We start from the raw sequence: 60,948 nt of genomic DNA, 5'->3' as shown, positions 1-60,948 counted from the left end.
TCCTGACTCTGAGGCCAGCTCTCCATTGGCTGCCCATCCTGTTGCTTTCATGGGAACAGATTATGCTCATTAATATCTGGGTCCCAGGCTGGGATATAAGCCCCTGAGAGGCTGTGATGGAAGGACTCATGATCTCACACAGGACTTCCTTGAGAAAAGGAGAATGGGAACTGGCCTGCTTCGCCCCGCTTTATCCCTCTTCCTGGCTCCCACAATTAAGTGAACTTAATAATAGCAATATTTCTATGGTGTTTTCAAGTCTGCCTTGCACTTCACACATCTCACATGATCCTTTGGGGTAGGTGCTGTTGTTGTCCCTGCTTTACAGATGGGGAAACTGAGACACACAGGTTAAATGACTTGTCCAGAGTCACATGGCTGGTAAGCACTAGATGCACCAGCTGAGCTGCTGCTAGAATGGGAAGGAAGAAAGAAGACCGAAGGAGTGGGGTGAGCAATGGTGAGGGGGCCTCAGTCCTCCAACCCTGTATCCTCTCCTGTGGCAGCTTACTGATTTTACATATGCTGATAGGTGAAAATGCATTCTCTCCTGAGAAAATGGCACATGCTAAGTTTGAGCCTGCTCTTCCCATGGGCCCTTTGGCTATTGGGAAGAGCGGGTTTAATGTTTAGTCTCAACTGTTGCTACTGTACCATCTTAGTGAATGCCTTTGCTCAGAGCTATGAGGTATACTGACTTAACGAGAAACACTTTTAATGGGGGCTCTTGAGCTAAGGTAGGAGGAGCGGCTACTCACAGGGTTACCCTGTGATGATGGGAAAGCAGTTGCACTCTGATGACCCAAGCCACAAATTTGAGGGAAAGTTGGGGAAGAAGGCCAGAAGGGATGCCACAGAGGGAGACAGAGCAGGAATGAGTCACCCTGCAGGGGTGGGCAAGGCGCCATGCCAAGGCATCTGCTCCAGCCCTGGAGACGCTTTCAGATGGTGATGCTGAATCTTTGTCACCTTCTCCTTTCTCCAGCTGCAGCCACAGAGCCTCTCTGGCCGTCACGCTAGGGCCGCCAGATGTCTCATATGTGGTGATGTTTCATACCTTCACCTGAACGTAAAGCCAGGGTGAACCTGCTGGTCCTTTTGGTTAGCACAAAGTCCCTCCAGGGCCAGATCTGGAGGCATCTGAGCTCTCTGAATGGGAGCATCCAACAGCCCTCTCCTACTGTGAACTCGGAGTACCAAGAAACAATCCACACAGTGGGTCCACCAGCTCAGACACAAGGCAACCCAAGTCACTTCCTATTTATTAAGAACCTAGAGGATCTGGAATTAGAGCTCAGCAAAAGCTTCAGGAAGGAGGGGGCATCCAAGTGTGGCTTCCAGAGGCTGCAGGGGTGGGGCTCGTCCCGCCCAAGTCTGGGGCTTACTGCCTAAGCAAAGACGTGGAGTCCAGAGATGACAGGATGACAAAATCAGTCCAGCTTGGCCAGCACACAGCCTGAGTGAACCCTGCTGGGGTGAGATCAGGCTGGAAAGGAAGGTAGGAGGATTGCTAAAGGTCTTTAATGCTATCATCAGGAGGCGATGGTGGACCACAGAAGACTTTCCAGGAATAGAATGATGAGTTTAGACCCTTGTATGGGGAAGATTGTACGCAGCACTGGACCCAAGAATGATAGACCCAACAGAAGGAAACCAGAGGTCATCTAATCCACTCCCCTGCCCCTGGTTTATAGAGGAGGAAACTGAGGCCTGAATACTTTTTAGTACCTAGGATCAAAGTGCAAAGAAAAGATAGTTTACCAGAAGATTAGGCCAGGAGGTGGTGGAGTACATAAAGCTCTGGCCCTGGGGTCAGGAAGATCTGAGTTTGAATCTGGCCTCAGACATTTCCTGGCTGTGTAACCCTGGACTTAATCCTCAACTGTAAAATGGGGATCATAGCAGCACCTCTTCAATGAGACATCTGTAAAGTGCTTTGCACAGTGCCTGGCACATAGTAGGCACTTAATAAATGCTGGGCCCCCCCACCCAGTCCTGAGTTGTTCCTGCTATGATCTTGAAACTGTACTTTTTTCTTCTGTTTAAAAAAGGTTTATTATCTGTTTTTACATTCTCACAGGTCAATTGCGCTGATCAAGCGTATTCACCCCCTTCCATTCAACAAAGTTAGCACCTCTGCGGGCCCCTTGCATTTACATCCGAGGGATCATTCAAGGCAGCTGGAGACTCAAATGCAAAACGGGTCCCTCCTGGGCCTCAGTATCTGGCCTTCTAGCACTGTACAGGTAGGTGAATGCAGTATAAATGGAAAGTCAGTGGGAGTGGGAAGTGAGGGGATAGGGCCACTGACATCGAGGGGAATGAAAGAAGAGGGAAGAATCCTCTGTATGGGGGGGGGGCAGGAATAATATGTGATCATCCTAGAAAGACAAGCTTGACCAGAACGGGAAGGGCTTGGAACGCCAAACAGAACAGGCTTTGTCCTACAGGTGAGGGGGAGAAGCAGAAGGGGGTTGTCCCTGGGCTGTGGTAGGACTATACTCTGTGCAGCTATGCAGAGAGGAGAGGCTGGACCAGGTAGAGAGAGATTGGGTAAGAGGGCATTTCAAAAGCCTGAACTAAGATGAACAGAGACCAGGAGTGGAGGTGATAGATTCTTGAGGAACAGGGGAAGGAGAGTAAAGAGTGGAGCATGACTCACTTCCAAGCTGGAACCTGGGTGACTAGAAGAAGGGGGATGCTCTTGCCAGAAATGGGGAAGTACAGGAAAGAGAAATGGGCTCTCCTTTGACTAGGTGACATTTCTGATCCTCATGGGAAACCCAGGTAGAGATGTGGGAGGGAAGCTTAGGAGAGAGATGTGAGTGTCATGTGTTAAGGAAGGCGTAGCAGAGGGCCCCAGACAGAACCTTGGTATTCACCTTTGCTCCTGCAAAGGGTCTAGGGAAGGAGCAACCAGATGTGCAGGAGAACGAGGACAGAGCAGTGTCCTGAGCACCCAGGGAGAGGATCTCCACGGAAGGGGCACCCCACAGGATCAAATGTTGCAGAGGCATCCCAGAAGTCATGGCCAGAGGAGACTGAGTTGACGGATGACAAGGTCATTGGTGACCTGGGGAAGGAGAGTTTCAGTCCGGGGTGGAGGCAAGTGAGAGTGCAAAGGGCTGAGGAGCAAGTAGGGGCTGAGAAAATGCAGGGAGTAAAAGCACAGGCTGAGTTTTTCTCCAGAGTTTGGCTGTGAAAGGGAGGAGACGGGGCAGTGAGGTCTGCTCTCCATGTATTATTGCCTTGTCCTAAATTTCTCCCTCCTCCAATTCATCCTTTACAGGGAAGCCAACATAACCTTCCTTATACAGACACAAACCTCTGACTGCTTCCTGTTGTTTACAGGACAAAATGTGAACCCTGTCCACTAGCCCATCCAGTCCTCTGAAATCTGGCCCCAACCAGCTTTCTTTGACAGAACTCCCCTTTGCATAATCCCTACTCCAGCCAAACAGGACTGCAAACTGAGCTGTGACCTCCCCTCAACCTCCCCTGCCTCCCTCCATTCCTCTAGGTTCTCGCCAGGCCAAAGACTCAGCGTTTCGGGCTGTCCAGATAGTTCTCTACCTTGGAAGCTGGGTGTCAGGGATGCCTCCTCCAGGAAACCTGGTACCGCCTGGCCAACCAAAGGCACCTCTCCCTCCTCCAGCTTCCCGATGCACCTTGGTGCCCTAGCCCTCTCTGCCTAGTACCCTAACTGGATGGGTCCTGTCCCCCTCCTCAACAGGCTGAGCTTCAGGTCAAAGGCTGCGTGAATTTTCCTCTTTGCCTCTCCAGCATCGAGCATAGTGCTTAGCACACAGTAGGCTCTTAATTAAGATTTGTGCCATTTAACTCCTTTGGATGATACTTGAAATGACTGGGCCTGAGAAATGTCGTGGCTGTACAAGCAACTTCTTTTTGCTTTCCCAGCCCTGGAGTTGAAGGCTTAGACTAGGGTCAGAGGACTCTGAGGGAGAAGGGTCCTTTCCATCTCCCCAAACCCCGTACAAATTGTGCTCTACAGAAAGGGGACTCGGTTTGTGAGGCGACAGATACACTTATGCATGAAGTCTTTCTTGATCACCTAGAGGGTGTGTGATCTGTACTTAGTGCCCTTTGGGGCAGGGAGTTCTGGTGAGGCAGAAAGTAGGTGGGATCTGGGCCCCTCTCCCCAGGGGGCCATCCATGGAGGCCTGCCTCCTTGCTTCTGCTGCTGCATGGTCAGCATCTGGGGCCCAGGGTCTCCTGTTGCTTGTATTTCCCCAAGTGGTCCTGCTAGTTTGTCAGAGGTGAGAGCCTACAAAGGTGTGGTGTGCTGCGAGCTTTGGCCTCCCTTCAGGCCTTCTAGGCCAATGTCCTGGAGGAGTTGTTCGTCCTTCATTCTCAAAGAGGACTGTGACATCAGGAAGGTGATGCCATGACTTGCACATGAACTGGATTTGAGGGAGGGAGGGCTGTGCAAAGTCACCAGCCTCACTTTCTCCTCAGGAGCCATCTGGGTCCAGTGGCAGGATATAAATCAGGACAACTAGAGATGGCCCTGACGCAGTGGGGACCTTGGTCTTTTCAAGCTAAGGTGTTTTCCAGGTCTCAGTTTGACTGAGGCAACACCTATTCAGTGATTAAGGCTAGGTAAGAAAGGAAGCAAGGAATGACCTCTGGGAGGGGAAGACCCTCAGAAATAATTACTATTTACATTGACTCTGAGCCATCAGAACCCAAACAGTGACCAGGTGGAGCTTGGGCTGGGACCTATTGTTGGCCAATAGATGAGTGCCAGAGTGATTTGGGTTGAAGGCATAGTCCTTAAGAAAGAAATCTAGCCATAAACCCACAACCTGTGAGTAGCATGAGCTGCCCCCCTGGGGTTCTAACTGGCCAGTTCTACTTGAGCAACACAGTTGGCTCCTTCCTTCCTCCCTCCCTCCCTCCTTCCTTCCTTCCTCCTTCCCTCCTTCCTTTCCTTCCTTCCTCCCTCCTGCCTTCCTTCCTTCCTTCCTCCCTCCCTCCTTCCTCCCTCCTTCCTTTCTTCCTTTCTCCCTCCCTCCTTCCTTCCTTTCTTCCTCCCTCCCTCCCCTGGTCCACATGGGGCAGCACAGCCTTACCTGCAGGTGCTCTGCCCCAAGGAATGCACATTTTGATCTTGGAGGGGACAGAGGATTTAGAGTCAAAAGCTTGGCCAACACATGCACCCGACCTACTGTTGGTCACTCCCGGGTCCAAGCTGTCTGTCTCACAGGACTCAAAGCCCAGGCTCCATGATTTTACAGGGGCAGGGCCAGCCCGGGCCCCCGGTGAGTCCTGAGTGGGGGCTGGAGGGGAAGGAGTCCTGGTTTCTTCTCGACCCCGGCCCTCCAAAGCTGCCTCTCCCTTTGATCTTGTGCCCCCAGTGCCCAGCACAGTGCAGGCCACCCTACGACCCAGTGTTTGGTGACTGGTCTCCAAGCCTGGCCCCGTTATACGCAGGAGGGAAGGAACAGACGTGCCCAGGGTCACTAGGCTTCAGCCCACTGAATGACTGGGCAGCTGGTCTGTGGCCCTGGCAGGGGGTTGTTATTTTGTAAAACCCCTTTTTATCGACGACTTCGGTGCCCCCCCCCCCCAGCAAAGAATGACAAAGAGGAACGTAACCAGTTCTGCCCAAATACCCCCAGCGGGGCTCGCTGCCCTGGGCTCCCCGCCGGCCTGGGGCCCCCAGCCTGCACAACCCGGGAAGCCGGGCTTCCTGGTGGGGGTCCCATCGCCCCCTCCCCACGAGCTAGGGGCCTTTCGGGGTGGAGGATGGGGAGCCTTGGCTCGTGCCTCCCCCTCGGGCAGGGGGTCCTCATAGGGCCTTGGCCACGATGACCCCGGCTGCACCCCCTCCACCTCCTGCCCAGCTCTTGGGAACAGCAGGGGCGCCCCTCCTCCACCCGCGTCCCTCCCCGGGCGGCGGTGCGCCCCCTCACCTGCGGCCCCTCCCTGAGAGAACCGAGGGACTCGGTGACCCCACCCATCACCCGTGGCCCCGCCTGAGGGGACCCTCCAACAACTCTTCCTGGGGTCTCGGTGCCCAACCCCCCCCATCACCTGTGACCCCGCCCTGGAAGTCCCGCCCTCCCCCGCCCTCCCCCGCCCCCCCCACTCTAGGGGCACTTGTGGGCGGAACCAGAACTCAGAGAGGGGCCGCCTCCTCCAGGCGGAGTATTTTAGGGGCGCCGGGATGCGGCCCTTGGCCTCAGTTTCTCCTGGATGCTGCAAAGCCCGCTGGAGCATGGCACCTATCACTACGCCCGTTCTCCGGACCGGGAAGCTGAGGCTCGGAGGGGTTGGGCACCTGGCCCGGAGAGGGCCAGGCCGGGCCGCGCCGCGGAGGCGCACATTTTCCGCTCCCTCACTCTCTGCCTCCCCCCATCCGCCTTTGGGGCCTACCGCGGCCGTGGGCGGGGCAGCCATCCGGTGACGTCACGAGCCCCCCCCCCCGTCTCTCGACCCTCCTCGCCAGGGCGAGGAAGGCGCATGCGCACGTCGCGGGGGCCGTAGGCATTGCATGGCGTCACGCCGGCCCTTCATCGACGCCTCTTCCCGTCATTCTCCGCCACAGAAAATGCCGGGGAGGGAGTATGCGTGGGGAGGCCTGACGACATGTACGTCATTCACGTTAGCGTTAGCGTTTCTAGGCGATCCCCACAGCGGCCGCGGCTCTCACTGAGCGAGAGTCTCTTTTCTTGCCGGCCTCAGGTTTCCACCCCGCCCCCACTGTGTCCTTCCTTGCTTCGCCATGGCATGGAGCAGGAGCTTCCGGGCCGCCTCGGTCATGGGGCGGAGGCGGGCCGCGCGGAGTCCCGAGGCGGGCTCTGGCGGAGGCGGACAGCGGCCATCTTGGGGCGGCCGAGGGGCCCTGCGCTCGTTCCCGCCCGCGCTCTCCGTTCCCCCCCCCCCCCGGCCCCGCCTCCAGTGGCCTCAACTCTTCCCCCCCAGCCGGCCTGCGCGTGCGCGCTCTCGCCCCAGTCTTTTCCGCTCCGCCGGGGGCGTGCGCGCTCCCGCCGCCGGCCGGTTCCCTCCCCCGGCAGGACGTGCTAGGGCGTGCGCGCTCCCTGCCTCTCTCCTCCCCCTCCCTCCCCCACCGTGGTTGGCCGCCGGAGCTGGAGCCGCGGGCGCCCCGCGCGCTGTGGGAGCGGAGCGGGAGGGGAGGGGCGGGGGAGGAGGAGGAGGAGGAGGAGGAGGGAGGGAGCGGGCAGGGGGAGGGGGAGGGGGCCGAGACAAAGCGGCCGCTAATGAATGGGGACCGGGATCCGGATCCGGCTGCTCCTCCTCCGCCTCCGCCTCCTGCAGCCGGGCCGCCGGGCCGAGGCCCGGGCCGGGAGAGCCGAGGAGGTGAGTGCGGGGGCGGGGGAGGCGCGGCGGGGGACGGGGGGGCGGCCCCCCAGGCTCGCGGTCCGGAAGCGCCCACCCCCCGGGGCCGGGGCCCCCATTGTCTGCGGCCGCGGCCCCGGCCCCGACCCAGCCCGGCCCGGCCGCCACGCGGCCCCGCGCCTTGACAGCTGCCCCGGGCCTTGGGGGGGCCGTGACCCCGCGGCCCGGCCCGCGGAGCGCCCTCGGACCCGGGCCCGGCCCGGCTCCCTAGCGGCGGGCCGGGGGGGGGGGGTGGAGCGGAGAGGGAGTGGGGGCGGGGGCCCCTTGGGTCGGCTGGGGCGGGCTCGGGGAGAAAGGAAGTGAGTGTGGGCACGGAGCGTGAGAGGGGCGGGCGGGAGCCCGCCGCCCCCCGGCCCGCCCCGGCCGAGGCCTCCGCAGGTAGAGCGGCGCGGGTCCCGCGGGAGCCTCCCCTGGGTCACGGTGACACGGCCTGCCGCGTCCGGGGCAGGTGGACAGAAGCTGGGGGCGGGGAGGGCACGGCCACAAGTCCTTTGAGCAGGCGGGCCCGGGTCCGAGCCGGCGCTGTCCGTGTTCCCTGACCCCCCAGACCCCGCACAGTGAGAACCTCGCGCCGTGCGGAGAAGTCCTAGGTTTGGGGAGCGGGGAGGAGCGGCTGACCCGCGGCCGCCCCCCCCCATTTGTGCCGGTTCATACCGGGATTAAGCGGCTCGTGTTTTGGGGGAGACCCCCCCCCCCGTCCGGTGACTGCACTCACTCGGGCCGTGAGTGTTGGGCAACAGCGCAGATGCGGGGTTCCCACGGAAGAGACACAGGAGGAAGTGCGGAGGCTGCGGGCCGCCCCCCGGATAACCGAAAGCATCTTGTGTCGTTCAGGTCCCGCTCGGACATGCGGTTGGCGAAGTGAAGACGAGTGCGGGCCATGACGTCCGGGAGCGGGGAGAAGATGACCAGTAAGTCCCCCTCTGCCTTCACTCCTCCGTCCTGGCGCCGGCTCCTGGGCATTGCCAGGTGGGCAGGGCCGCCCTCGAGGCCTCCTCGGGCCCCTGGCAGGAAGCTGCTCGAGGTTTTGAATGGCCTAGACTCTGACCCCGCAGCCGGCCGAGCCCACGTGCTGCCTGGTTTCCTGGTGTAGTAAGGAGTTGCGCTGGAGGCGTGTTGTTGTCATTTGTCACAGCCGTTTCTGGGTGTGATCCTCCCTCCAGAATCCAACCCCCCTTGGGACAGAGAAAGAGCATCAGAAGCCCCCGGGGCCGGTGCACACAGTGTTCGGCCCCAGCAGGCCCCCACCCCTTTGCAGAAAGGAATGGTGTCTGTTTCTCCCTCCCGGGCCGCTCCTGGTCTTTGCGTTTACCCGGGATGTTGGGGTTTTTAAAGCAAGATGCCCTCCGGGACTCTGCTGTTCCCTGTTTTACCCTCCTTGGTGAACGCAGCTAAACAAAGAGCAGAATCTTTGAAGGTCTCGTTGCCACGCTTGCCAAATGCTGTAGCGCGGGCAGGAAAAACCTGTTGGTGTGGTCACCTGTGGAAACCGTTGAGACTGCTTGTGTGTTGGGGCGTACGCACCAGCACTTCCCTTCCATGCTGAGGCCCCCCATCTGCGACTTTGCTGCAGTGATTTTTGAAGCCCCTAGAGTTGCCTTACGCACCCCTCTCTTGGCTCCCCTGGTTTCCTCTCGCTTTTTGTGGATTCCCTTAGATCTCCAGTCCTTATCACATCTCTCGGGACTCCCTCATCTCGCACTGCAGCTCTGGTGGTCCCTGGTGTTAGTCCCTTGTGCGCTCTGGGGCCTCCCTGCGTCTGGGGGAAATGGCTTATCTTCATGATGACTTGTTCCCTGCTGCTTTGCTGCCAGCCCCCGGGGCTGTGCCTGCCTCGCAGGGCATCGCTGCCCAAGGGATAGGCACCTACAGCCGTCTCCTAGATGGACTGTGGTTTTTTCTTTGCCGTTCCGTCTAAAACCACAGAGTTGGGTTTGAAGCCTTCAGAGTAGACGAGAGATAATCAAGGAGCTGCTGTGGTCTGATACAGCTTCGGTTATTTCACCGGCCACTTTGTGTGGTTGAAATGGAAGAAGACTGGCAGAGCCCTGGCTTCCCTATTCCCGTGCCGGTGGGGATCTGGAAGACCCTTCTGGTCCCTCTCACGGGACATGACGCCCTAAGGCTCAGCATGGTCGCTAGGGTAGTAGAGGCGTGCCTCATTTTGGGTAACCAGGAGAAAAACTGGTGGCACAAGCCAGAGTCGTAGTATTTGACCCAGAACGTGCCCAGGGCAGAACAGGGTCTAGATGACCTTCCCTCCGCCTGTTTGCTTGCTCTGGAATGCACTTTGTTACTAAGGTAGCCTTATCAGACTTCGTGAAAGGGCTCCCTGGCTGACCCCTCCCATTAGGGCCTTGGGCGTGCTGTGCTCTTCACCACACTGGGGGCAGGGGGGCAGGCTTCTGGGGGCCAGAGTGGTGGCCGTGTACCGGCCCTCAGCGAGGAAGGAAGGAAGGTGCGGCGGCAGGTCGCTGGCTTCTCTGCCCGTAAACAAGGCCCTAGTTTGCATTAGCCTCACTAGGAAAGAATGTGATCTACCAGTTTGAACCAGGCCGACCAGGGGCTGGCAAATTCTGCCGGGTTTGTGTCAGAAGGCTCTGATTTACCGGGTGCCTCGGACCAAGTCAGCCAGAGCCGCGATGCTCCAGTTCCAACGTGTCGAGAAAAAGGAGCCGAGCCGTTAAACGGCCAGAAAGTGTGTTTAGGGGAGATTTTTCTAACGTTCTTAAAGCATTTTGGATGAAAAAACATGACCGTGGGAATAAAACCATCTTATCTGTAGGCATTCACTAAAGAGGGACAGCCTTGAAGGCAGAGGTGGGATTTCACCGTCTAGGGCCACTGAGCTACAGAGGCTTCCATTGCTGGAGCGGGTCCAGGCCTCCCTGGAGGTGCTGAGAGGTTGGGCGACCTGCCCCAGAGGGTCAGAGGCTGGGCAAAACTTACCTGAATAGAAAACAGACGTGTTCTCCTTGCTAATGAGAAGGTTGGCACTCAGATTTCCACATTATAATTATTCGGAATGTTTGTTCTTAAAACTGATGGGTGAAAGAGATAAATTCAGCGGCAGAAGCCTGCGCGACGTGCCTCTTATGTACAAGGCGCTCTCTTGGCTCTGGGGCTACTTGGACAAAGATGCCACGGCCTGCTTACGTTGTACTTCGCCACAACTGTATGGTTCCCAGGCAGTACCGGCACTCACGCCTTTGGGAATCTGGAGTTGAGGCATTGAGGAAGAAAAGGTTTCTGACACAAACCCAGCTTTCCCTAAGACAGGGCGCTGGGATTGCAGGATGACTCGAGGTCCAGTTGGGCTAGACCAGGGAAGCCCTGTTAGGGAGCAGCGGATGAAGTGAGCCCATTGTCCCATAACTCAGGTGTCAAGGGAAATCTCTGAATGACAGCTCTCTCTTCCCCCTGTAGAGGAGAATTTTGTTGGCTTTTCCAGCTTTGAATTTTTTTTAATTATCACTGTTTTTGTGCTTGGGATCTGGTTGGATAAACTTTATTTCACTTTTCAAGGTTTCAGAGATTTTTTTTTAGTTTGTTCCTTTTTACCCTCCTGGCCATAAATGAAGAGAGGACAGGTGACGTGGTGTATAGGACTGTTTATGTGTTTAGTTCTCCCCTCCCCCTGCTCTGGAGAAGCTATCTCGAGGGTGATGCCCCAGAGCAAAACAAAAGTTTCTGGCCCCTGATGCTGACTCTCAGGGTGTGATGATGGCCAGCCGATGTCATAGAAGCAGGGCTGACATTTGTTTGAGGAGTTTGTTTCATTGATTTTTTCCATTTGTTTACTGCTATGTATCGTTCCAGGGAGAGCACCTTCCCAGCTCAAATAGGAAAAAAGCAGGCTTGGTTTTGGTGGCTCAAGAAGGCTCCAAGTATAAGTGAAGGTGAATCCTCAGTGTGACCTCCAGGCCCTGGAGAGCTGGACTTCTCAAGCCTTGATGTGTGCTGGGTGCTTTTGGCGGTTCGCCCAACCCTTTTTTACAATTAAGGTTTATTTGATTTGTTTTGTTTTTGAAGAAAAACTTGTAAAGGGAGGAAAAACTAGTGAAAATAAAAATGTAAATCTTCCCCCCAACCCCCACCCCGAGTTTACAGGCCTCTGGCATCCAGGCCCTGCTCAGGACTCACTGGCTAGCCATGAGGAAGCACTTCCTCCTCAGCTGGCAGCCCTGATTGGTTCAGGGGTACAAGTGGCACGGCCCGCTTTGGAAATGAACAAATGGAGTCCTTGGGCAGCTGTGCCGGGCTAATGACGCTGTGCGGAGTGCTTCGCAGTGCATTCTTACTGGAACCTTACAACGACTGTGAGGAAGGTGCTGTTACAAGACCCATCTTACAGTTAAAGAAACTGAGCCAAACAGCAGTGAAATGGTTTGCCAGGATCATGCAGTGAATAAGGATCCGTGGCTGGATTTGAACTCTGATCTTCCTGACGCCAGGCCCAGCGTGCTCTGTCCACTGGGCCAGTGGCAGAGCTGGGTCCTAAACCAGGCCTCGTACCAATCAGCCCGTGCCTCTTCTGGGCTCTGCCCCCAGAGGGCCCACATTCTCATAATAACAGATGAGAAGGCAGTCTTTTAAGATGTTGAGAAGGATTTTCAGGTGTTGGCAGGTGGTCACAAGGCACCAAGGCAAATCCGTCACTGCCCCCACACATGAATGTACATGGTGTTCAGGATTTGATAGGGAAACAGCCTCATTTTAAAAGATAAACTTTGGAGTGTGTGAGAGGAGGGCCAGGATGTTCCTTCCTCAGCTTACACGATGCCGTATGAGGAATGATTGAGAATAAACAAGCACTTCATGGGATCCATTAAGGGGATGATAGACACAGAGCCCCTGGTTACCTGGCCACGCCCTCTTAGCAGCTTCTTAGAAGAGCTCTCACCTCTAAGGGTTGGTGGAGCCCTTTCTCTGGGCCTCCAACCGAGGGAGGAGAAGGTGGGCTCCCTGCTTCCCCAGCTTCCAAGAGAGGGTCTCATTGAAATTAGAAGAAGTTGACATCCAGCAGCATGGCCATGCCCACCTGGGGTGCTATGCTGGCTGTTCTGGGGACATGGCCATAAACTGCTGCCCCTCTCCCAAGGAGATTCTGATCTCTAGAAACTGTATGCAAAGAGAAAGAGGAAAGGTCCAGGGCAGTGCCCTACAGGGATGAACAGTGGGTGCTCCAGGGCTTCCGTGCCTAGACCATGTTCAGTCTTCCTGTCTCTATGGAGTCTCTGAGATTCCTTCCCTTACTGCTTGGGTGATGATGTGTGTGTGTGTGTGGGGGGGGGCTCTAAAAGGAGCTCCCCACCTTTAAGAAGCATGATTAACTAGGGCCTTTTGGTTTCTATACCACCATCATTTCCCAGGGTGCTGCTGGGGGTGTTGTGTGTGTGTGTGGTTGGGGGTGTGGGAATCAAACTCTCCTTTGTAACAAAGAGAAAGCATTTGAAGCTGCGTATGCAGCACTCTGGTCCAGGAGCTCCCCACCTCCCCAGGCACAGTTCAGGAGTATTGCAGAGTTTGGCCGTTTTCCTCTTTTTGGGTTTTATTGTTCACGTCACTGTTGGCATTGTCGTGACAGTCATTCTCTCTGGAATCGGCTTTGGTTTAGATGTCTCCCCACATTCCCCTAAATTTCTCCTGTTTGTTTTTTCTTAGCGCACAGTAGGTTTCCTCCATTCCTTCTCCACGCACTAGCTAAGCGCCCTGGCCTCTGGGGCCTTCGAAGCAGTCTGATGTGCTGTTTCCTAACTGATAGGCGCCGGCTTAGGCTTCAGCTTTTGACACCACAAAAAGTGCTGATAAAAATATTTTTAGTATGTATGGGATCTTCCTGTGTTCCTTCCATGTCTTTGGGGATTATGCCCTGGAGCAGGATCACTGGGTCAGCAGGTGTAGAGAGCTCTGTCTGATGCCTTTGTTAGCTCTTCCCCAGTCTGGTCTGGATTGGAAGCTTGATCAAAGTCAGGGAGTCCAGGCCAGTTTGACTTGGATTGATAATGCTCCTTAGGGTTCCCAGTTCCCCTTTGGAACCCGCTTCCTGACTCCTCTGATCTTTGGGTATTTGGACCTTGCTTGAGAAAGTCACTTCTCTCTTGGCCCCAGTGATTCCCTCCCTGGACTGACCTTGCCACCCTCCCCTATAGGTCTTAATGGTGCTTGGCCTTGCCCTCATTCTTCTCTGGCCTAATTGGTTTGGCCCAAGTAAATTCATAAGCTGATTAAGAATGATTTTATCCTCATGAAAATGAGGTTCTACCTTAAGGACTAATGTTCTGGGCATGAAACAGTCACTTCTAGGCATTATATACAAATATAAAATACTGAATTGTGCAGTGTACAATTAGCGACTAGAACCGTGGATTATAATGTACTAATTGTGTGGCATAGACAGCTAATTCTAGAGGAGTTTGGGGTTGGGGGGATGCGATTAGCTAAAGCTCCATAGGACCAGAGGGACAGTGGGGCCTGAAAGGAGGCCTGGGATGGCCAGAGAGAAGAGGGCCAGGGGTTTGGGAGGAAAAACATGAGTGATTATGGGACAGCCTTCCTGGAATCCTTGGGGAGAAGGTTAGAAAGTATATCCAAGGCCATGTTTGGGAGGTTCTGAAAATGAGACAGAGCAGCTTAGATACCCCTTAGGAGCAGGCTGGGCAAAGGACTACTTTCAAGTCCTGACCAAGGCCTGTGATTTCTCCTCTGCAGCATCTCTCAGAGGCGTCTTCTTCTCTCCTCTCCTTCTCTCCGCCCTTCATCCCTTCCTGCCTGAGCTGTTGCAGTGGCTGTGGGTGGGTCTGTCTGCTCAAGTCTCCCGCCTGCTCCAGTCCCTCCTCCATTCAGCCTCTAAAGTGATTTTCCTAAAGTTAGGTCTGACCCTGTCAGCCCCTGCTTAGTAAACTCCAGTGACTCCCTGTTGCCTCCAGGAGCAAATACAAAATCCTGTTTGGTGTTCACACAGCCTGTCCCTCCTTCCTATCAGGGCTTTTGACACCTTACTCCCCAACATACATTCTTTGATCCAGGCATGCTGGCCTCCTTACGTTCCAGGGACGAGACCCTCCATCCAAGAGCCAGCCCTAGGCATTCTCTCTGGCTGTCCCCCATGCCTGGAAGGCTGTCCTTCCTCATCTCCGCCCCGGGCTTCCTTTAAGTCCCCCTTTACAGGAAGCCTTCCCCAGCCCCTCTTAATTCCAGTGCCTTCCCTCTGTTAAGTATTTCCTATTTATCCTGTACACAGCTTGCTTTTGTATATATTTATGTGTTGTTTCCTCTGTCGTATTGTAACCTTTTGGGGTCAGGGATTGTGTTTTGCCTCTTTTGGTTTCCCCAGCACTTAAGACAGTGCCTGACACACGTTGTTCAGTCATGTCTGACTCTTCATGATCCCATGGTATGCCAGGCCCTTCTGTCTCCCAAAGTCTGTTCAAACTTATATCTGTTGCTTCCATGACACTATCCACCAGTCTGCTCTGCCATCCCTGTCTCCTTTTGTCTTCAATGTTTGCCACCATACAGGTTTTCTAATGAATACTGTCTTCTCATTATGTGGCCACATGTATTTAGGCTTCAGCATTTGTCCTTGCAATGAATTTGTGGTTGTTCAGTCATTTCAGTTACATGAGTCTGACTCTTCATGAGCCCATTTGAGGTGTCTTTGGCAAAGATAGTGGAGTGATTTGCCATTTCCTACTCTAACTCATTTTACAGATGAGGAAACTGAGGCAAACAGGGTTAAGTGACTAGCTCAGGGTCATAGGGCTAGTAAATGTCTGAGGCTGGATTTAAATTCATGAAGATGAGTCTTTCTGATTCCAGGTCCTGCACTCTCTCCACTGTTCCACCTAGCTGCCCAATGAATAATTTGAATTAATTTCATTAAGTATTGACTGATTTCATCTCCTTGCTGTCCAGGGGACTCTCTAAAGTCTTCTCCAGGACCACAACTGGAAAATTCTGCAGCTTTCAGCTTTCCTCATAGTCCAGCTCTCACAGCTTTGACTCTACAGACCTTTGTCAGCAAGGTGATGTCTCTGCTTTTCAGTCTGCTGTCCACATTGGCCATAGCTTTCCTTTTAAGGAGCAATCGTCTTTTAATTCCATGGCTACAGTCACCGTCCACAGTAATCTTTGAGCCCAAGAATATAAAAATCTGACGCTGCTTCAACTTTTTTTCCTTCTTTTTTGCCAGAAGGTGATGGGACCAGTTTCTAAGATCTTAGGTTTTTTGATGTTAAGCTTCTACACTCTCCTCTTTCTCCCCATCAAGAGGCTTCTTAATTCTTCTTCACTTTCTGCCACCAGAGTGGTATCGTGTGCATATCAGAGATTGCTGATATTTCTCCTAGCAGCCCTAATTCCAGCTTTTGATTCATCCAGCCTGGCATTCATCACACGATGTACCCTGTATACAAGTTAAATGAATAAGATGACCCTTTTCTCAATCTTAAACCACTCAACTGTTCTACATTTGGTTCTAACTCTTGCTTCTTGGTTTGAATACATGTTCCTCGGGAGACAGGTAAGGTGATCAGGTACTCCTGTCTCTTTGATACATTTTGTTGTGATCCATAAGTCAAAGGCTTTAGTGTAGTCAGTGAAGCAGAAGTAGATGTTTTCCTGGAACTCCCTTGCTTTCTCCATAAGTCAGTGAATGTTGGCAATTTGGTCTCTGCCTCTTCAAAAACCAGCAAGTTCTTCTGGCAGTTCTTGGTTCACATGTCGCTGAAGCTTAACTTGCAGAATCAACTCTGCTGGTGTGTGTAGTGAGCACAAATGTTCGGTAATTTGAATGTTCTTTGGCATTGCAGCCCTTTAGGATTGAAACGTAAACTGACCTTTTCCAATCCAGTGGCCACTGTTGAGTTTTCCAAATTTGCAGGCGTATTGAGTGCAGCACTTTTAACAGTATCATCTCTTAGGGATTTAAATAGCTTGGCTGGAATTCCACCATCTCCACTCGCCTTGTTCTTAGCAATGCTTCCCAAGGCTCATTTGACTTCATTCTCTATGTGTGGCTACAGATCAGTAAGCACACCATCCTGGTTATCAGTGATGTCAAGATCTTTCTGTATAGTTCTTCAGTGGATTCTGACACATAGCCTGACACATAGTGGGTACTTTATAAATGTTTATTGAACGAATGAATTGAATGATCTAAATTTCCTCACCTTTAAAATGGTGATAACACTATTTACCTTATGGGGTTATTGTAAGAAAAATGCTTTAGAAATTGCAAAGCACTATGTATTATAAGTTATTCCTCATCTTAAGTGTGTATAGTCCTTCCTGCAGAACAGATTGACTGGGCCTGATGATGCGATGTATGTCTGTCTCTGCATTTTATGTTGATCACCATCCTGGCATGAGTGAGTGGAGCGTTTCATCGTCACTCCCCTGGATTTATGGTTGATCATCCCCTTGCCAACACCTCAGAGCTTCTTTTCTCTCTCATGTTGTCACTGTGGGCTGCTCCCTTCGCCTCCTTCCTAGTTTCCTGTGAAACTGTCCATTTCATCATTTTCAGCACACTAATATTCCATTAGGCTCTTGTACCACAACGTGTTTAGCTGCTCCCCAATAGGAAGAGACTCCCTTAGTTTCTGATTTGGGACTATTGTGAAAAAAGCTGCCGTAAATATTTTAGGACATACAGGTCCTTTTCCTCTTTTCTTGATTTCTTTAGGGTACAAGTCTGATTATGCATAGCTTAGTAACTTTTAGGGCACAGTTCCAAATTGCTCTCCTGAATGGCTGGACAATTCACAACTCCACCAACTATACTCTAGTGTGTCTGCTTTCTTACAGATCCTACTTAGGATATTTGTCATTTTCTTCTCTTGTAATTTTTACTAATCTGATGGGTTTGAGGTGGTGCCTCAGAGTTGCTTTAATTATTAGTGATTTAGAGCATTTTTTCCATGTTGTTAACCATTGATGGGTTGAATTTCTTAGAAAACTGCCTATTTATATCCTTTGAACATCAATTGGGAAATGGTGCTTAGTTTTCTAAATTTGAATCTTGCTTATATTTGAAACTTCTGTCAAAGAAACCAGTTGTTGTTCCCCATTAACTTGTTTTCTTTCTAGTTTTAACTGCATTAGATTTGTTTGTATAAAAGCTGTTAAGTTTTGTATAACCAAAACTACCTCTTTTATCTCGCAAGATCACATTTAGCCATGAACTCTCCCCCAGTTCATGGGCCTGAAAGGTGATTTCTTCCTTGCGCCTCCAATTTATTGAAGATCTGACCCTTTCGTATCATACAGCCCCATTTGGTGGCCTTTTCCAAAACTGCCATCGCTCCAGTAGTGCCCTCTATCACTAGGTTCCGTGGATCAGAGACACCCAGGCAAGCTACCATGATGGCTTTGGGCTGGTCAGCCCCCAGGGCCTTTATCGGTTGGCATGTTCTGTATCAGATCCTACACATTTGACTTCTTCTGTTCATTTTCCAGGACTTAGTTGTATCTGTCAGTCCTTTGCTACTGTGCCATTGTCACCCTGACAATGGTCTCTGGGTGTCTCTGTGACCTTTCCCTCTGGCTGTGACCTCCTTGGGGTGTGTGCCATGGAGTGGGATTCCTTGAACAAAGGGGCTGCACACTTGACTGACTCATCTATCCAAATGGACTTTTCTTATTGTTAATGTAACTTCTTCACCTAGAGTAGTGCTATGTAAGAAAATGTGGTGGGAAGAGGTCCCTGGCCATTGCAGCTATCCTGGTACTGAGTGGGAAGGTCCTGAATGAGGATGGAAGCAGCTTCTTTCTTCTTTTTTTTTAATTTATTGAATAAAAGAAGTGTTTCCATAACATATATGTTATATGATAAAAAAGATGATTGTACACAAAACTGCAAACCTATTATGTACAACTGGCTATTCTTTTTTTTTTGTCATAGTAATAATAATAAAACAACACAAGAGATTAAAAAGGGAAATAGATGATCAAGAAACCATTAGAACAAAAAGCTACCTTGATGAGTGGAGAACTGAGGATCTCAGCCTCAGAAATCAGCAGTTTGGGGAGGGCACCCTCCAGCTTGGAGGTTAGTGTGTAAACCTTCTTGATTTGTTGTCTGTGCGAGTGTTGGGAGGCAAGGGGCCATAGAGGGACAATGGGAGGGCTTGAAATCAACTCCCCTAGTCTCCAGCTACTTCCCATTGTGGAAAATAAGGCCACATCTTAGAATCTGACATTAATGGCAGTGCTCTGTGATGTTCACTACCATTGCCTTCCTCCAGCTGAAGAGAAAATAGCCTGTTCCGGCCCCTGCTGCCACTGCGATGCAGAGGTACTCATCGTAGGTCATAAAGATAAGCTTCAGGAAGTAGCTGATGACTACCTGGATGACATGCAGCACTGACTGCAGAAGGTGAGGGAAACTCAGCACCTGTTGGCCACCAGTTTTGTGTGTTTCCATAAGGATAGTTCCATTTGGTCCTGGGACTGGCATGGAGTTGTAGCAAACGCTGACCTGAGACTTATGCAGCAAGCTCTCCCGGGCTATCTTGAGGCCTTCGTGGAACATTGGTAGCAAAAAGGTAGCCACAAATGCCCCAGCCATTTCCCCAGTTGTATTGGTCACTAACCCAAAAAACAGCAGTTCCACATTCTTATAGCCAAAATAGAAGGTCATGGGCATCATCATCATCATTATCACATCTCCTCCATCCCACTCATGACCGCCAGAGGCTGTAGTGGATGAATGATGGTGGAGGGAGCGTAGCACTATTATCACCTATGTGGTTCATCCCATGACTGTGTCCCATTCCAAGATGGTTCATCTTCCTAGGAAAGGCTGAAAATCAACAGCAGAATCCTCTGTCCTAGATCCAGGCATCACCACCAGCTCCTCTGAGACCCTTCCTTTCCTTGCTATTCTTTTTAAAGATACAATAAAATCATCTAAATTTTTTTCCTTTTTTCTTCCCCCCCCACCCCGAGATGGCTACCATTAGACAAAATATATATGTAAATTTATGCTATACGTACTTCTGTTTATCATTTCTTTCTCTGGGTGCAGATAGCATCTTTCTCCAGTAGTCCAAATGACTAATTTGCTCAAGGTCATCCTTAAACCAGCATTGCTGTTGCTGTCGATAATGTTCTCTTGGTGGTGCCCATTTCCCTTGTCATGGTTTTGTGCAAGTCTTTCCATGTTGTTCGGAGAGCAAGCTCATCCTTTCTCACAGTGCAGTAGCACCTCATCACAGTCATACACCACGACTTGTTCAGCCATTCCCTGCAATTTCCAGCCCTTGGTCGCTGCAGAGGGAGCTGCTAGAAATATTTTAGAACATATAGGTTACTTTCCTTTTTCCCTAATCATCTTTGGAAATAGACTTAGCTGTGGTGTTGCTGGGTCAAAGGGCGTAGGCAGATTCATAACTCTTCGGCATAATTCCAAATCTTTCCCCATATGGTTGGATCAGTTCACAATTCACCAACAATGAATCAGTGTTCCAGTTTCTGCACATCCCCTTCAACATTTGTCACTTTTCCCCTTCAAACATTTTAGCTACTCGGGTAGGTGTAAATTGATACCTCAAGGTTGTTTCAATTTGCATTTCTCCAATCCATAATGATTTAGAGCATTTATTCATATGCCTATAAATTGTTTTGATTTCTTCATTGGAAAGCTGCCTGTTCATATCCTTTGACCATTTATCAGTTGGGAAATGATTCGTATTCTTATAGATTTGACAAAGTTCTTTACATATTTGAGATAGGAGACCTTTACCTGAGAAACTGTCTATAAAAATTATTTTCCCATTTTCTGCTTTCCCTCTGATCTTGGCTACATTTGTTTTATTTATACAAAACCTTTTTAATTTAATGTAATTGAAATTATCCATTTTACAGCTAACTTTGCTCTCAATCTTTTGTTTATTCCTAAATTGTTTGCCTGCTCATAAGTGATAAGGAATATATTCTGTGATTTTCAAATTTTCTTGTAATATCTCTCTTTATTTCTGGTTCACGTGTCCATTTTTTAACCTTACCTTGGCAAATGGCATAAGTTCTATGCCCACTTTCTACCATACTGCTTTGGAGTTTTCCCAGAAAGTTTTACTGTTTCTGGGGTATGTTGTGGTGCTTTAAAAAATGCTTTTCTAACAGATTAACACTGAAAAGCAGTAAAGACCCACTGAACTTGCTTATCCACTATTCATGTTTAAATTAACTTCAGCACATAATACATTACAGTTTTTCTGTATGAGGGATTTGTGATCGGATATTCAGATTAAAGGACATGTTCTGAAGGCGGGGGAATGGTGGTGCCTGTCCATGTTGTGAAGGGGCAATGGAGCACAGATGGGAGGTGCCCTACTCCTGGCAGTTGGGAATGAGACCGAAAGGAGGTGTAGAGGCCAGTGTTGTGGAAGAGACGAGGTGGCTCAGGATCCCCGGCCTTGGCCTGTGCTCAGAGCCCAGGATGGGGGATGTTGTCCGCAGCGATGCTCCAGGGGTGCCAAGAAGTCAGAAAGGAGGCGGCCAGAGGGCAGGCCTTGTGCTCCTGCCAGTGATTGTCCCCATGGTCGGCAAGGATGGGGGTGAGGAGTGGATGAATGGTGAGGGAGTAGATGAAATGCCTTGAGCACCTTCTCAAGAAGGTCCAACGTGGCCATTTGGAGGCCTTTTACGAAGAGCGTGGCCCCAGTGCCTTTTTAAAGACAGCGAAAGAAAGCTGGGGAGAGAGAACGGTGGCAAGGGCTCTGGAGGGAGGCTGGATGTGGAAGTGAGGTCTTGGGGGAAGTGGGGGGGGGTGACAAGAAGGCAGAGGGTAGGAGCTGGCTGCTCTCATTGGATGGCCCTCCCCTGCCACATTCTGCCATCTGGCTCTCCCACACAACCCTATGCCCTCCCTCTCCACGCCTGGAGTACCGCTCCACCCCCACTGCTGCCTCACAGAATCCCTCTTCCTTGGAGGCAGCTCAAACATCACTTTTTGTGACTGAAAGTCTCTCCTGATCCCCTGCCCTGCCCCCATTTCTCTCGTTCTCTCCCTCCCGCCATCTTGCATTTAACTCCGTCCTCTGTGTTTAATCACTTCCTCAACTTGGCTCCTCCATTAGAGTGTGAGCTATTTGAGAGCAAGGGTCTTGTCATTCTTTGTGCTTGTGCTCCAGGGCCTGGCACACAGTAGGTGCTTAATCAGTTCTTGTGGATTGAAGGCAGCTTGCCGTGATGCCCATCTGTGGGTCAGCTGATCGGGAGAGTCTGGCCACAATAGGGACCCCAGACAAATGTGTTCACCTGACTTGGGACAGTTTCTCTTCTATGAAAGTGGGGGCAGGATGGGACATGGCTTACTCTGGGTGACCTGCTGGGCGCCTCTGGCTTCAGATCTTAAGGTTTCCTCCAGGCCAACTGCCCTTAGGGCACAGTCATTAATAATATGGGCAGCAGATTGATCCAGATGGGCAGGGGCCTAAGTTGGGATGAGTTTGGGCCTGGGCACTCAAGGATTTTGTAGTCGCCCTGTTGTCATTTTAATCACTGATCTAAGTATTTAACATTGGGAATTTAACAGGTGGATTTGGACGAGTCAGAAGTTCGGGACTTTCAATTCAAAATGTGTAATTGTGTCTTTTACCCAAAGATAAATATTGGTAGATTAGCAGTGACAAACATTTAGAATATTGAAAACTTTGGATTCCTCTGTTGCAAGCGATGTTTTAAGTAATCATCCCAAAACAACTCAGAACAGGGAAGGCTACGTGCTTGTGTTGAACTGAATGAGGTGTCACATCTTAGGACGGTCTCTACACGTTTGGTGAAGGGGGTCGATGTCCTGGTGGAAGGAGCCTTGGGCCATTTGCTCAGGGACACTGAGGGCCTCCAGTGAGGGCCCACCGTGGAAGGACCTGCTGCCAGGGAGGTGGGTGTGGGGTCTGCAAGGCAGCAAAGGCTCCTTTCCTAATGACGTTCTGCCCCGAAGGAGAGCTGCAGGTATTTTGTGAGGCTAGAGCCTAGTAGGAAAAGAAAGTTGAAAAAAGTGATCTATCTGCAGACAAACATTAAGTGCCTACTTAGTGTCTATAGGCCTTGCCTTGGGTGCCAAGGTTAGAAAGATGAAATCCTGCTGGATCTCCAGACCCCACACAAACAAAAGTGTATGGTCACCATAGCTGGGGGAGGGAAAGGTGACCAAGGAAGGCTTTTCTGGAAAAGTTGGCACGTGGTCTGACCCTTGTAGGAAGTGAGGGATTCCAGACATCAAAGGGGAAAGTGCCCTCCAGGCCTGAGGAACAGGCTGTTCGAGGGCATTGAGGTGGAGGTGAAATGGCATGGTGGGCTAGATGTGGAGTCTGTGCCCTTGTGCACTGGGGAGGCAGAAGCCAGCTGGCCAAGCCTGAGATGGGACCACATCTATACTTTGGAAGGACCTCTTAGTAGGGGGGTGGAGAAGGGCTCCAGTGGGCTGGCTGTCTGACCTGAGACTTTAGTGATGGGCATGGAGGCCCTGCAACCGGGGTGAGCCAGGCTTTTGTCAGACTTGGTAACAAATGGTTTGTGGGGGGAAGACGGGGCAGTTCCTTCTCCTGCACAGATGCCTCATGAGCTGGGCTGCCCTGGCCACTTCTTGTTGTGACGGGAGTCCTGTAGACAGGAAGGGTCCCATCAGGTGCTTCTCAGGAATGACCTGCCTACTGAGGACCAGGACCTGGCTTGACACTTTCTTAGAAATAAGTGTGGGTATTCTGTTGAACGCTGGAGAGGTCGGGCAGCTTGGGAGTGAGTCATCCCGCTCTGGACATGCAGACCAAAGTCAGATGCACCAGAATGACTTCTTTCTCTTTCTGTTTCTGTAAAGTGTTGGTGAGTTGGTGACCCTCTGCTGGGTGTGAAAGCTGAATAAGAACAGCTCCTTTTGCTTGAATATTTTATTAGGTTACCTCTGTCCACCTTATCCACATTTTCCAACTGAACACTAAGGGGAGAGAGGTTAAGTGATGTGCGGTGGCTCACACAGCTCTTCGGGAGCATATTGGACAGGGACAATTCATGTCTTCCTGGATCTCGGTGTAGCTTCTTCTGTGCTGTGCCACAGAGCTACAGACTGCTACCGTAGACAGCGTGATGTTTGTTTTTGTCGTTTACAGAGAAGCAGCAACTCTGACCTGGAGCGCTAGAAAAAGCTTTGCAGTTGCAGAGTTAGCAAGAGGCCACTGAGTCTCTCGTGGAATCTCCTCATCCGGGTTAGACGCATCGGCCCTCTCTTTTCCCTCACTGACAACTTATTTCCTTTTTACTTTTTAAATAAAATTGCACTCTTGTTTCCATGTCACCTGCATTTCCTGGCCTTCTCTTTCCCAGAGAGCCATCCTTAATAACAAAGGGTCAGACAGGAAGCAGTGTAGCAAAGCAAATGGACATTTCTTTTTAAAAACATTTCACTTTATTTTTCTCTTCAGGCCCAAATTCTCTCCCTCCTCCCGCCTTCTCCCCACCCGTTGACAAGGTAAGGAAAAGAAAACTCGTTACAAATACAGAGACATAGACCAGATTGCCATGTTAGCTGTACTCCAAGGTTTAAAAAAACAAAGCAGGAAAAATAAGAAATCAGCTTCCATTTCACCCTCGGCCCACCTGTTTTCCCTGTGGAGGTGGGCAGCGTTTCTCCCCATGAGTCCCTGGGGGTGGGCTTGGGCCATTGTGTTGATCAGGGCAGTGAAGTCTCTCGCAGCTGCTCACCGTACAGCATTCTCCTGGTTCTGCTCACTTCACTTTGCATCAGATTATAAAAGTCTTCCCAGGTTTCTCTGAATCCATCCCGCTTGTCGCTTCTTATAGCACGGTCGAATTCTGTTAGACATATCTTTGTGTCTGTCTCACCACTTCTTCAGCCATTCCCCCTACCTGACAGGCATCAGCTTGCCATAGTATTCCACACCCATAGGCCTCCACCTCTCGTAGCTCTTCTTGGGTGGGTCCAAGCCTGATTATCATTGTCTAGTTTTCAGTTTGGATGGTTGTGTTCTTTCCATTGACCGTAGTGTTGTAACTGTGTCCATGGCTGGTGATTTCCTGGTTCTACTTTCTTTGTATCTGTCAGTTAACCAGCATTTATTAAGCACCTACTACGTGCCAGGCCCTGTGCTAAGCCCTGGAGATACCAAAAACAGCAAAAGACAGTAGCCCATCCCTGCTTTCCAGAAGCTCCCAGTCTAATGGGGAGGCCACATGTGAACGAGAGTATACAGTGGGTGATCTTGGAGGGAAGGCCCCAGGATTTATAATTCCTTCATAATGACTAAAACTTTCCAATTCTTCATGAAAGGCAACCCTGCCTGGTGGAATTCAGGAAGACCTGGGTTCCAATCCTGCTTTTGAATCAGACCCGGGACAAAGCTCTCGCCATTTGACTGTGGGTGTGACTCTCAGTCTGTGCCCGGGCATGTGTCGTAGTGAGCAGAGAGGGAAGAGAGGCAGATGGTGTCGCATGATCTTGACGGCCAGGCCTGCTCACTCTCATGACTTTTTGGGGTGGGGGGGGGTCTTTCTACGTTCCTTGCTTTCATTCTCGAGGCTGTCTTTTCTGTGAGGATCACAGGACCCCCGTCTCATGTGGGCCGTTGAGGCCAGGCCCTCGTGGGACCGATGAGTCCCACCCGTCTTTCTGGGCTTCATCATTCCTCTGGTGCTGAAATTTTTGTACCCAGGCTTGTGGGGCAGCTCCCCAATCGTTGGACGTAGAAGGTAGAAAAAAGAATTTTCTTTCCTGTTCTTTTCTCTGGCAGAAAGCGTTGCTACGCATAGGTGAGTTTGCAGGGGCCTCTCTTTTTGTCATTGGCCTCCTTGGGGTATAGGCCTGGTGAGAGGATTTGGGGGCCAAGGGGGACGGATATTATCTTCACTTTCTTTGCATTGCCCCAGATTTCTTCGTTCCCGGCTTCTTAAAGCTTCCTGATTCTCCTCCTCCTCTCCCAATCCCTTTGTTTATTACTTGTTTCTTGCATTCAGTCCTCTTGTGTCTCCCTGCCTGCTGCTGCCAGCTGCTGTGGATGGTGATCCTCCTATTCCAGTAGGCCACCTCCAGAGCCCCTGGCTGGGCTTAGTGGCCCCAGGCAGCCCTTGCTCCTCCACTTGGCTCCCCCTGCTTTATAGAAGCTTTTCTGAGTGTCAGTCTGCCCTGCCACATACACCCTTCATTTCTAGTTCTGCCCTTCGAGGCCAGGCACAGGCTGTGTACTCTTTCTTTTCCATGCCACACAGCCAGCTCTTCAGGGCCTGAGACAATGACTGGAACCGTCCTGTGTAGTCTGCACTGAGCTTTCCCACTCTCCTAGGTGCCTTCCCCTTTATTCATGTCCTTCCTGGTGTGTGGCGAGCAGAACCCATGCCTGATGTGGGTAGGCCATCCCCGCTTCTGCCACACTGTTGACTTCTGTTGAGCTTGTGGGCCATGCAGACCCCCAGGCCCTTTCCGGAACACACTGCGGTCTAGTCAGTCTCCCTTTCCCATCTAGCACTTGGGAAGTCGAGTTTGTATGCACCGGTGAAAGACTTTTGTCTCCATTACATTTCATCATCTTTGATCACATGCCAGGATCACCAGCTATTGTCTGTGGTAGCACTCCCTCCCAACTTGTTCATCCATGAATTTAAGAGTCATGTGGCCGGGCTTGTTTTTGTCAGTGATAAAATGGTAAGCAGCCCAGGCCCAAACACAGATCCTGGAGGTGCCTGCTGTAGAGACCTTGCTTAAGTGGACTCTCATCTCACACACTTCCCCCCATCCCTTCCATGAGAATATCCTCTGTTAGAGACTTGCTTTTGTCAAAATCTGGATGAACTCTGTTTCTCTATGTAGTATATACACACCAGGTCACCAGATCTGTTTCCAACTCAGCTACCACAGCCATCATTGAGGGGAGAAGTCAGTGGGGAGAGGCGGCCAACTGCTGGCCAGCTGCCACTAGTGGGCAGATGGATGGGCACACCCCTCACCCCAAGACTGGTCCTGCTTCCAGCCTGGTCCTCACAGCCTTCATCCAAGGAGGCAGTTCAGTGGAGAAGGGGCCAGCCATCCCTACCAGCTGCCACCCACAGGGCAGGCACCCTTTGAGCTAAAGCAGCAGGGCCTGAGGGAGAAACAGGAGGCAGCAGGTACTGGGCAGCTCACGCCACCTCCACGCTTTCACTACCATCTCCCCTCAGACTCTGATGGAGACAGCCTAAGACCCTGAACCCGACCTGTGCCCTCCACCCTCATCCTGGTGAGATGCAGCCCAGGGCCTGCTCCTAGGACCACATGTGAACAAGAGGGAAGACCCCAGGATTTATAATTCCTTCGTAATGACTAAAACTTTCCAATTCTTCGTGAAAGGCAGTCCGGTCCAGCGGTTCAGCGTCAGAAGCTGATAGGATTCCATCGGTGGAAATGGCCCAGGGGACCTGTGCATCTGCTGGACTCATAGCTAAGACCTTCCCCAGCGCTCGGAGAGCAGGGACCATCTCCCATCCTGCTGTATGCCCAGCACTTGGCATACACTAAGAGCCTACTGAATGCTTCATTCATTCATACTGTATTCTTCGGCTGAGAGAGAAAGAAAATGAAATTCATCCAGTCTGACCCGTTCTGGACCAAGGCATGTTTGGTCTTTGTGATTGCTGCTTCCTCCTCTGGAGAGCCCTTCACACGAGTGTGAAATGATGCGTCCTAGAGTATTAGTCAAGCTCAGAGGCCCGCGGTGTGCAGACTCTTCTCTTCCCTTTTTGATTGTTGGAGCACGGGTCTTTCTTCAGTTCTGTAAGTGCTCTTCCTGTTCTAAGGGGTCTTGTTTAAAAATTATTTTTGATATCATTTTTCCATCACTTGACTTCTGAATATGTCTCATCCTGCCTTCTTACCAGAGGCATCTCTTTTAGCAGACTTTTAAAAGAAAGAAAGAAAGAGTGAATCAAGTAACAAGCATTCGTTTAGGGGCTACTCTGTGCTAGGCACTGAAGCTGCCAAGGTAGAAAAAAAACTGATCCCTGATGCCCTCAGGGAGCTTACAGTCATTCTCCTGGAGGCCAACGAGAGAAGGTGGGGAGGGAGGCTCCTCAGATGCTCTCGGCCTCCTGGGCCTTGACCCTGACTTCTTTGAGGCCAGGGTTTCCATGGTTGGTGTTAGGATTGGGTTCTTCCTTTCCTCCTCGAGGCCTAGAGAATCTCCTGACTGACCCTTGGATCTGGCCTCTCCAGAGTGTGTCCTCTCACTCTCATGAGTGAGATCCCAGGTGCTGCTGCAGCTTTTCCACTTTGTGACAAGAAGGTGGACTTCTGGCTTTTAGTGGGTGTCCGGATCACTCAGGTCTCCCAGTGCTATCCTTGGACCCTTTGGTACTCGACTTGTTTTTTTCCCGTGGTATCAGTCCGGACATGCCTCGTTTCTATTTCCACTCCACGTTGGGTTTCCCTCCTCTGCTCTCAGGATTTCTTCACGTGAATATGAATTCTTCATAGTCAGTTAAGATTTACTGAGGGCCTACTCTGTATCAGGCCATGGGAGTACAAACAAAGGGCAAAACCAGCCCCAGCCCTCGAGGGGCTCCCAGCCTGTTGGGGGAGACAGCCAGTGGAGGGAAGGCACCAGAATTAAGGCGAGAAGAACTGAGAAGCCTTCCTGTGAAGCTGAGGTTTGGTCGGGGCTTCCAGGAAGGTCATCAGTGGGAGCGGAAGAGGGAGAGCATTCCGGGCCTGGGGGCAGCCAGGGGAGATGTCCAGAGCTGAGAGATGCAGGATCTTGGTGGTGGAACAGCTGGGAGGCTGGGCCAGAGCACTGGAGAAGGAGGAGGGGGCTGGGTTAGGAGGGGCTTTGAATAGCAAATAGAGCACTTTGTATTTGATCCTGGGGGCCAGAGAGGGAGCCCCTGGAGTTCAGGAAGTAGAGGGGAACACGGTTGGACCCAAGCTTGAAGATCGTCACTTTGATAGCTGAGTGGTGGATGGGCTGGAGTGGGGGGAGACCCCAGCCAGCAGCTCCTGCCCTCCTGCAGGCCTGCGGGTGTGAGGGCCTGCCTCCAGCTGGGGGTCCGAGGAAAGATGCTGCAGAGGTGACCTTGGCGGGCTTTGGCACCAGCTTAGATGGGGGGGGGTGCCCTTCTGCCCTTTTGAAGGGTCTTCCTTCCCCGAGCAGTTTTCTAGTTAACGGGATTTCAGCTCACTACCGGCTGGCCCCCTGCCCTCATGGCTTCTCACTTGTGTGGAAGTGTTACAGTATTTTTCTGAAGAAAAGAAAAATTTCTTTTCTCTTGTCATTTTCTTGTCCCAGAATCTGCCTTGGCTTTCTCTTTGAGTCTAATGTTCTTTTTCTTCTTTTAAAATTATTTTTTAATCCTTTTTTGGGGGTTATATTTTGAGTTCTAAGTTGTCTTCTCTCCCTCCTCCTACGTTAGAGAAGGCCAGCATTTGAGGGGTGTGTGTGTGTGTTTTCAGTTGTTTTAATTGTGTCCGACTTCTCATGACCCCGTTTGGGGTTTTCTTGGCAAAGACGCTGGAGTGGTTTTAGCCATTTTCTTCACCGGCCCATTTCACAGATGAGGAAACAGAGACCAACAGTTAAGTAACTTGCATTTTTCTCTTACACGCACATACACACACACACTGCACATTCATGGGTCAGTTCTCTCTCTGGTGGTAGATAGCATCTCCCTTCACAAGTCCTTTGTAGTTGATCTGAATGTTCCTGTTACTCAGAATAGCTTGGTTATCACACTTAACTCTTCAAAAGCTGTTGTTGTGATAACTACATACAACGTTCTCTCGATTCCGCTCATTTCGCTCTTCATTATTTCGTGCAAGTCTTTCCGTATCTTTCTAACATTAACCTCTTCATCGTTTCTTTTTTTAAAAATATTTTTCAACATTCACTTTTATAAGATTCTGAGTTCCAGATTTTCTTCTCCCTCCCCAAGATGGCAAACAGTCTGATATAGGCTGTACATGTACAATCATATTAAACATATTTCCACATTAATCATGTTGTAAAGGAAGAATCAGAGCAAAAGGGGAAAACCATGAGAAAGAAAAAAGACTAAAAAAGAAAATAGTATGGCTTGATGTACATTCAGACTCCACAGTTCTTTCTCTGGATGTGAATAGCATTTTCCATCATGAGTCTCTTGGAATTGTCTTAGATCGTTGCATTGCTGAGAAGAGCCAAGTCTGTCAAAGTTGTCCATAACTCTTTGGGCGTCATTCCAAATTGCTCTCCAATATGATGGGATAAGAGCATAGTTCCACAAGCAGCGTATTAGTGTCCCAGTTTTTCCACACCACCCCAACATTTGTCATTTTCCCCTTCCATCATTTTAGCTAATCTGACAGGGTGAGATGGTGCCTCAAGTTGTTTTGGTTTTCATTTCTCTGATCAATAATAATTTGGAGTATTTTTGCACATAACTGTATATAGCTTTGATTTCTTCTTCCAAAAGCTGCCTGTTCATATCTTTTGACCATCTGTCAGTTGGGAATGACTCATATTCTTATAAATTTTACTCAGTTCTCTATATATTTAAGATATGAGGCCTTTATCCAAGAATCCGTGTATAAATTTTTCTTCCAGTTTGCTGCTTTCCTTCTAATCTTGGCTGCTATGTTGGTTTTTATTTGTAAATGAAAATTTTAAATATAGCTTTAATTTTTAATTTAATGTAATCAAACATCCATTTCACATCCCACAATGCTCTCTATCTCTTGTTTATTCATAAATTCTTCTCCTATACATAAATCTGATAGGTAATGTGTTCCATGCTCTTCTAATTTACTTAGGATATCTTCCTTTCTGTCTAGGTCATGTGTCCATTTTGACCATCTCTTGGTAAATGGTATAAGATGTTGATCTATACCTTGTTTCTGCCAGACTGCTTTCCACTTTTCCGAACAGATTTTACCAAATAGTGAGTTCTTATCCCAAAAGCTTAGATCTTTGCATTTATCAAACACAATGTTACTATAATCATTTATTACTGTGTATTGCATACTTATTCACTTCCACTGATTTACCACTCTTTTTCTTTGGCATTACCAGATAGCTTTGATAAGTTTAAGATTTGATACTGCTAGACCTCCTGCCTTTATACATTTTTCCTTAATTCCTTTGATATCTTGACCATTTGTTCTTCCAAATGAATTTTGTAATTATTTTTTCTAGCTCAATAAAATAAATTTTTGGTAGCTTAGTTGGAATGGCACTGAATAAGAAGGTTAATTTAGGTAGAATTGTCATTTTTATTATATTGGTTTAGCCCACCCATGAACGAAGAATATTTCTCCAATTATTTGAATCTGATTTTATTTGTATAAAAAGTATATTAAAATTATATTTATATAGTGTATAGTTCTTAGGTATGTCTTGGCAGGTGTACTCCTAGGTATTTTACATGGTCCACAGTTATTTCAAGTGAAATATCTCTTACTATCTCTTCTTGAAAGGATTTGTTGGTGGTAGTAGAAATGCTGATGATTTATGTGGGGTTTTTTTATATCCTGCTACTTTGCTTAAGTTGTTAATTGTTTAATTGAGTCGATAGGATTTTCCAAGTATCCCATCATATTGTCTGCAAAAAGAGATAGTTTTATTTCCTCATTCCTTCTGATTCCTCAAGTTTCTTTTTCTTTTCTTATTGCTATTACTAGCATTTCTAGTGCAGTACTGAATAATATTGGTGATGATGGGCATCCTTTTGTCACTCTTAATCTTATTGTGAAGGCTTCTAACTTATCCCCATTAAAGATAATGCTTGCTGATGTTTTAGGTAGATGCTTCTTACCATTTTAAGGAAAAATCCATTTATACCTATGCTTTCAAGTGTTTTTAATAGAAATGAGTTTATAGTTTGTCAGAAGCTTTTTGTGCATCTATTGATATAATCATGTGATTTTTGTTGCTTTTGTTATGGACATAATCAATTATGTTAATAGTTATCCTTATATTGAATCATTTCTACCTTCCTGGTATAACTCCCACTTGGTCACAATGTGTGATCTTTGTAACAATGCTGTAGTCTCCTAGCTAGTATTTTATTTACAATTTTTGCATCAATATTCATCAGTGAAATTGTTCTATAATTTAGTTTCTCTGCTTTTGCTCTTCCCGGTTTAGGTATCAGCATGGTGTTTGTTTCATAAAACAAGTTTGGATGGAGCCCTTCTTTGCCATTTAATCCAGATAATTTATTTAATCTTGGAATTAGTTGACTTTAAATGTTTGGTAGAATTCACGTGTAAATCCACCTGGTCTTGAGGCTTTTTTTGTTCTAAAACTCGTTTATAGCCCATTCATTCTCTTTTTCTAAATGGGTTTATTTAGGTGTTGTATTTCCTCTTCTGTTAATCTGGGCAGTTTATATATTTTCAAGTATCCTTTCAGTTCACTTAAATTGATACATTTATTGGCATATAATTGGGGAAAATCACTCCTAATAATTTCTCGAATTTCATCTTCATTAGTGATACATTCATACTTTTCATTTTTGATTAGTTTCCTTCTCTCTCAATCATATTAAATATTAGTCAATGGTTTATCTATTTTTTTCATAAAACTGACTCGTAGTTTTATTTATTAATTTAATGGTTTTCTTACACTCATTTTTATTAGTCTCATCTGTAGTTTTCAGGATTTCCAATTTCGTGTATAATTGGGGATTTTTAATTTGTTCTTTTTCTAGTTTTATTCATTGCAGTCCTGATTCATTAGTCTGCTCTTTCTCTGTTTTGTTGATGTAAGCATTTAGAGATAGAACTTTTCCTCTGATCACTGCTTTTGCCTCATCCCGTAAGTTCTGGTGTGTGGTCTCATTATTGCCATTCTCTTTAATAAAATTATTTATTGTATCTTTGATCTGAGTCTCAAGTTCTCCTCCTGCGTTGGAAGGCATTTACACTTCTCACCTGGACTGCCCCATCTTGGAGGGTTGTTGGGGTGGGTCGTCTTGTTAGGCAGCAGTGCGTGCTGGGGACTCTCGGTTGGCCTCCCTTGTTGCTCAGAATTGCGCCCCCTCCTTGCTTCTCAGCCGCGCACTGCTCTTGCCTCCCACTCACAGACTCCAGTATGCTGAGCCTTTCCCCAGTGGCCAAGCCTGATGATTCTGGCTTGGCTTAGGACCGTTGTTGATCCAGCTCTGTCGCTCTGATGCTCAGTCAGGCTTTCTCCGGTTAAAAAGTAGGAACATTTTGTGACTGTTGCTAAAGGATTCCAAATTCTTTTCCAGAATTGTTGGGCAAGTCCACTGTTCTCTCCCTAGTGCATTGGGGTGCCCTCCAGCATTAACTGGTGACATCTCTAAACATTGAACATACTTTTCCCACCTGCTAGCTGCTAGCTTTAGCACCAGTGAGAGTCTTTGCTGATGTTTTTCCATGGTTTGGAATGCCCTTTTCCTGTCTGTGTTATCCAGGTCCAGCCTGAGTCCCTCCTGCTCCACAGGGTACTTTCAAGCAGATCTGGGCCATAGTCTTTCCTCCTGAGACCCCCACCTCACTGCTCTTGGCATGTTCACCATATTGCCCCAACCGGTCATTTAGCCCCACTTTGGGACCCAGTCTGATGGCGTCCCCAGCACGAGACTCTAAAGGTCTTTGTCTTTGGCGTCATTCCTCGACACCTAGACTTTTGTGAAATATCTTGACTTCTTGTTTGCAGTCTCCCACAGAGATTTCCCCAGGAAGCAGTGCAGAAATGGAAGAAGCAAAGAAAAAGGCAGAAATACTTGGGTCTTGGGAAATAATCTATTTACTCAACTTAATTTTCTCAATAACTGAGCTGACCCCACAAACCTTGTTTTTACATCCACATTATTGAACATCTTTTCAGTGACAGCCCTCTCTATGCCTGCTAATTGTTTTTATAAGAAAGAAAAGAAAAGGAGTTCTGCAGAATCAAACAGAACCTGCCCTCCCCCGCAGGCCCCCGCCCCGCAAAGGCTGGTTGGATTTCATCCACTCTCCTCCAGGATCAACCTTCCTGACCATTCTTTGAGTGTTCGGTTTCATTTTTTCTTTACATTCACTTCGTCATTGTTTGTGCTGTTTTAAAAAAATAATACATTTATTTTCATGTGTATTTATATTTCCTCTCCTGTTGCCCCCAGATGAACAATAACAGAAGTCCTAAAATTAAAACTCAGCATAAACACTCGTATTTCAGCACGGCATCTTCCCGTGTCGCTCCTGCGTCACTAGAAGAGTGGAACGGTTCGTTTTCCGCCTTCTGAATTCACATTTTCCTTTGCATTGTTCTCATCAGAGTTCTGATGGCGTTTAGAGTCATTTTTCTCTCTCGTGTTGTCATTGTATAAATTGTTCTGTTTCTGTTCATTTTATGTCAGTCTATAGAATCCCTCCCAGCGTCCATCTCTTCATTTCTTATGGCACAGTAATATCATTACCATTTTATGCCACAGTTTTTTAAGCCGTTCCTCAATAGGAAGACACCCCCTTAAGTTTCCAGTTTGGGACTACTATGGAAGGAGTTGCTATAAATATTTTTGTGTACCTGTGGGTCCTTTTCTCTTTTTAGGAGTATAGCTTAGTAGGGGTATCCTTGGGTCAAACGATCTACACAGCTTACTAACTTTTGGCGAGCAGTTCTAACTTGCTTTCCAGGATGGCTGGACGATTCACAGCTCCACCAACAGTGCGCTAGTATTCCCATTTTCCCACAAACTCTAGCATTTGTCATTTACCTCTCGTCATCTTTATTAGTCTGATGGGTCTAAAATGGGCTCTTAGAGGGACTTTGATTTGCATTTCTCTAACAATTAGCAAATTGGAGCATTATTTTCCTGCCTATGATAGACATTGTAACGGACTAAGTCAGTGGGCTCTCTGTCTAGCCCCATATCTCGGCACTATGTGGGTTTCATCAGCCATTGGAGCTTGCTGAGCCAACCTGGTAAGTGGCTGTGGCTCTTCTGGAGGTGCAGTCAGTCGGTAGAGGTTCCTCTGTAAATCAGAGCCTTGGGGTGAGCTCCCTTCTGTTACCACCTTGCTGTGGACGCCCTTCATGGCGGTGCTGAAAACCTTTGAGCGCAGATTTCATCTGATGTTTGTCCTCAGAGACTCATCGGATGCTGTTAAGTCTGTGGTCGCCTTGTGTGTGCGTGGCCACAGTCATTCCTGAGCCAGCTGTGCTCCCAGCCTCCCCACTCCAGGTGACCCCTCTATAACCAAGAGGCACAGATAAAATACGATGTAGGTGCCTAATAAATGCTTATTCTCCTCCATTAGAAAGTGTTAATTGCACTGTATCAGAATTCAGCTGCTTTCACGCATAGGATCAAAATCATTGTGCTGTGTCATCTCGTTCTGCTTTGATTTGTGTCCATTTGAAAATGTTCTGAATTCCTCCCATTTGCCTTGTCTTGGGGTTCCAGGATGACTCCTTTTATGGACTTGTTTAGTGCTTTTCTCTATTAAGGGATCTTGTCATCTTAACAAATACCTCAGAGACCCCTCATTGGGGAAGCCCTTGAAGGTCTTCCAGGCTCTGCCAGCTCAAAGGGTCTCACCGGGAGCTCTGGGGGCCTCGGGGGTGAGGTTGGCCAGTAGGTGTGCTGGCTGGCTGCTGTCAGCCTGCTGTGCGTCTTCTTGGGGTAGCAAAGAGTCGGTGCTCTTGTGTGTCTTCTGAAATCTGGAGACTTGACGCTTGATTATTGTGAACACGACGCAGGTTTTCCTTGATTCCCGTTATCCTTGTGAACAGCTTGAGGCTGCTCAGTGTTGGCACCTTGGCACTGTGGTCCGTTCACTAGCCTGTAGGAAGGTTCTTCTGCTCTTTCTAGTGTTTACTCCTGGTCCGCTGTGGATAGAGAAGCCAGATAACCACCTTGACTGGGACCACGTTGAAATAAGAGTCAGCCTGTGGAACTTATTCAGAAAAGGGAATCTTTCAGACCTGTTTGGGCCCTTTTTGGTTTCCCAGCAGTTGGTTGATTGGTGTGCCAAATAGACGGTGCCATTGCCACAAGTGACTTCCATATAGAAATTACTTGTTACATAAAAATTAAATAATATGTTCAAATGTATTTATTCTTTTGGCAATTTTAGTTTCTATAAAAGCACTTTTTATAATCTTATTTTTGTTTAACTAGTAAAGTTACAAAGTTAGTAATTTGCCAAATTTAAGATACTATGATAGTACTGAATTATAGAATAATCATTTCTCAAGACTTTAAAATAGCGAGTGGATCATTTTAATAGCTTACCTCTAGATGCATTTTCAGAAATACTCTTGAGATTTTCAGGGAACTCTCAAAGGAAATCTGACTTTTGTGGAGCTAGCAAATACAGAATTAAGTCTTTAAAAATAAATTTCAGTGATATCTTTTGTTTTTATATCACTTAGATCACTGTACCCTCCCTTTTCATTCCTTATAACAATGATGACAAAAATTAAAAAGATAAAAACTAAACTGATCAGTGCCTTGATAAAAATCCTGTGTAGGCCGCGTCCCACACCTTCGGGCTCCACCTCCGTGAAGAAATGTGACCATAGAAAGGTATTCTCTGGCTCTTTGAGGCCAGCTTGTTCCTTGTAATTTTACAGCACTCCTTTTTCTCTTGTTTTGTGGTGGTTCTTTGTGTTTACATTGTCACAGTCCTAGTGTCGGTTGTTTTCCTGGCTCTGCTTCCTTCACTTGGCGTTGGTTCATGTAAATTTTCCGCGTTTCTCTCTGCTTATTGAGTTTGACGTTACTTATGGCACCCCGACATTACATTCTTCACATACTGCAGATTGTTCACATCGGCATCTCTTTTGTTTCCAGTTCTGAGTGTAGGTGGGACCCTTCTTTTGGTCACTGGCTTCCTTAGATCATTTACCCAGTAGTGGAATCTTAGGGTCAAGGAGTACGGATATTTTAGCCCCTATATTTGTATGATTCCTAGTGGCTTTGCAGAAGAGTTGTGGAATTACATCTTAAAATGAGCAGCTGGCACCCCGAGATTTAAGACTCTTGGGTCCTTTCTGGTGGATTGGCCAGACCAAGATGGGACGAGTCTTACTTTTCAGAGGCTGCCAAGAGCCCTGGTACCGTCTTTATCTGTAGCACCGGCAGAAGTCTGGTGTCCAGGATGAAGTGGGGTGAGAGTCCCCTGAGCATCCGGCCAGCTCCATCAAAGACGTGCTCCCAAGGTGGTGCCCAGGACCTCAGCGTGATGACGTAGCCCACTCTGGACAGCACTGCCTCCATGATCTGACACTTCCATGGAACCACCTGCCTCCCTCACTTGCACCAGTTCTGGCCTTTGGTCCTTTGATCTAGCTGCAGTCTGGCTCTCCCATCCTGGCCTTACTTGTTCTGTGCCCAGCCTTGAACTTGATCTGCCCCTTTCTCATTTCACTTATGACTGCCCAAGAATCTCTTATCTGCTTTCTCTGGCCTCCATCAGTTTCTCTCTCTCCCTGGGGAATCTCCATCACCTAAGTTACTGTTCCTGCTCTAGAACTTCAGAACGTTGCTAGAGAAAGTCATGCCAGAGGCTGGGCGTGGGGCATGCTGCCGTGATCCCTGCCGCCCCAGAGGCTGAGGCTGAGATGGTGGGGTGCCTGCACTAAGGGTGGCCGCTGGCATGTGAGGGGCCTCCAGGCTCCGGGAGGAAAGGGGGGATTGGGGCGTGAGTGGCTCTGCTTCTGCGCTCCCAGGCTGATGCCCAAGTCACCAAATGCTTCTCCTTGATGAGATGGAGGTCATCGTGCACAGAGGAGGATCTGCTGGCCTAGGCTGGTGAAAAGGGAGAATTCACTGCCCCAATCCTTTCTCTATTTTTATGACTGGATTGACTGTTGGCATTGCAGGCCCCACTGGGTGTTAGCCTTTGCTTCCAGGCTCTTTTCAGCTTTTATTTTTTAAAATCCCCTAGAAAGAGTCCTTGGATCCCACATATTGCCTGGCTCGAGTGACCTGGGACCTCTTGCCCATTGTCCTGAAGGGGGCAGTGTTGGATAAGAGAAGGACTGGGGTTCTTGTCACAGAGTTTGGAGAAGTCAGCAGGGGCCTGGGCAGAGTGAGGGGGGCCCCGCCTTCTCCTCCTCCTCCGCCAGCTGTTGGTCCTGTTGGGGAGAGGGAGAGCAAGGGGCAGCAGATCTCAAAGAGGAGCATTGCTTAGGACCTGGTTCTTTAGAGCCAGGTGAGGTGAGGGGAGACTGTTAAGTGGAGAAACATAAGCTGTCCCCCAATCATGCAGACTCATTAAAACAGGCGTTATCCTGCCCTCATGGAGCTTCTAGCTTAGGATGGCTGTGGCACGGCAGCACCAAGAATTGCTGTATAAAATACAGCACAGTTTAAGGTCAATGACCCCCATACTTATTCTTCTCTATTACAAATCGCCTTGTTATTTTAAACAGCTTGAACACCCCTTCACCTAATGAACACCATCCAGTTAATAATTGGCCATGCCACTCATGACCCACTGCCAGGCATTTCAGTCACTGTTAAGGACTCTTCCACAGAGGATTACTTGACCACATATCTGTAGAAAGTAGCCACTTCATTCAGGTGGTAATGTGACATGGGGTAGTTCCTGAAGGCTATGAATTCACTACAGATTTGCCGAATGAAAACATGACAGGCCTTGTATGTTAGGAGCAGATTTTAAACTGTCCCTATCTTTATTACGTTGTCTACGTACTCTCCATTCATCTGGGCACATAGTAATCCAGTAAGCAATCTAGGTTCCTCGGAAATCCCCAGCTGGGCTTTCTGAACAACCAGAGATTTTGGAGGTTTTGAGCAAGATTCATTAGCACACATTCAAATCTGGTTCAGTGTCTGATCAAAGTTAGGTACTTGGCTAGCTGTGTGGGAAAAGCTTCACATGGAATGGGCCTTGGTTTACTTTTCCCCTTACAAAACATAAATGGGCTATCAAGCACCATAAATATTAACGTTTGTTTTTTAAATAATATTTTACTTTTTCCCCGGTTACATGTAAAGACAATTTTTAACATTTATTTTTAAAAAAATTTGAGTTCCAAATTTTCTCTCGACCTTCTGCTCTCGAGACAGTTAAACAGTTTGATATAGATTCTACATGTTCAGTCATGCAAAACAAAATATTAACTTTTTAAAAAATGTTTATTCCAAGAACCCTTTTGCACCTTGACCCCTCTTAGTTCACAGTCTTCTCTTAATGGCCAACATGGGCTCCGATCCACATTATATTGTTTGTGAACTTGGCAGTCTGACCTTAGGTCATTGCTGGACCCCACCCAGACGCTGAGTCCCTTTGGGAGGGTGGGCCTTGCCCCACTTCTGGCAGCAAGCTCTGCAGATTTGGGGGACATGCACCATGTCCGAGATAATATTGTCAGCTTGAAGGGCAGCAGAGACCCCCAGATCTAACCTGGGGGCTAGCTAGTTACAGAAGTGACCCCTGTACCCATGAGAATAGAACACAAGGTAGTGAGTGAACAAGTGTTGTAGGTTTGACCATCGACTTTAACATTCTCTGTTATAAGCTTAATAACTATCAACAAAAATAATCAGAAAATCATATGAGAGACATAATCTGACCCCAGAGCCTCCCTCTCCAAGGAGGCAAAAGCAAATGAATTAACAAAGAAAATGATTTAGTTTCATCTCTCCTTCCAGCCTTGCCCCCTTGGCCTTCCTTCTCTCCCTTCCTCCCTGATGTAGTGGATGCAGAATACTGAACTTTTGAGTCAGGAAAAGTTCTGTTAGCTCTGTGACCCTGGACAAACAGCTTCGCTTTTCTGATCCTCTGTTTCCTCATCCGTAATGCTGACTCTTACCTCACAGGAAGGTGGGATTCGTTCGTTTTGTGACTTGATTGCTGTCGACATGCTTGTGCCATCTTGTACCACTCACCATAGAACTTTTTGATGCCCCACCAACATTCAACTTTATCTTTTTAAAATTTCTTTTTCCTGTTCTCATGTGTTAATATTATCATCTCTGATTTTTAGAAAATTTGAGCATTTTAATGTGATTCTTGAAAGGTTTAATTTCTGTCAGAAATTGTATTTGTCCTTTAAGAGTTGCTTTGTAAAACCAATTACTTACTGTCCATAGGTTCTGGATAGTGGGCCTTTATTGGGCAGGGGTAGAGGTGTGGGTGAGGATGCCTCAAGTGCTCACCTGGACACAAAGCTGACCTTTTCCCTCGTCTCTCTTTGGTGTTCTCGTCATGCGTGCCCAGCCACCTACTGGATGTTTCACATGTCCCGAACCCAGCTCGCTGCCCGCCCCTCCCCGGAACTCCTCAAGTTCTGTTGAGGGCCCCACTGATGGCAAACTCATCTTTGCTAATCTCTTAGAACTGTCCCCTCTTCTTAGGCAGCTACATGGTGCAGTGGGTAGAGTGCTGGCCTATGAGGCAGGAGGACCCAAGTAAAGATCTGGCCTCAGACACTTCCTAGCTGTGTGCCCCGGCCCAGTCACTTCTGCTCTGCCTGCCTCAGTTTCCTCAGTTGCAAAATTCAGAAGCACTGTCATGTGTTTAACCATTCCCCAATTGTTGGGATCCAGTTTGTTTTGAAGCTCCTGTTGCTCTTTGGTTGTTTCATTTGAAAACCCCCATTTGGGGTTTTCTCAGCAAAGATAGTGGAGTAGTTCCCCCATTTCCTTCTCCAGCTCATTTTGTGGAGGAGGAAACTGAGGCAAACAGCTGGGAAGTGTCTGCAGCTGGACTTCCTGACTCCAGGCCCAGCACTCTATCCACTGTGCCACCTAACTGCTTTCAGGTCTTAGTTATTACAAAAGTGCTGCTATAAATATTTTGGAGTATGTAGGGACTCTTTTCTTGTCAATGGCCTCCTTGTGGCATAAGCTCAACAATGGAGCGTATAGTTCAAAGGGTGTGGATATTTTAGTCACTTTATTTGCCTAATTTTCAATAGAATCATACCATTTTACAGCTCCACCAACACTGTACTGGTGTGCCTTTCTTTCCACAACACCTTCAGCATTGACTGTTGACTTTTTGTCCTTTTTGTTAATTTGCAGGGTATAAAAGGTGGTTTTAATTTGCATTTCTCCTATTAGTGATTGGGAATATTTTTTCACGTGGTTGCATGACATTTGAGTGAAGCATGAAGCACACCGACTTCATCTTGTCACAATTCAGGGTCTACTTCAGTTCCCTTTCTATTCAGTTATGCATCTAGTCTAATTTCTGTCTTGTAAGAAAGCTTTATTCAGTTGTGGGGATTGGGAGAAAACCTAGCCCTGTGTGGTTGGGAAGCTGGACCACATGTACCCGCTGCACAGATCCTTCACGAAAAGCCTGGCTTACGCTGACCAGAAACGCAGTAAGATCGGAAGATCGATCCAAGGTGTTTTCTCACAGTAACCCATCCCAGGCCACCCCCGAGTCTCATCTGCGCTGGTCAGTCAGTCACTGTTTCCATGTTCCTTTGATCATTTACAGAGGAGGGGTAAGTGCCCCTCTTCGTGCCCCCCCCCCCCAACTTGGAAAGTCCCTAATCTTTCCTCCAGTTGGAATTCAGATGACCTGATGTTGTGTCCTGGCTTGTATCTCGGTAATTGTTTTCTTTTAATTAATTGGTCTCATTTGATGAATTGTTTTTAATACATAAAAATCTGCCTTACTTTATATTTAGGATCTTTGAACTGGGACTGGAGAGTCCACTGATTTTTTTTATCATAGCGTGTTTTACTAATAAATCATATGCCTTGGATTATTTACTCAGTTATTAATTATTCACCACAGCTGTAAATACACTGTAGTTCTTTTGAGAACTATTTGTTCATGTCCTTTGTCCATTTATCTATTGGGGAATGGCTACTAGTCATATTTACTTATTGTTTATATATCTTGGGTACCAAACCTTATTGGAGAACTTTGGTACAGAGATTGCTTCCCGTTTGACCACTTCCCTTCTTATCCAAGATGCTTTAATGTTGTCTGCACAGAAGCTTTTCAGCTTCTGTTCCCTTCTCTGCTGCAAACACAGTATTGCGTTCCTTCAGTCACTCTTAGTCTTCTTTTAAGAAGGCCCTGTTTCCACTGGCTCTCTTCCCCTCACCCTGATCCTTCTTCTCCTTCTCCACCTCTTCTCCTTCTATAATCTCAAGCTAGCCCTGTTCCTTAGTTTTTAAATTTCTTTTTTTTTTTAATGCCCCTTCTCAAAAAGGCTTTCTTTTGCTCGTTTCATCATCTATTTTCTTGGCTTGTTTATTCTAGACCCTCATTCTCTGATCCATGACCCCTGTAGTTGGCTGGTCTCCCTCTTTTCTCTATATTCTTCATGCTATCAAAGCTCCCAAGGGTCCATTCTAGAGTCTCTAGGTGCTTTCTGCCACTGCCTTGCAGGTCTCACCCGATCAATCCCCCTTCTCTATTGTGCCTCCCTTCCAGAACAATGCCAGCTATTGCCGGTGTCAGGGCACTGCCCTGTGGAAGGGCCCCTGGTTAGGCAGCCCACCACGGAAATATATCCTGTCTTGCTAACCTTTATTTTCTACATTTACTTGGAAATCTCCTTATGTCCATGCTCTCCCACTCTTCCAGGTGCTATTGCCCTGAGGAGTTCCTACTCCCCAGACTTGTTAAACACCAAATCCCCCAGGCCTCATCCAGTGTAAGGTCCACATCTCCCTTCACCCATAGGCATAGAACCCCCTTTGTTGTTGCTGCTGTTGAGTCGGGTCTAACTCTCTGTGACCCCATTTTGGGATTTTCTTGGCAGAGATACTAGACTGGTTTGTCATTTCCTTCTCCAGCTCATCTTACAGATGAGGAAACTGAGGCAAACAGAGTGAAGTAACTTGCCCAAGATCACACTGCTAGTAAGTGTCTGCAGCCAGACTCGAACTCAGGTCAGTAGACCCCCCCCACCCCTCCCTCCAAAGCAAGGTCTCTTTCCTTTCCCCCTCCTTTTCAGTCTTTACCTCTTCTTCCTCACCCACTCCCCTGTAGGCTCTTCTCTTTCTGAGACCACCAAGGTCATCCTCATCACTCTTCTCTTCCCCTTCCCCTTTTTGTGTCCCCTTATGTTGTACTATCAGCCCACAAAAGAAGCAGGATCTGCTCTCTCATCAAGTGTTGGATCGTGTTCCTTTGTTTTTAACAGTATTCATGGATGCCTAAACCTGTAGGCAGGTTTGTCAGGTTCCGCTTGCTTTCCTATCGGCCCCCCCCCAGTACATTCTAGAAAGAAGACTCTAACTGGTCTTTCTGTCGTCCAGCATTATTCACTACTCCTGCATTTCTTTGGGTTGTTCGGCGGTGAGTAATGTCTTCATTTCTGGCTTTCTTTTCTAAAAATGTTTCAAAATTTAAAACTCAAAATCTTATGGAAGTGAATGTTGGAAACTAAAAATAAATTAATAAATTAAAAAAAAAAAAACCATGCTCCAGTTACAGCACTTCTTACAGCCATGGCTTCTTTTGGGTAATATTTTCCACTGGCTTTTGGCTTTCTTGTCATTTTGGTTCCCTCCAAGACTCCATAGAGTGGATGGCTAGGACAGTCCCATGGACACTTCTCTAGGGCAGTTTAGATGAACTACTTTTTAACCACTGCATTTCTTTAATTCAGTCTTAGGGTGCCTTCATCAAAACATCATCGAAGGGGCAAGGCAGCTGGTAGATGGCCCTGTTGTCCTCTGCTCTGGTCAGACCGCATTTGGAGCATTCTGGTTATTTTTGAGTATCAGATTTTAAGGTGATCGTTGAAACCCTGAAGTGTGTACAGATGAGGGTTTTAGGAGTGATGAAGGGACTAGTCCACCATGCTGGGGGGACATTAGTTGAAAGAACTGGATGTTTTTAGCCTAGAAGAGGAGAAGACTTAGGGGAAACTAGGATTTCAGCATTTAGAGCCAGAAAGAGACCTTGGACATCATCTCATGCGACTCTCTCATTTACTGAGGAAGCAGAGGCCTGTGGAGTCTTAGTTGCTATTGCCAAGTATTTGAAGGCCTGTTGCTATGTAGGAGAAGAAGGTCCTGTCCAGCTTCAGGTGATAGACCTGGGAACAGAGGGGCCAAGTTACGTGGAGGCATTTTGACAGGGAGCATGGAGAAGGCCATGGGGGCCTGGGGGGTGCCTTGGCCTGGACAGGCTGGAGGAATCTTTCCCTCTCTTCTTCCAGATTTCCCTGGTTCTCTAATGGCATCCTTGGCACCTGCCCTGATATTGACTGCATCTTCCATCCTTCCTCTCCTTCTCCTCTTCCTTTTCCCTGATCCAGGGATAGAAACCACATCCCATCAGCTCAGCCTCCACAGTGACTTCTCTGTCAGCCATCTGCTGATGCAGGAAGCTCTCCCTGTTTGTTTCCCCAGCTCCAGCTATCAGTGATCTCTCCCTCCTGTGAATATCCATTATTCTTTGGGGTGGGGGTGGGGTGGCTCTCTCTTTTATGGTGCTTCATCTAAGATGTCTACCTTGAGTTAGAGTTATTTAAATACATGTCTTATGTCCATTACTAGATTGGAAGTTCCCCGAGGACAGGGACAGCATTTTATTAATCTTTGTGTCCTGTACTTAAGTTCAATCAGCAATTGACATTTAATCGTTGATTAAATTGATTGAGAATCAGTGATTGATTAATCATTTAATAATTGGCATTTATCACCTTAAGGTTTACAAGAGGCAGATAATGCAAGTATGATTTTACAGATGAGGAAGCAGACTCAGAAGGGTGAAGTCACACAGATAGCTAGTGAATGTTAAGGCCAGGATCCGAGCCCAAGTCTCTCCTGAGCCCCAAATCTTCAACATGATATGTGTGTCAGGATGATGTTCATTTAGTGCAGGTGCTGCCACTACTATTAGGGTTCCTTTTTTGTTTTCAGCTGTAATTTTCGGTATCAAAAAGAGATTTTTTCTTTTGCTTTCTTACAGAAGAGGAGAAATTGGGGATCTTAGCATGTCGAATAAAAAATATTTTTATGAGGTAGCTAGTTGGAGGAAACTTTTTTCTAAAAGATAGAGTGAAGTTGTGATATGAACAAACTTTCTCAATATAAATTAAGGCAGTCTGTAGCTGTTATGTTTTCAGGGGTTAAGCTTTCAGTACATTGGAAGGGGAATTAATTTTGTTTGCTTTAGTGGTATTGCACCCCTAATGGATGGGGTTTGGTCTGCTACACTTAAATCTCAGCCCAGAGGTTGATATTTTTTCTAGGCCTTCTTTAAATTTACTGTGTTTTGGCTTATTTCAGTAATTACAGTAAATTAAAGAAAAGAAAGTTACACTGAGGTTGTTACTCTTCATTTATGACGGCTCTTGCCAACATCTCTGTTCAAATTTTTGTAGACTGAAGGAGGGCATAAACGCTTGGTCAGAACACACATTTTGGGTTTGTGAGTGTTTTTGTTTTCCATCTCCTTTATCAGTGGATTTTTGAGTGTTTGGCATGGTGTTTATTCCTTTTCTTTTATTGAGTTTTTTATTGGTGCCTTTTGTTTTGTCAAAACACTATCCAGTCTCTCTCTCTCTCTCTCTCTCACACACACACACACACACACACACGTGTACACACTCCCCTTCCTAATAAAAAAAGAGAGTGAAACCCAGTTTCCTGATGGTGTGATTATGACTGACAGTACCCATCACTTTCCAGTTTAGTATTTTCCTGTTTGTTCACCAAAAGGAAGAATGTGATGTTTTGCTTTGCAACCAACATTGTCTTTGACATTTGACTTGAATGTTTGCTTTTTAGTATATCCATAGATACCATTGTAGTCATTATGTTTATATGTTATTCTTTTGGTTCTGCTTTCTTCACTCTGCATCAGTTCATATACATCTTTCCAGCTTTCATCCATGAGGTTTTAAGTTTAAAGAATCTCTTTTGTTAGGTAGATTCATGACATTATATTAGTGGTTTTTTTCATGGACTTTATTTAATGGGATGCGAGAAGTTAAAATGGAAGAACACCTCCCTTGGTTTAATTCTCCTTGGTTTGGGGGAATTGTATAAGAATTATGTGTTGTACATTTGTTGTAGAATAGAGATTTTAATGTTTGATTCAATTCGGTATTTAATTTGATTTCATCTTTTGTTTACAGGTGATACAAAAGGATCATGTTTACATTTGCAAGATGAATGGGATTCTGACTCTGAGAAGAGAAGCTGAACCATCACTGCCCACGTTTATGTTCACAACATGGAGCAGTTAGTACTCAAGAGGCTTAGAACGGTGACTTAGGCCCTGTGATGATCTGCTCTTAAAGAGACTTAGAGGGTTTTAAGAGTTATGTCTGCAAGTTTTCAGTAAGAGTTGACAATGAATCCTATTTGCAAAAACGGCCACATCACAAAAGACTGAAGATTGGATGTTTGTGCTTTTGCACAAACTCAGTTCTTTGGATCGAATTGTACTCATAAGTTCTCAATGTGCAATGATACAGCCGGAATAATCAATCATGGATAAGAATCAGGAAACATATCCAAAAATGGATAACAGTTTTGTGTTAGATAAAATAAATTTTAAGGTAGAACCCGAAGATAACATAACTAACCATAGTTTGGAAAGAATGGATTTTAAAAGTGAGCAAGAGGATGTGAGACAAACAGACAGCAGTGATGAACAAGCAGAATTCAAAGGAAAAAACTGTAGCAGTCGTCACCCTGGGAAATACTCTTCTCCTGACAATGAGGAGGACTACGGCTCTTTATTTTCCCAGTATAGCAGCACGCTGTACGATGTGGCGATGGAAGCCGTGGCGCAGAGCCTCCTTTCCGGCAGAAACATAAGCTCCAGGAAGAAGTCTCCAGCTTGGAATCATTTCTTTATCTCTCCTCGGGATAGCACTAAAGCAATATGCATGTACTGCATGAAGGAATTCAGTCGGGGTAAGAACGAGAAGGACCTGAGCACGAGCTGCCTGATGAGACACGTGCGAAGGGCCCACCCTACTGTGCTCATTCAGGAGAACGGGAGCATGCCCGGCATTGCCTCCTTTCCATCCCCATCCTTACTCCTCCCTCCGCAGCCTGCAGACGTCGGCGACCTGAGCACCGTGTTGTCACCTCTAAAACTGGTTAAGAAGATCGCTGCCAAGATGCCCTCCCCCGACCGCGTGATGGAGGAATCTGGCTCCGTCATTTCTTCTGAAGAAATGTCATCCGACTTGTCCATCTCAGAGAAATACAGCAAAGAAGAAGCACTGGTGGGCTCCTCTCCGCACCTGCCCGGTGCCCCGTATGACGAAGCTGTGGAGAGCATAGCGGAAAAGACTGTGGCAGTCCCAAAGAGCACTTCAGGTTCCAGGAGGAGATCTGCTGTCTGGAAACATTTTTATTTGTCTCCTTTAGATAATTCTAAAGCTGTCTGCATACACTGCATGAATGAATTTAGCAGAGGAAAGAACGGCAAAGACCTGGGAACAAGCTGTTTGATAAGGCACATGTGGAGAGCCCATCGGTCAATCGTTTTGCAAGAGAATGGAGGGGGGACGAGCATACCACCCCTTTATTCTGCTCCTCCGACTCTGTTGCCTTCTCTACTGCCCTCAGAGGGAGATTTGAATTCCGTGGCATCTTCTCCGGGAAAGTTGGTGAAAGAATCCCCTTCAGCCTCCTCTTCTCCTGATAGGCTAGCCGAAGAAATCCATTCTCATCTCAATCCTGGAGATGCTCTAATGGAAGACGTGTCTGTCCTGTCATCTTCTGATGATGTAGGGGAAGCATCCTTGGTGTCTTCTCCCGAGAAGCAGGGGGATGGATTGAGTACCTTAATATTTGAGCCGGGCACTGTTTTTCAGCAAAATAAAAAGATAATGAAAAGACTGAAGTCAGAAGTTTGGCATCATTTTTCGCTGTCTCCCGCAGACAATTTGAAAGCAGTCTGCAGATACTGCAGTTGTATGATTAGTCGTGGGAAGAAGGGAGATGTTGGTACAAGTTGTTTGATGAGGCATCTGTACAGGCGTCACCCGGAAGTGATTGGGAACCAAAAGGGCTTTATCGATGCTAGTTTGGCCAATTCTCCTTATGCCACTTTGGCTTCTGCAGAATGCTCCTCCTCTAAATTGACTGACTTGCCAACGATGGTTACGAATGATAATCAAGTGATCTTTCCTGTTAATAGCAAAAAGACCTCAAAACTGTGGAATCATTTTTCAATTTGTTCAGCAGACTCAACAAAAGTAGTATGTTTGCACTGTGGACGTACAATAAGCAGGGGGAAGAAGCCAACCAATTTGGGTACCAGTTGCCTTCTAAGACATTTACAACGGTTTCATAGCAACGTGCTGAAAAATGACACCTCAGAGACAGCGTTGCCCTCCGCTGCAGAGATGCGTGTGCCCCTGAGCGCAGAGTTACTAGGATCGTCGTCCTTGGATGAAACCAATGAAAAGTTTTCTGACTCTCACCCAGTTGCCAAAAAAATCACCAGTCTTGTAGCAGAAATGATTGCACTTGACCTTCAGCCATACTCTTTTGTAGACAATATTGGCTTTAACAGGCTGCTCGAATACCTGCAACCTCAATATTCTTTACCTGCGCCATCTTACTTTTCTAGGACCGCAATCCCGGATATGTATGATAACGTGAAGCAGATCATCATTTCCCATCTTAAAGAAGCTGAGAGCGGCGTGATCCATTTCACCTCTGGGATCTGGATGAGCAGCCAGACTCGGGAGTATCTCACCCTCACTGCACACTGGGTCGCGTTTGAGTCGTCGGTCCGGCCCCATTGTGAAGACTACCACTGCTCCGCACTTTTAAACGTGTCCCAGGTAGACTGTGACTACAGCGGGGTCAGTGTTCAGAAGCAGCTTGAATATTGGTGGGAAGCCTGGGTCACCTCTGTGGGCCTTCAGATTGGGATTACCGTGACTGATAATCAGAGCATCGGGAAAACATTAAATGAAGGGGAGCACTCCAGCGTGCCGTGTTTTGGTCACACGATTAATCTCATTGTCAACGAGGCTATTAAAAGTCAGAGGATGGTTCAGAACTTACTCAGCATTGCGAGGAAAATTTGTGAGCGGGTGCATCGGTCAGCAAAGGCGAAAGAGAAGCTCGCCGAGTTGCAGAAAGAATACGAGCTGCCACCGCACCATCTCATTCAGGACGTCCCATCCAAATGGAACACATCCTTTCACATGCTCGAGCGCCTCATTGAACAGAAGAGGGCCATTGACGAGATGTCCATCGAGTGTAGCTTCCGAGAACAGATTAGCTGTGACCAGTGGGAAGTCATGCAGTCTGTGTGCCACGCCCTGAAGCCCTTCGAGGCTGCGAGTCGGGAGATGAGCACACACGTGTCCACGCTGAGCCAGGTCATCCCAATGATCCACATTCTCAATAGGAAAATAGAAATGTTATTTGAGGAAACAATGGGCATTGACACCATGTTGAAGTCTTTGAAAGAAGCGATGGTAAGTAGATTATCCTCTACCCTTCATGACCCAAGGTACATTTTTGCTACACTTTTGGACCCTCGTTATAAAGCTTCCTTATTTACAGAAGAGGAGGCTGAACAGTACAAGCAAGATTTAATCAGGGAACTAGAAATATTGAGTTCTACCTCAGATGATAAACCTGTTTCCAATGGGTGTGATATAGGTTCACCATCTACAAACTCTGTTGGAGAGGACAGCCTCTGGTCGCTTATGGCCAAGCTTAAAAAAAAAGATCTAAAAGATAAGATGAAGCTGCCAGAAGAAATGGTGCTTGCCTACTTGGAGGAAGAGGTGCTCGAACACAACTGTGACCCCCTAACTTACTGGAATTTAAAGAAGTCGTCCTGGCCGTCCCTGGCCAAGCTGGCCGTCAGGTTCTTGGGCTGTCCCCCAAGCATTGTTCCTTCAGAAAGACTGTTCAACAACACATCCAATGAAAACAGCAGCTTTAGCCAGTCCAGGCTAATGATGGAACACTTTGAAAAACTGATCTTTTTGAAAGTAAATCTTCCCTTAATATACTTTCAGTATTGAAACGAACGAACAAGCTGCCAGGTTCAAGCGATTGACGCCTACTGGACATTGACCGTCTTTGTGACCGGGATGGTTGAGTCGCTCCGCGTAGGGGCCATGTATGACATCCAATCACTGACCCTGATTCCGAGGTTAGCGCCACTCTCCAGCTTTCAATCCAGTGTCTACATGTGCCTTATCCATAGTTCTTCAGGCCAGATGGTGTATATATGTTTTTTAAGGAGTCTGCACTAGGTAGAGTCTGTCTTGTCAAATTATAAAATACGACTATTAGGTTTTAATCCATAACTGTAAACTTTTAGGGGGGTGTCAGTCATTGTTTTAATAGAATGGCAAACAAGAGAGAGAGAGAGAGAGAGAGATGTACACAGTTTGACTCTGTAGTTTTTTTATTCAATTATGTAAAAACCATGAACCAGGTACTGTATTTTAGTTCAGCTTTGGGCGCTGTCCAGTGAAAGCTGGCTTTCAGAGGTGGAGGTCAAAGCCATCCTTTCCTGAGCAGGTGTTGACTGCTCGCTCTCAGACGCTCGGAGGGCACAAACAAACCAGACGGGGAGAGCCGCTTACTAGTACGGGAGATTTTTAGTATTCAAACACGCAACTAAAAGTAGAGGTATTAGGGAATATCTGTTATACAGGGATCTCTACAGAAACTTCCCATTGGTTTTTGTGTTTGTTTTTTGTGTTTGTTTTTATTCAGGTTTTACATTGTCCTTGAACTTCAGAAATATTCTGAGTATTTATATAAGCTGCTTGGTATTTTCACCAAGGTTTGTGAATTCATGCTTATGTTATTTAACACAGTGCAAGAAACCTACAGCAGAAGTTCAATTAATTGATTGTGAAGCCTTTCAAATCCATTTTGTGTGTACAGGCTAGGAGGCTCCTGATGTCAGATCAAGCGTTGGTCCCCGGGTCGATCGAATGCGTAAGAATCTGTTGTAGAAAACTGATTACTGTATTCCCTTCACAAGAATAGCCTTATAGACGTGGAGCACTGCTTAGTCTTTTTACATGTACCTAGGGATGATTCAGCAGGCACATGGGAGATTTTAGAATCCTAAGACATCAGAATAAAGTAAAAGTAGTCAGGTTTTCTTTGGACAGTACATTCTCAATATTATTTTTGTTTTAACATCTAGAAAAGGGGTCAATTTCTCATTTCAGTTTTTAGATGAAATATTTGGGGGGTAATAAGTCACTCATTTGCCTACGAATTTTTAGAAAAGTTGTAGTTTTGTTAAAATACTGTACCTTTGCCTAATCTAATTTTTGCATTTACTATGTTTTAGTGTATTTATAAATGGTGAACTCAGTTTCTGAAATTAAACATTTTATTTGCAATTTTCTAGTGCTGGTGAACCTTGACTTTTATTTCTAAGTACAATTTGTATAACTACACTATTATATCCCATCCATGTGTCAAAGTCTAACTTGATTCTAGATTGAAACTCAGTCAGGCATTGCTGTTAGCCTGCTGTGCGCTTTCTCAGGGGTCGGTGTGTTTGGCCTTTTGTAAATCCTGATCCTGGTAATTCTCAGCTCAGGAGGAGAGCTTTCTGGGGTCTGGAGCCTGCCCGCACCACGTAGAATCAAATGGCATCCCTGGCTTTGTGATGGTGACTGTTCGGTTCCTTTAAAGTTTTTACAGATGCCTTGTTTATTTTTTAAAAATTAACACCTTGCTCATCTGGTAGAAAATTATTTAGCTTCACCTGTGGGGAACAGAACTGAAAACCAAAAAGGAGGTAAACAAGGTCTTTGAATAGCTACAATTGGATGGTATAAAAAAGCACAGACCAAAAGATGTGCTTCATTCAGAGATTCACAGGCCTTCTCTCAGAGCCTGGTGACTCCTATTTACACACACTTGTAATATGCACCCTTGTCCACCTTCCCAACCCACGGGAGCAGGTGAAGCAGGGAGACATCAAGTCAGGAGCCCTGTGGTGGGGGGACAATGCTGGCTGACTGTGGTGAGGAGGGAGGGGCCAGAGGAGCATGAGGTGGGCCGTGATGTGGTGAACACCCATATCCCTCCCCCCCACCCCCGCCTTGTTCTGGGAGCATTCCAGAGTGTTAACGCTTTAGAAGCACAGAGGCAGCACGGCATGATGGGTCAGGATCTGGCCTTTCCCTTCCCAATCAGAAGACTGATTAAGACCTGCTTCTGACCCAACATGATCAGTCCCTGCCCCTTCATGGCTCAGGAGGCAGCAGCTGGTCTGCATAGGAGGAGGGAAATCCCCACTGGGATTCCCCAGCTAGGGGCCTGGGGCCTGGTGCCGTCGTCCCCCCTTGCAGAAACACTGAGGTCAGTTGCTCCCAGGTCTGGCTTCTCGCCCCACCAGACCATGGGGCAAGGTGATGTTTGTAGCTCCTGCTCATGGCACTCGTTGTATCCTTCAGAGATGTTGTCTTTCAGCAATGTTTGTCTTGATGCTGTTCTTGGGTCCATGGTTCTTGTGGTTCTGCTCATTCATACACATTTTCCCAGGTTTCCCTGAAACTGTCCCTCAGTTCTCACAGCACATACACATGCCATCAGTTGTTCAGCCGTTCCCCAACCGATAGGCACCCCATTCAGTCCCAGCTCTTTGCCACCACAAAGAGCTGCTATAAATAGCTGTGTACGTGTGAGACCTTTTCCTCCGCAGTGCTTCTTTAAAATGTTTTGCCGATGCCATAAAAAAAAAAGTTGTCATTTGCCAGTCCTCCCTTATAGCAGAAGTACAATCAAGCACAGGAAACTGGCCTTTTTAGAGCACCTGAGTTGCATCTCAATTTTATTCCTACCTGGAGAAATCCTCTCTCTCGTAACATAAACATTTGAATGCCAGCACTTAGTGAGCATGTCTGACAGTATGTGCAGCTTGAATCCTCATAGAGGGATGCTTCTTCCTTTGACCATGATCAGTCACTGCAAGTAGACTGAATTTTGCAGGCTGCAGATGTCCAAGAAATCTAACCCAGCCCAAGAGAGGGAATGGTGATCCCAAACTTAGAAGATTGTGCTGCTCAGACCCAGCTAGCCTTCTGGCTCAGCCCACCTCAGTGGGCTCCTTGCTCAGGCATGCACAGGCTGGTGTTGAGGGCAGAGGCTGTCAATTGAGCCCACTAACAAGAGACTAACACTAGAATAAGAAATTAAAAAAAAAAACTTAAAGACACCCTTCCTCTGCCCAAAAAACCCATGAAATAGCTGACCTCCATAGCCGCCGCCCCCTACTCAATTCAGAGACAGAACTCCAGATGGAAAGGACCTCTGGCCATCTAGTCCAGTGTATACCTCAAGAGGAAACCCCACTGGTTCGCACAAGCAGTCATCCTGCCTTGGGCTCACAGAGGGAGCCGCTACTACCACTTGAGGGCTGCCACCCATTACTCCAGGATTTCCTTTCAGACTCCTGCGCTCCCCACTCCCACCTCCAAGCTTAACAGTTTCTAATTCCTGTCACCGCCCTCTGGAGACCCTCCAGTTGATCGATAGCCCTCCTAAGGTGTGGCATCCACAGTCTGAACACGTCTCCCAGTGGGGTCTGACTAGGACAGAAGACGCAGGGATGAGCCTGGGTGTCGCGATGGTGTCTGACTGAGCCTCCCCTATCTTACCCTTGGGGAGATGACTTTTTAACCCCTATTAAATGTATCTTTCCATTTTAGTCACTTTGTCAGCATAGCTGAATTTCTTCTTACTGGGTTAAGTATTTAAGCCTGTTAGGCTTAGCCATCGGGCTAGCGTTGCAACAATCCGGCTAGCAGCTGCCGTGGGGGTGAAAGACCAACACAAGCCCAACAACAAGGACGCTGCCAGCACAGGTTCTTTTGGTCTGCTTTACTAAGGAAAGTAACATTAGGGGGTTAACAATCTTACCTTAATCCAGCATACAAATATCATTCGCTTAGTTCAGGGGGAAAAGCCAGCACCCTGAACTTCAGAGCAAACACAAATTACAGACATATACAATATAAACAAGCCAAATACAATTCATAGTTACCAAGAAGGTATCAACATCTGGGTTCACAAGCTGGAGGGCTCTTAACTACAGCTGCCCAGAGTCTCCACACCAACAGCCCTCCAGGAGTGGGAGCGCCCAGCAGCTCGGTTCTCTCTTTTTATACAGTCCTTGGACATCATCAAACATCATCTGAGCGACCAGAACTCAGGCTCCTACTATTGGTTCTGGTCTTAGCAACTCCCCTTAGGACCCTGGGGGCTTCACGCCCATGTAGGCTTAGCACCTAGTAGACAGGGGTTTGGGCCTGGGGCTTTGCACCTAGTAAGGCTTAGGGACTGGGAAGAACAGCACAGATCCCTAGGGCACTTCATCATTAATAGCTACTCAAGGAGTCCAGCCATTGAGCCCGTTCAGAACTGATTTAACTGCCTTGTCACCCAATCTGCATCTCTCTCAGAAGCATAGTGTGAAGGACTTTAGCCAGTGCTGCGTTTAAAAGTCTAGGTAAGCTGTGTCTGTAGTCCTTTGACTGACACCAGATTTAGTTATCCTGTCAGAACAGAAAATGAATATTCTGGCAAGGTCTATTCTTGACAAGGGCATGGCGGCTCTTTGTAAGACACACAAACAGAAGCAAACATTTATTAAGCACCTACTATGTGCTGAATGTTTTAGAAACATCATCTCATCTGATCCTCACATCAACCTTGGGAGCTGGGTGCTATCATTACCCTCACTTTACAGATAGGGAAACAGGCACAGAGAGGAGAGGGAGGGAATAAGCATTTATATAGCACCTACTACATGCTCCGCCTTGTGCTAAGCGCCTTACAAATATTTATTTAATCCTCACAACCACCCTGGGAGAGAGGTGCTGTTACCCTGATTTTATAGTCCGGCTCACAGACCTAGTGTTTGAGGTTAGATTTGAACTCGGGTCTTCCTGACTCCTGCCTTTTCTAGAAGTTCCTTATCCATCTGTTTAATTCTCGAGTTTTATCAGGCCAGGAAGGCCGGCTCATAGTAAGGCCTATAATCTGGAGACTCTATTTTCTTCCCCAAATTATATGTGCCCTTTGTCAGCCTTGTTCACTCTCTCCAGTCTTTCAGCTCTTACTGACACCAGGTCAGCAGCCCCAGCTGAAGTCTCCCAGTCCTGAGGAAGGCGGTCATCCCGGCCCAGTGACTTGGCCTCATCCAGGGCAGCTGGTTGCTCTCGGCAGTCTCCTTCTTCACGTCGGGGATCAGCTGGCTCAGCCACATGGGACCTCATTTCCTTGGCAGCAAAAAAAACACAAGCTCTGCTCCCTGTGCAGTGAGCCGCCCCCTCATCCGCCCCTGATCATTGTTCTCCCCCTCCCTCCAGTAGGACTTCAAAAACCAAACCCACCCCTTGTCTGTTGTTGGTCTAGCTTTCCTGTCCCTACCTTCCCTCAGCTCATTCTGAGTTTTAGGACTCCTGATGGCATCTTTAGAAGAGACTTTCTATTAATATTTTAGTTTTTTAGACTGATTAGATCTCCCCAGAGAATCATCCGTTATAGCAAAAAAAAAAAAAAAAAAAAAAAAAAAAAAAAGAGGAAAACATTTCAGTAAAATCATTCAACATAGCCAAAAAAACCCTGATGTTTATGTGTTCCATACCTGCAGACCCTCACCTCTTAAAAGGAGCAGGGAAGGCACCTTCTGATATCTCTGCCCTTGAGACACGCTTGTTCTTTATAATTTTGCAACTTGCAGGCACTGACGGTTTGTGGCGGTTTGCATTTTTTATTTGTTTTGCGGTAGCCGCTGTATATAGTCTTCCTGGTTCTGATCACTTCACTTTGAATCAGTTGAGAATGCCTTTCTGGGCTTCTGTTGTTACCATGTTTGTCCCTTCTTACAGCACAGTAATTTTCCATTACATTCATGTATCATAATCTGTTCAGCTCTTCTACAATCTATGGCCATCTACTTTCTTTTCAGTTCTAACAAAAAAAATTGCTGCTATAAATATTTTTGGCATACTTAGAGCATTTGTTTTTATCAATAACCTACTTGGGATTTGTGCCTAGCAGTGGAATCTCTGAGCTGAGGGTTATGGGCTGATTTTGCCACCTGATTTGCATAATTTCTCATTGCTTTCCAGAATGGTTGTACCCATTGACAGCTCCACCAGCAATGCATTAGTATGCTTGTCTTTCCAAAACCCCTTCAAGCTTTGACCCTTCCCATCTTCTGTCCCCAACACTTATTTACAGGATTATGCCCCTCCTAATCTTTTTTGCCTGTCATATGTTGGTATGCCCCCTTGGCATCCACACTGGTCTCTTCTTTCCTCATCATCAGAATTGTTTCCTTTGGCCTTTCAGAATTAGAATCTCGAGAGTCTGGACTGACTTTCCCCATAGAATACTGATGCATCTTTCCCCTCGACCATGCCTAGTTTTCTTCCCTTCCCATCACAATTCTAGGAGGGAGTGGTCTATCGCCTCCTTTGATGATTTCTACACCAGCTTTCACTTCTTCGTGAGACTCAAATCTGGAATAGCTTCCCCTTGCTGGTTCCTAAGACGTTTAAAAAATGAAATTGTGGTTAAGGCAAGTTGGGTAGTTAACTAGTCACCCTTGTTTTGGGAGGGGGGGGGTGGGGCTCTCACTCCATTTGAGAAGCTGACATTATGGGCCACTGTTGTATCCTACCCTGTGCCAGGCTCCTGATGGTTCCCGAACACATTCATTTCCTCTCCGTCCAGATGGTCTATAGTTGTGTCCCAGACGCCTCAACCCAAATGTACGTAACAGGTGCCCACAGACCATCATCTATCAGATGAGGTTGTAGAGAATGCCATCTATCCAGGTCACCAAACCAATCAACTTATGGGGTCTACTGTGGTCAGTTCCTGGGGACCTCCCTTGAATTGATCGATATAAACTAGGCAAAAACAAGCCTTTCCTTGCTGAGTCTGGGAGGAGAGCAGCCCTTGGTCACTGAATGAAAGCAGAAAGGTCCATTCTCTGTCAAAGACAATCAGCCTAGCCCTGTGGGTCCTGGCTTTCTGGGGTGAAGCAGACCAGTCTAGGGGTGGGGCAGCCACAGCCACGCCCTTGACAAAGAATGGATATGGGTTGGGGAGGGTTTCTGTGTCTCTTCCCCCTTGTGAACTGTGAAAGGACAGAAAATTTGGACTTCTGTCGCTGCTGTTGGCAACGGTGGCCCTGGAAAGGCTGTGGCTGACCCAAAGCCAAGGGGCGATTTTTTTAAAAGCACAGGTTTGGACTCCTTTCTACTCAGTGAAGTCCAATGACTCCCTTTTACCTATTAGAGGTGGCTGGGTGGTACAATTAGCACTAGGCCTGGTAGCAGAAAGCTGGAAGTTCAAACTGTGACCCTGGACAAGTCACTTCACCCGTCTGCCTCAGTTTCCCCATCGGTAAAATTGGGATCATAACCTCTAACCTCCTAGGGTTCTCACGAAAGATTCAGCAAGATAAACTCAGTAAAGCACATGCCAACCTTAAAGTGCTGTTATCATGCCTCTCTGGCCTCCCACACCTCGCTGCCCTATTTCGCCGATTTATTACACATCTGTCCCCTCCATATCCTCTATGCTGCGGCTAAACTGGCCTCTTGCTGTCACTCCCCCGTGGCACTCAGTGTCCACTCTCTGTCCTTGTGCAGACTGACCCCGGGCATCCCCTTCTCCCCACCACCCCTTAACGTCCGTGCCTTCCTCCAAAGCTCAACCCAAACATTAGGTTGCACGGGAGAATTTTTCCGATCCTTCCAGCCTTTACTGCCCCTCCCCCCAGCCCGCCCTGTATTTACGGTTTTTGTATATACTTGCATATGCACTGATACAACATCCGCTCCTTGAGGGCAAGACTTAGTGCCCTAGTCCCTTGCACAGTGTCTGGCACGCAGTATGTGCTAAGTGGTATTTGCTGCCGGTATCTGAGGACGCACTTGATCTTGGCTTCCTATCTGGCTTGGTCCGTGCACCGCTTAGGGGGATGAGATGAAAGATCTGAGGCCTAGAGTCTAAAAAAGCCACACGATCTCACCGTGGATGATCAAGAACTGAGAATTACTGGACGTAACCAAGTGATATCGTGAAAGTGAAATGGATCCTATTTCTACAGACGGGAAGGGGCCGGTTACCAACGTGGGAGTCCTTTCCAAATCCGGTGTCAATTAGTATCAAATGAGAACCCCCAGGACACCAAAGCTCCACCCTGATCTGTTTAAACAAGCTCTTGAGGTTGAATTGGGAAACGGATACAATAACGGACAGTCTCTGACCATTTCCTAAGGGGTTTAATGGACATCAAGCAAGGCCAGAGCCTAGAAACCCACCTCAGCCAGCAAGCGTCTCATCATCTCCTTGCCAAGCAGAGACGTGGCAGCTGAGTGCCACACTTATGTGTGGGGCATGAACTTGTCCATCACGTCTTACAGAAGGGATGATGGCCCAAAACGAGCAGAATTGCCTCACTCGAGAGGGAGAAGCAGTGGAGGGGGACAGGGTGCAAAGGCTTGGCTGGGGGTCCGCTAAGCCAAGTCGTTCTGAGGGCACTGAAGGATAAACCAGAAGACGATGGATGGAAAATGGGAAACACCTTTGAAGATTTCCAAAAACATGGCATGGTGGAGCCACCACATGGGAGCTCATCAAGGTCTAGGATGAGGGCTACATGAAGGCATAAAAATAGTGCTAAGAGACCCAGAGGAGGGCTGCGCTGGGGGAGACACAACTTTCAGGGCGTGGGGACGAGACTCAAAATTTGGTGGGAAAATCATCGATCTTACTGCTGAGAAACAGAGATAGAAGAGATAGTTTACTTACTATCTCTGAAAGAGGCTTTTGTGAGCCTTTTCCCAGCAAAATCCCAATCAGCAAGTGGTCCCTGGGCTTTGTCCTCTGGGAGGGACCTCAGAGGCTGTGTGTCCCTAGTTCCCTCATATTTCAGAGGAGGAAACTGAGTCCAGAGGGGGCACTTCTCTGGGGGTCCTTTTATTGCCTTCACATACACACCCCCCCCCCACCCTGCGTGAGAACAAGAAACCACTGCTCCACATCAGAAACTCTTCTTGTCCTGGCTGCTCTCCCTGGATCTGTGTACTGGCCACTCACAGACCTCCCCCTAGACTGTAAGCTCCTCGAGGGCAGCGCCTATCTTTGGTCTCTTTTGGTTTCCTGGCACTTGGCACAGTGCCTGGCACATAGCAGATGCTTAATCAATGCACACTGCCCCAGAGAACCTGGGGGTAAGGAATCTTGGAGCCCAGATCCTGTTGAGATGGTCAGGGATTAGAGGGCCTCACCACTCTTCAGAAGCCAAGGCTCCACTTCTACAGCGTCCAGAGCTGGAGACCTGCTGTATCACACTGAGCCACAGATGAGCAAAGCAGGCTGCCCAGTCAGCCTGTGGTGAACAGCGTGGCCCGGATGCGAATCCTGTTCTCTCCACTGGCCCCAGGCCCAGCTGGGGTCCACTCTCCACCTTTGCCTTTGGAAGCTTTGGGCTTGTAGCGAAGACCTTACGAAAGCCCCTGGGGACCTGCTGTGGGGACCATAAGTGATCATCCCCGGGGAGGCCAATTTTGGGAATCCCAGCATTGAGGAGCTGCAGGGCCTACAAGTGCCAGACAGAGCTGGCTCCATCCACAGCCACGTGTGTCCCATTCACTCTGCTGACCACTCGCTTTGCGTCGGCTCCTCTAGACACACTTGGCTGACCTCCGCAGGACTCTAGAGTCTTCTCCTCCTTCTGGCCCCCTGTCCTGATCTTGGTTTGGAGCGGACCATTCCCCCTGCACTCCTTCGACTCTTTGGTCCACACAATCCATGGACCCGGACAGACGTCACAACCTGCTAGGGCACTGAAGACAAGCCCCAGCAGGGCCGGAGAGTGGCCATGGCTCCTCACTGACCACTTCCCTAAGGCGGATCAGGGCAGGATCCCCCACGGCCCCACCCTGGAGTGTGGTGCCCCTCACTGCCCGTCTCACCAGGCCTTCAATGCCCTCCCGTCCGGCTGGGCCCTTTCAAGGAACGTCCTCAGATCTGGGTCAGCACCAGGAGGACAGCCTGCCCCTGCAACATGGGCTGGCTGCTCTGTTTCGACCTCTAGGGTCAAGCAGTTCAGTCCTGCAGGTGGCTGGATGGCCACCCCAGGCACTGTGCAGGAGTCACCAGGGATCTCGCCTTTCTGCAGCAGGAAGGAATGGGGAGACCTGGGACCCACATTGCCCAGAGCCCTTTGGTTCTTCCTTGGGCTCAGACAGGCTTCCTCCTCTGTTCCCACAGCTCTGACCCTCGCCCAGCCCTTCTCACGAGGGTCCCTGCTTGCCCCTGGCTCCTCTACCACGCCCTTATTTTCTTGAAGCTATTTACCCCAAGGCGGCGTCAGGAGGGGCCCCCCAGATACTGGCTCAGACCTTGGGGTCTGGTTTACCCTCCCCCCACCCTGACACACACTGACCAGAAGCCACAAAACCCTCTGCGGACACCAAGTAAGAAAATTCCTTTACTTTGGCATGGTATAGGTTTCACCGCTCAGTCCGGCTGCTGACGTCCCAAGTCGTGCTCAGCGAGGTCACCCATCGTGAGGACAGAACCAGGCTCCAAGCTCCGGCTCCCTGGGGCCGAGGCCTCCTCAGCACAGAGCCCCCCATGACCGGGGAGTTGGGGAGGAGCAGGGAGAGGCCCCTCAGGATTGCTGGCAGGCCTGCTTGGGCCGAGGGCTGCCCAGGGGGAGAGCCACAGGCCCTAAGACCCTGCTGGAGGCTCTGCATTATTCTGAGAAGGTTTTATTGTGGATATGGGGGCAGGCCCTGCCCGGGGAGGGGGCAAAAGAGGCCTGTGCCCAGCAGCATCGTTCCGGGGCTCAGCTGAGTTCCTGTCCACCACGCTGTCTGCACATCACTGAAAGACGGCCACAGGGGTCAGCAGGGGAGGGGCCGGCACTTTGGGCACCGCTGGCCTTCAGGAGGGCCTGAGCAGTCTCTCCAAAAGCACCAATTTGGTTTTCAAGTTCAGGTCGAAGGGAGGTAGTTTGGTGAGGTTCAGCTTGACGCCCGTGGTGCCCGCAATGTTGGCCAGCACGCGGTGCGTGTTCCGGTAGTGGGACAGCCGCACAGGGTCCATCTCCAGGAGCAGGTGCGTGTAGGACATCATGGGCCCTGCCCCAGGCTGCAGGCCTTCCCTCTTGTCATACCTGGGAGAAAGAGCCAAGGAGAACCTGGGACGCCCTGCCCCTGCCCAGCGCTACCTGCCTGCTCACCCGCCAGCCAGAGGGGAAGACAGCTTCCAGTCCTCCCCAGCAACCACCAAGCCTCCCGCCATGTCTGCAGCTGCTACTGAAACAGCCACGAATGAGTCATAAAATAGAACTCTCTCCAATGAAGAGACCGCGTTCTGGAGCAAAGCCGAGGACGGCGGGTTCAAACCCCAGCTCCGTCTTCAGCCGCAGCCTCTGCCCCCGGCGGCACACGTACCTCCAGTCATCGTTGACCTCTAAAAACCGAGAGACGCCTGTCTGCGCAGCGGCCACATCAATATGAAGCGCCACATCTAGGGAGAAGCGAGCGGGGCGGTGGGCGAGGATCACCCCCAAGAGCGCGTCGCAGCTGAGCCCTTCTCCTCCGCCCAGTTCCTCCCTGCCAACGACCCATGTACCTGCTTTGGGGGGCACCAACTCATGGAGCTTTTGTATGGCCACCCCTCCAG

General features: G+C 48.2%; 2 protein-coding genes and 1 pseudogene across 4 annotated transcripts in view; 1 reads left to right on the top strand and 2 right to left on the bottom strand.

Moving 5' to 3' along the window:
• The first annotated feature begins 7,220 nt into the window (after nt 1–7,220).
• Nucleotides 7,221–50,621, top strand: ZBED4 (zinc finger BED-type containing 4). Its single transcript, XM_036761179.1, has 3 exons — nt 7,221–7,344; nt 8,218–8,294; nt 45,393–50,621. Exon 3 carries the CDS (start codon nt 45,750–45,752, stop codon nt 49,269–49,271), a length of 3,522 nt encoding a protein of 1,173 aa, XP_036617074.1. The 5' UTR covers nt 7,221–7,344; nt 8,218–8,294; nt 45,393–45,749; the 3' UTR covers nt 49,272–50,621.
• Nucleotides 18,587–19,175, bottom strand: LOC118851666 (annotated as a pseudogene).
• A 9,112-nt stretch (nt 50,622–59,733) lies between the features above and the next one.
• The window catches only part of ALG12 (ALG12 alpha-1,6-mannosyltransferase), a 12,202-nt gene continuing 10,987 nt past the window's right edge, over nt 59,734–60,948 (bottom strand). For all 3 annotated transcript variants that reach the window (XM_036762186.1, XM_036762187.1, XM_036762185.1), the window contains exons 9-11: nt 60,898–60,948; nt 60,717–60,792; nt 59,734–60,436 (exon numbers count right to left, since the gene is read on the bottom strand). The exon at nt 60,898–60,948 is cut by the window's right edge and continues 119 nt beyond it. In XM_036762186.1, coding sequence (XP_036618081.1) covers nt 60,205–60,436; nt 60,717–60,792; nt 60,898–60,948 — 359 coding nt within the window. In that variant the 3' untranslated portion in view covers nt 59,734–60,204. The remainder of the gene's footprint in view (nt 60,437–60,716; nt 60,793–60,897) is intronic.

Source organism: Trichosurus vulpecula, chromosome 5, assembly GCF_011100635.1.
Source record: "Trichosurus vulpecula isolate mTriVul1 chromosome 5, mTriVul1.pri, whole genome shotgun sequence".
In the NCBI taxonomy this organism is placed as follows: domain Eukaryota; kingdom Metazoa; phylum Chordata; class Mammalia; order Diprotodontia; family Phalangeridae; genus Trichosurus; species Trichosurus vulpecula.
The sequence above is the reverse complement of the archived record's forward strand: the minus strand, read 5'-3'. Positions and strand labels throughout refer to the sequence as shown.

What these genes read in the sequence shown, in the direction of transcription:
- ZBED4 (XM_036761179.1), top strand. Translation starts at nt 45,750, where the DNA reads ATGGATAAGAATCAGGAAACATATCCAAAAATGGATAACAGTTTTGTG.